The sequence below is a fragment of the Sphaeramia orbicularis genome, chromosome 15 (assembly GCF_902148855.1).
Source record: "Sphaeramia orbicularis chromosome 15, fSphaOr1.1, whole genome shotgun sequence".
NCBI lineage: Eukaryota > Metazoa > Chordata > Actinopteri > Kurtiformes > Apogonidae > Sphaeramia > Sphaeramia orbicularis.
In genome coordinates, this window is record NC_043971.1 from 47171974 (window position 1) to 47232921 (window position 60948).

Genomic DNA, 60948 nt, shown 5'->3' on the forward strand with positions numbered 1-60948 from the left:
ACCCAAAATTACTGCAGAATTGTAGTACGGTACTGGCTGAACGAGTTACGGTCATTTTTGTGACATTTTAACACTGTTGCTATTTTTAATGATTTTTTTAGTGTAAATATTAGCATTTTAGCTCAATAGCTTCCAGGTCATGTGACCTATTGACCCAAAATTACTGCAGGATTGTAGTACGGTACTGGCTGAAGGAGTTACAGTCATTTTCATGATACTTTAACACAGCTGCTATTTTTAAGGAATTTTTTAGTGTAAATATTAGCATTTTTTACTCAATATCTTCCAGGTCATGTGACCTATTGACCCAAAATCACTGCTGGATGGTAGCAGTACACTGGCTAAATGAGTTACGGTCATTTTTGTGATGTTTTAACACTGTTGCTATTTTTAATGATTTTTTTAGTGTAAATATTAACATTTTAGCTCAATAGCTTGCAGATCATGTGACCTATTGACCCAAAATCACTGCAGGATTGTAGGACAGTACTGGCTGAATGAGTTACAGTCATTTTTGTGACGGTTTAACACTGTTGCTATTTTTAAGGAATTTTTTAGTGTAAATATTAGCATTTTAGCTCAATAGCTTCCAGGTCATGTGACCTATTGACCCAAAATCACTGCAGCATTGTAGTACGGTACTGGCTGAATGAGTTACGGTCATTTTTGTGATGTTTTAACACTGTTGCCCTTTTAAATCATTTTTTTAATGTAAATATTAGCATTTTAGCTCAATAGCTTGATGGTCATGTGACCTATTGACCCAAAATCACTTCAGGATTGTAGTAGGGTACTGGCTGAAGGAGTTACGGTCATTTTTCTGATGTTTTAACACTGTTGCTATTTTTAATGATTTTTTTAGTGTAAATATTAACATTTTAGCTCAATAGCTTCCAGGTCATGTGACCTATTGAACCAAAATCACTGCAGGATTTTAGTACGGTACTGGTTTAATGAGTTACGGTCATTTTTGTGATGTTTTAACACTGTTGCTATTTTTAATTATTTTTTTAATGTAAATATTAGCATTTTAGCTCAATAGTTGGCAGGTCATGTGACCTATTGACCCAAAATCACTGCAGAATTGTAGTACGGTACTGGCTGAACAAGTTACGGTCATTTTTGTGATGCTTTAACACTGTTGCCATTTTAAATGATTTTTGTAATGTAAATATTAGCATTTTAGCTCAATAGCTTGCAGGTCATGTGACCTATTGACCCAAAATCACTTCAGGATTGTAGCACCGTACTGGCTGAACGAGTTACGGTCATTTTTGGGATGTTTTAACACTGTTGCTATTTTTAATGATTTTTTAAATGAAAATATTAGCATTTTAGCTCAATAGCTTCCAGGTCACGTGACCTATTGACCCAAAATCACTGTAGAATTGTAGTACGGTGCTGGCTGGATGAGTTACATTCATTTTTTTGATGTTTTAACACTGTTGCTATTTTTAATTATTTTTTAAATGTAAATATTAGCATTTTAGCTCAACAGTTGGCAGGTCATGTGACCTATTGACCCAAAATCACTGCAGAATTGTAGTACTATACTAGATGAACGAGTGACGGTAATTTTTGTGATGTTTTAACACTGTTGCTATTTTTAATTATTTTTTTAATGTAAATATTAGCATTTTAGCTCAATAGTTGGCAGGTCATGTGACCTATTGACCCAAAATCACTGCAGAATTGTAGTACGGTACTGGCTGAACAAGTTACGGTCATTTTTATGATGTTTTAACACTGTTGCTATTTTTAATGATTTTTGTAATGTAAATATTAGCATTTTAGCTCAATAGCTTGCAGGTCATGTGACCTATTGACCCAAAATCACTGCAGAATATTAGTACAGTTCTAGCTGAATGAGTTACGGTGATTTTTGTGACATTTTAACACTGTTGCTCTTTTTAATGATTTTTTTAGTGTAAATATTAGCATTTTAGCTCAATAGCTTCCAGGTCATGTGACCTATTGACCCAAAATCACTGCAGGATTGTAGTCCGGTACTGGATGAATGAGTTACGGTCATTTTTGTGATGTTTTAACACTGTTGCCATTTTAAATGATTTTTTTAATATAAATATTAGCATTTTAGCTCAATAGCTTGCAGGTCATGTGACCTATTGACCCAAAATCACTTCAGGATTGTAGCACCGTACTGGCTTAACGAGTTACGGTCATTTTTGTGATGTTTTAACACTTTTGCTATTTTTAATGATTTTTTAAATGTAAATATTAGCATTTTAGCTCAATAGCTTGTAGGTCATGTGACCTATTGACCCAAAATCACCTCAGAATTGTTGTACGGTACTGCCTGAACGAGTTACGGTCATTTTTTTTATGTTTTAACACTGTTGCTATTTTTAATGATTTTTTAAATGAAAATATTAGCATTTTAGCTCAATAGCTTGCAGGTCACGTGACCTATTGACCCAAAATCACTGCGGGATTGTAGTACGGTACTGGCTGAATGAGTTACGGTCATTTTTGTGATGTTTTAACACTGCTGCCATTTTAAATGATTTTTTTAATGTAATTATTAGCATTTAAGCTCAATAGCTTCCAGGTCATGTGACCTATTGACCCAAAATCACTGCAGAATTGTAGTACTGTACTGGATGAACGAGTTACGGTAATTTTTGTGATGTTTTAACACTGTTGCTATTTTTAATTATTTTTTTAATGTAAATATTAGCATTTTAGCTCAATAGTTGGCAGGTCATGTGACCTATTGACCCAAAATCACTGCAGAATTGTAGTACTGTACTGGCTGAACGAGTTACAGTAATTTTTGTGATGTTTTAACACTGTTGCTATTTTTAATTATTTTTTAAATGTAAATATTAGCATTTTAGCTCAATAGTTGGCAGGTCATGTGACCTATTGACCCAAAATCACTGCAGAATTGTAGTACTGTACTGGCTGAACGAGTTACGGTCATTTTTGTGATGTTTTAACACTGTTGCCATTTTAAATGATTTTTTTAATGTAAATATTAGCATTTTAGCTCAATAGCTTGCAGGTCATGTGACCTATTGACCCAAAATCACTGCAGGATTGTAGTCCGGTACTGGATGAACGAGTTACGGTCATTTTTGTGATTTTTTAACACTGTTGCCATTTTAAATGATTTTTTTAAATATAAATATTAGCATTTTAGCTCAATAGCTTGCAGGTCATGTTACCTATTGACCCAAAATCACTTCAGGATTGTAGCACCATACTGGCTGAACGAGTTACGGTCATTTTTGGGATGTTTTAACACTGTTGCTATTTTTAATGATTTTTTAAATGTAAATATTAGCATTTTAGCTCAATAGCTTGTAGGTCATGTGACCTATTGACCCAAAATCACCTCAGAATTGTAGTACGGTACTGCCTGAACGAGTTACAGTCATTTTTGTGATGTTTTAACACTGTTGCTATTTTTAATAATTTTTTTAATGTAAATATTAGCATTTTAGCTCAATAGTTGGCAGGTCATGTGACCTATTGACCCAAAATCACTGCAGAATTGTAGTACTGTACTGGCTCAACGAGTTACGGTAATTTTTGTGATGTTTTAACACTGTTGCTATTTTTAATTATTTTTTTAATGTAAATATTAGCATTTTAGCTCAATAGTTGGCAGGTCATGTGACCTATTGACCCAAAATCACTGCAGAATTGTAGTACGGTACTGGCTGAACGAGTTACGGTCATTTTTGTGATGCTTTAACACTGTTGCCATTTTAAATGATTTTTGTAATGTAAATATTAGCATTTTAGCTCAATAGCTTGCAGGTCATGTGACCTATTGACCCAAAATCACTTCAGGATTGTAGCACCGTACTGGCTGAACGAGTTACGGTCATTTTTGGGATGTTTTAACACTGTTGCTATTTTTAATGATTTTTTAAATGAAAATATTAGCATTTTAGCTCAATAGCTTCCAGGTCACGTGACCTATTGACCCAAAATCACTGTAGAATTGTAGTACGGTGCTGGCTGGATGAGTTACATTCATTTTTTTGATGTTTTAACACTGTTGCTATTTTTAATTATTTTTTAAATGTAAATATTAGCATTTTAGCTCAACAGTTGGAAGGTCATGTGACCTATTGACCCAAAATCACTGCAGAATTGTAGTACTATACTGGATGAACGAGTTACGGTAATTTTTGTGATGTTTTAACACTGTTGCTATTTTTAATTATTTTTTTAATGTAAATATTAGCATTTTAGCTCAATAGTTGGCAGGTCATGTGACCTATTGACCCAAAATCACTGCAGAATTGTAGTACGGTACTGCCTGAACAAGTTACGGTCATTTTTATGATGTTTTAACACTGTTGCTATTTTTAATGATTTTTGTAATGTAAATATTAGCATTTTAGCTCAATAGCTTGCAGGTCATGTGACCTATTGACCCAAAATCACTGCAGAATATTAGTACAGTTCTAGCTGAATGAGTTACGGTGATTTTTGTGACATTTTAACACTGTTGCTCTTTTTAATGATTTTTTTAGTGTAAATATTAGCATTTTAGCTCAATAGCTTGCAGGTCATGTGACCTATGAACCCAAAATCACTGTAGAATTGTAGTACGGTGCTGGCTGGATGAGTTACATTCATTTTTTTGATGTTTTAACACTGTTGCTATTTTTAATTATTTTTTAAATGTAAATATTAGCATTTTAGCTCAACAGTTGGCAGGTCATGTGACCTATTGACCCAAAATCACTGCAGAATTGTAGTACTATACTGGCTGAACGAGTTACGGTAATTTTTGTGATGTTTTAACACTGTTGCTATTTTTAATTATTTTTTTAATGTAAATATTAGCATTTTAGCTCAATAGTTGGCAGGTCATGTGACCTATTGACCCAAAATCACTGCAGAATTGTAGTACGGTACTGGCTGAACAAGTTATGGTCATTTTTATGATGTTTTAACACTGTTGCTATTTTTAATGATTTTTGTAATGTAAATATTAGCATTTTAGCTCAATAGCTTGCAGGTCATGTGACCTATTGACCCAAAATCACTGCAGAATATTAGTACAGTTCTAGCTGAATGAGTTACGGTGATTTTTGTGACATTTTAACACTGTTGCTCTTTTTAATGATTTTTTTAGTGTAAATATTAGCATTTTAGCTCAATAGCTTCCAGGTCATGTTACCTATTGACCCAAAATCACTGCAGGATTGTAGTCCGGTACTGGATGAATGAGTTACGGTCATTTTTGTGATGTTTTAACACTGTTGCCATTTTAAATGATTTTTTTAATATAAATATTAGCATTTTAGCTCAATAGCTTGCAGGTCATGTGACCTATTGACCCAAAATCACTTCAGGATTGTAGCACCGTACTGGCTTAACGAGTTACGGTCATTTTTGTGATGTTTTAACACTTTTGCTATTTTTAATGATTTTTTAAATGTAAATATTAGCATTTTAGCTCAATAGCTTGTAGGTCATGTGACCTATTGACCCAAAATCACCTCAGAATTGTAGTACGGTACTGCCTGAACGAGTTACGGTCATTTTTTTTATGTTTTAACACTGTTGCTATTTTTAATGATTTTTTAAATGAAAATATTAGCATTTTAGCTCAATAGCTTGCAGGTCACGTGACCTATTGACCCAAAATCACTGCGGGATTGTAGTACGGTACTGGCTGAATGAGTTACGGTCATTTTTGTGATGTTTTAACACTGCTGCCATTTTAAATGATTTTTTTAATGTAATTATTAGCATTTAAGCTCAATAGCTTCCAGGTCATGTGACCTATTGACCCAAAATCACTGCAGAATTGTAGTACTGTACTGGATGAACGAGTTACGGTAATTTTTGTGATGTTTTAACACTGTTGCTATTTTTAATTATTTTTTTAATGTAAATATTAGCATTTTAGCTCAATAGTTGGCAGGTCATGTGACCTATTGACCCAAAATCACTGCAGAATTGTAGTACTGTACTGGCTGAACGAGTTACAGTAATTTTTGTGATGTTTTAACACTGTTGCTATTTTTAATTATTTTTTAAATGTAAATATTAGCATTTTAGCTCAATAGTTGGCAGGTCATGTGACCTATTGACCCAAAATCACTGCAGAATTGTAGTACTGTACTGGCTGAACGAGTTACGGTCATTTTTATGATGTTTTAACACTGTTGCTATTTTTAATTATTTTTTTAATGTAAATATTAGCATTTTAGCTCAATAGCTTGCAGGTCATGTGACCTATTGACCCAAAATCACTGCAGCATTGTAGTACGGTACTGGCTGAATGAGTTACGGTCATTTTTGTGATGTTTTAACACTGTTGCCATTTTAAATGATTTTTTTAATGTAAATATTAGCATTTTAGCTCAATAGCTTCCAGGTCATGTGACCTATTGACCCAAAATCACTGCAGGATTGTAGTCCGGTACTGGATGAACGAGTTACGGTCATTTTTGTGATTTTTTAACACTGTTGCCATTTTAAATGATTTTTTTTAATATAAATATTAGCATTTTAGCTCAATAGCTTGCAGGTCATGTTACCTATTGACCCAAAATCACTTCAGGATTGTAGCACCATACTGGCTGAACGAGTTACGGTCATTTTTGGGATGTTTTAACACTGTTGCTATTTTTAATGATTTTTTAAATGTAAATATTAGCATTTTAGCTCAATAGCTTGTAGGTCATGTGACCTATTGACCCAAAATCACCTCAGAATTGTAGTACGGTACTGCCTGAACGAGTTACAGTCATTTTTGTGATGTTTTAACACTGTTGCTATTTTTAATAATTTTTTTAATGTAAATATTAGCATTTTAGCTCAATAGTTGGCAGGTCATGTGACCTATTGACCCAAAATCACTGCAGAATTGTAGTACTGTACTGGCTCAACGAGTTACGGTAATTTTTGTGATGTTTTAACACTGTTGCTATTTTTAATTATTTTTTTAATGTAAATATTAGCATTTTAGCTCAATAGTTGGCAGGTCATGTGAACTATTGACCCAAAATCACTGCAGAATTTTTGTATGGTACTGGCTGAATGAGTTACGGTCATTGTTTTGATGTTTTAACACTGTTGGTATTTTTAATGATTATTTAAATTTAAATATTAGCATTTTAGCTCAATAGCTTCCAAGTCATGTGACCTATTGACCCAAAATCACTGCAGGATTGTAGCAGTCCACTGGCTAAATGAGTTACGGCCATTTTTATGATGTTTTAACACAGTTGCTATTTTTAAGGAATTTTTTAGTGTAAATATTAGCATTTTAGCTCAATAGCTTGCAGGTCATGTGACCTATGAACCCAAAATCACTGTAGAATTGTAGTACGGTGCTGGCTGGATGAGTTACATTCATTTTTTTGATGTTTTAACACTGTTGCTATTTTTAATTATTTTTTAAATGTAAATATTAGCATTTTAGCTCAACAGTTGGCAGGTCATGTGACCTATTGACCCAAAATCACTGCAGAATTGTAGTACTATACTGGATGAACGAGTTACGGTAATTTTTGTGATGTTTTAACACTGTTGCTATTTTTAATGATTTTTGTAATGTAAATATTAGCATTTTAGCTCAATAGCTTGCAGGTCATGTGACCTATTGACCCAAAATCACTGCAGAATATTAGTACAGTTCTAGCTGAATGAGTTACGGTGATTTTTGTGACATTTTAACACTGTTGCTCTTTTTAATGATTTTTTTAGTGTAAATATTAGCATTTTAGCTCAATAGCTTCCAGGTCATGTGACCTATTGACCCAAAATCACTGCAGGATTGTAGTCCGGTACTGGATGAATGAGTTACGGTCATTTTTGTGATGTTTTAACACTGTTGCCATTTTAAATGATTTTTTTAATATAAATATTAGCATTTTAGCTCAATAGCTTGCAGGTCATGTGACCTATTGACCCAAAATCACTTCAGGATTGTAGCACCGTACTGGCTTAACGAGTTACGGTCATTTTTGTGATGTTTTAACACTTTTGCTATTTTTAATGATTTTTTAAATGTAAATATTAGCATTTTAGCTCAATAGCTTGTAGGTCATGTGACCTATTGACCCAAAATCACCTCAGAATTGTAGTACGGTACTGCCTGAACGAGTTACGGTCATTTTTTTTATGTTTTAACACTGTTGCTTTTTTTAATGATTTTTTAAATGAAAATATTAGCATTTTAGCTCAATAGCTTGCAGGTCACGTGACCTATTGACCCAAAATCACTGCGGGATTGTAGTACGGTACTGGCTGAATGAGTTACGGTCATTTTTGTGATGTTTTAACACTGCTGCCATTTTAAATGATTTTTTTAATGTAATTATTAGCATTTGAGCTCAATAGCTTCCAGGTCATGTGACCTATTGACCCAAAATCACTGCAGAATTGTAGTACTGTACTGGATGAACGAGTTACGGTAATTTTTGTGATGTTTTAACACTGTTGCTATTTTTAATTATTTTTTTAATGTAAATATTAGCATTTTAGCTCAATAGTTGGCAGGTCATGTGACCTATTGACCCAAAATCACTGCAGAATTGTAGTACTGTACTGGCTGAACGAGTTACAGTAATTTTTGTGATGTTTTAACACTGTTGCTATTTTTAATTATTTTTTAAATGTAAATATTAACATTTTAGCTCAATAGTTGGCAGGTCATGTGACCTATTGACCCAAAATCACTGCAGAATTGTAGTACTGTACTGGCTGAACGAGTTACGGTCATTTTTATGATGTTTTAACACTGTTGCTATTTTTAATTATTTTTTTAATGTAAATATTAGCATTTTAGCTCAATAGCTTGCAGGTCATGTGACCTATTGACCCAAAATCACTGCAGCATTGTAGTACGGTACTGGCTGAATGAGTTACGGTCATTTTTGTGATGTTTTAACACTTTTGCCATTTTAAATGATTTTTTTAATGTAAATATTAGCATTTTAGCTCAATAGCTTCCAGGTCATGTGACCTATTGACCCAAAATCACTGCAGGATTGTAGTCCGGTATTGGATGAACGAGTTACGGTCATTTTTGTGATTTTTTAACACTGTTGCCATTTTAAATGATTTTTTTTAATATAAATATTAGCATTTTAGCTCAATAGCTTGCAGGTCATGTTACCTATTGACCCAAAATCACTTCAGGATTGTAGCACCATACTGGCTGAACGAGTTACGGTCATTTTTGGGATGTTTTAACACTGTTGCTATTTTTAATGATTTTTTAAATGTAAATATTAGCATTTTAGCTCAATAGCTTGTAGGTCATGTGACCTATTGACCCAAAATCACCTCAGAATTGTAGTACGGTACTGCCTGAACGAGTTACAGTCATTTTTGTGATGTTTTAACACTGTTGCTATTTTTAATAATTTTTTTAATGTAAATATTAGCATTTTAGCTCAATAGTTGGCAGGTCATGTGACCTATTGACCCAAAATCACTGCAGAATTGTAGTACTGTACTGGCTCAACGAGTTACGGTAATTTTTGTGATGTTTTAACACTGTTGCTATTTTTAATTATTTTTTTAATGTAAATATTAGCATTTTAGCTCAATAGTTGGCAGGTCATGTGAACCATTGACCCAAAATCACTGCAGAATTTTTGTATGGTACTGGCTGAATGAGTTACGGTCATTGTTTTGATGTTTTAACACTGTTGGTATTTTTAATGATTATTTAAATTTAAATATTAGCATTTTAGCTCAATAGCTTCCAAGTCATGTGACCTATTGACCCAAAATCACTGCAGGATTGTAGCAGTCCACTGGCTAAATGAGTTACGGCCATTTTTATGATGTTTTAACACAGTTGCTATTTTTAAGGAATTTTTTAGTGTAAATATTAGCATTTTAGCTCAATAGCTTGCAGGTCATGTGACCTATGAACCCAAAATCACTGTAGAATTGTAGTACGGTGCTGGCTGGATGAGTTACATTCATTTTTTTGATGTTTTAACACTGTTGCTATTTTTAATTATTTTTTAAATGTAAATATTAGCATTTTAGCTCAACAGTTGGCAGGTCATGTGACCTATTGACCCAAAATCACTGCAGAATTGTAGTACTATACTGGATGAACGAGTTACGGTAATTTTTGTGATGTTTTAACACTGTTGCTATTTTTAATTATTTTTTTAATGTAAATATTAGCATTTTAGCTCAATAGTTGGCAGGTCATGTTACCTATTGACCCAAAATCACTGCAGAATTGTAGTACGGTACTGGCTGAACAAGTTATGGTCATTTTTATGATGTTTTAACACTGTTGCTATTTTTAATGATTTTTGTAATGTAAATATTAGCATTTTAGCTCAATAGCTTGCAGGTCATGTGACCTATTGACCCAAAATCACTGCAGAATATTAGTACAGTTCTAGCTGAATGAGTTACGGTGATTTTTGTGACATTTTAACACTGTTGCTCTTTTTAATGATTTTTTTAGTGTAAATATTAGCATTTTAGCTCAATAGCTTCCAGGTCATGTGACCTATTGACCCAAAATCACTGCAGGATTGTAGTCCGGTACTGGATGAATGAGTTACGGTCATTTTTGTGATGTTTTAACACTGTTGCCATTTTAAATGATTTTTTTAATATAAATATTAGCATTTTAGCTCAATAGCTTGCAGGTCATGTGACCTATTGACCCAAAATCACTTCAGGATTGTAGCACCGTACTGGCTTAACGAGTTACGGTCATTTTTGTGATGTTTTAACACTTTTGCTATTTTTAATGATTTTTTAAATGTAAATATTAGCATTTTAGCTCAATAGCTTGTAGGTCATGTGACCTATTGACCCAAAATCACCTCAGAATTGTAGTACGGTACTGCCTGAACGAGTTACGGTCATTTTTTTTATGTTTTAACACTGTTGCTATTTTTAATGATTTTTTAAATGAAAATATTAGCATTTTAGCTCAATAGCTTGCAGGTCACGTGACCTATTGACCCAAAATCACTGCGGGATTGTAGTACGGTACTGGCTGAATGAGTTACGGTCATTTTTGTGATGTTTTAACACTGCTGCCATTTTAAATGATTTTTTTTAATGTAATTATTAGCATTTAAGCTCAATAGCTTCCAGGTCATGTGACCTATTGACCCAAAATCACTGCAGAATTGTAGTACTGTACTGGATGAACGAGTTACGGTAATTTTTGTGATGTTTTAACACTGTTGCTATTTTTAATTATTTTTTTAATGTAAATATTAGCATTTTAGCTCAATAGTTGGCAGGTCATGTGACCTATTGACCCAAAATCACTGCAGAATTGTAGTACTGTACTGGCTGAACGAGTTACAGTAATTTTTGTGATGTTTTAACACTGTTGCTATTTTTAATTATTTTTTAAATGTAAATATTAGCATTTTAGCTCAATAGTTGGCAGGTCATGTGACCTATTGACCCAAAATCACTGCAGAATTGTAGTACTGTACTGGCTGAACGAGTTACGGTCATTTTTATGATGTTTTAACACTGTTGCTATTTTTAATTATTTTTTTAATGTAAATATTAGCATTTTAGCTCAATAGCTTGCAGGTCATGTGACCTATTGACCCAAAATCACTGCAGCATTGTAGTACGGTACTGGCTGAATGAGTTACGGTCATTTTTGTGATGTTTTAACACTGTTGCCATTTTAAATGATTTTTTTAATGTAAATATTAGCATTTTAGCTCAATAGCTTCCAGGTCATGTGACCTATTGACCCAAAATCACTGCAGGATTGTAGTCCGGTACTGGATGAACGAGTTACGGTCATTTTTGTGATTTTTTAACACTGTTGCCATTTTAAATGATTTTTTTTAATATAAATATTAGCATTTTAGCTCAATAGCTTGCAGGTCATGTTACCTATTGACCCAAAATCACTTCAGGATTGTAGCACCATACTGGCTGAACGAGTTACGGTCATTTTTGGGATGTTTTAACACTGTTGCTATTTTTAATGATTTTTTAAATGTAAATATTAGCATTTTAGCTCAATAGCTTGTAGGTCATGTGACCTATTGACCCAAAATCACCTCAGAATTGTAGTACGGTACTGCCTGAACGAGTTACAGTCATTTTTGTGATGTTTTAACACTTTTGCTATTTTTAATAATTTTTTTAATGTAAATATTAGCATTTTAGCTCAATAGTTGGCAGGTCATGTGACCTATTGACCCAAAATCACTGCAGAATTGTAGTACTGTACTGGCCCAACGAGTTACGGTAATTTTTGTGATGTTTTAACACTGTTGCTATTTTTAATTATTTTTTTAATGTAAATATTAGCATTTTAGCTCAATAGTTGGCAGGTCATGTGAACTATTGACCCAAAATCACTGCAGAATTTTTGTATGGTACTGGCTGAATGAGTTACGGTCATTGTTTTGATGTTTTAACACTGTTGGTATTTTTAATGATTATTTAAATTTAAATATTAGCATTTTAGCTCAATAGCTTCCAAGTCATGTGACCTATTGACCCAAAATCACTGCAGGATTGTAGCAGTCCACTGGCTAAATGAGTTACGGCCATTTTTATGATGTTTTAACACAGTTGCTATTTTTAAGGAATTTTTTAGTGTAAATATTAGCATTTTAGCTCAATAGCTTGCAGGTCATGTGACCTATGAACCCAAAATCACTGCAGAATTGTAGTACGGTACTGGCTGAATGAGTTACGGTTATTTTTGTGAGGTTTTAACACTGTTGCTATTTTTAATTATTTTTTTAATGTAAATATTAGCATTTTAGCTCAATAGCTTGCAGGTCATGTGACCTATTGACCCAAAAATCACTGCAGGATTGTAGTACGGTACTGGCTGAATGAGTTACGGTCATTTTTGTGATGTTTTAACATTGTTGCTATTTTTAATTATTTTTTTAATGTAAATATTAGCATTTTAGCTCAATAGTTGGCAGGTCATGTGACTTATTGACCCAAAATCACTGCAGGATTGTAGTACAGTACTGGCTGAATGAGTTACGGTCATTTTTGTGATGCTTTAACACTGTTGCTATTTTTAATTATTTTTTAATGTAAATATTAGCATTTTAGCTCAATAGCTTGCAGATCATGTGACCTATTGACCCAAAATCACTGCAGAATTTTTGTATGGTACTGGCTGAATGAGTTACGGTCATTGTTTTGATGTTTTAACACTGTTGGTATTTTTAATGATTATTTAAATTTAAATATTAGCATTTTAGCTCAATAGCTTCCAAGTCATGTGACCTATTGACCCAAAATCACTGCAGGATTGTAGCAGTCCACTGGCTAAATGAGTTACGGCCATTTTTATGATGTTTTAACACAGTTGCTATTTTTAAGGAATTTTTTAGTGTAAAAATTAGCATTTTAGCTCAATAGCTTCCAGGTCATGTGACCTATTGACCCAAAATCACTGCAGAATTGTAGTACGGTACTGGCTGAATGAGTTACCGTCATTTTTGTGAGGTTTTAACAGTGTATCTATTTTTTATTATTTTTTTAATGTAAATATTAGCATTTTAGCTCAATAGCTTGCAGGTCATGTGACCTATTGACCCAAAATCACTGCAGGATTGTAGTACGGTACTGGCTGAATGAGTTACGGTCATTTTTGTGATGTTTTAACACTGTTGCTATTTTAAAGGAATTTTTTAGTTTAAATATTAGCCTTTTAGCGCAATAGCTTCCAGGTCATGTGACCTATTGACCCAACATCACTGCAGAATTGTAGTACGGTACTGGCTAAATGAGTTACGGTCATTTTTGTGATGTTTTAACGCTGTTGCTATTTTTAAGGAATTTTTTAATGTAAATATTAACATTTAACTCAATAGCTTCCAGGTCATGTGACCTATTGACCCAAAATCACTGCAGGATTGTAGTACGGTACTGCCTGAACGAGTTACGGTCAATTTTGTGATGTTTTAACACTGTTGCTATTTTTAATTATTTTTTTAATGTAAATATTAGCATTTTTGCTCAATAGCTTGTAGGTCATGTGCCCTATTGACCCAAAATCACTGCAGGATCTTAGTACGGTTCTGGCTGAATGAGTTACGGTCATTTTTGTGATGTTTTAACACTGTTGCTATTTTTAATTATTTTTTTAATGTAAATATTAGCATTTTAGCTCAATAGTTGGCAGGTCATGTGACCTATTGACCCAAAATCACCTCAGAATTGTAGTACAGTACTGGCTGAATGAGTTACAGTCATTTTTCTGATGTTTTAACACTGTTGCTATTTTTAATGATTTTTAAAATGTAAATATTAGCATTTTAGCTCAATAGCTTGCAGGTCATGTGAACTACTGACCCAAAAATCACTGCAGAATTTTAGTACGGTACTGGCTGAACGAGTTACGGTCATTTTTATGATGTTTTAACACTGTTGCTATTTTTAATGATTTTTTAAAATGGTAATATTAGCATTTTAGCTCAATAGCTTGTAGGTCATGTGACCTATTGACCCAAAATCACTGCAGGATTGTAGTACGGTACTGGCTGAACGAGTTACGGTCATTTTTGTGATGTTTTAACACTGTTGCTATTTTTATTAATTTTTTAAATGAAAATATTAGCATTTTAGCTCAATAGCTTGCAGGTCATGTGACCTATTGACCCAAAATCACTGCAGGATTGTAGTATGGTACTGGCTGAATGAGTTACAGTCATTGTTTTGATGTTTTAACACTTTTGCTATTTTTAATGATTTTTTAAATGTAAATATTAGCATTTTGGCTCAATAGCTTGCAGGTCATGTGACTTATTGACCCCAAATCACTGCAGGATCATAGTACTACATGGGCTGGTTGAGTTACACCTCTTTTTTATTACATTTGAATTATTTTCCTATTTTTAATGAAATTAACATTGTAAATGTTAGCATTGCAGCTCAATACAAGATAAACATTTATTGAAGAGATTGAAACAAAATGTTTTAATCTGTTCAAAGGGTCTGGGGTGTATCCTGAATCACCGCTACCAGCAAACACGTACGGTAAGTCACCGCGGACGATAGAATGGTTAAAAACCAGTGAAGAATCACACTGACACGTCTGTTTATTGCCCATCAATAACCCACATTTTATTTTGAAAACCGGAAGATGATCCACGCTGTAGCATCCTTGCGCTGACTTTCTCAACCACCTCCGTGTTTTTACCGTAAAGTCTGTAATACGGGAGCACTGGAAATGTTGGAGCGGCTGGACTGACTTCGCAAAAAGGAGAGTCAGCTGGCTTGACCGCGGAAAAAGAAGAGTCAGCTGGCTTGACCGCAGTCGTGGAACCGCGGTACCAGGGCTTGGTGCCGGGTGCCGTTGCACCGCAGTGCCACTGCTCGGTGTCAGGTGCCATGGCACGGCAGTGCCACAACTGGGTGCCACCGGTGCCACGGTACCACCAGCACCTGAGCCGAGGCACCACCGCGGTGCCACGGCACCTGGCACCGAGCCATGGGCGGAGCACCGCCGCGGCAGTGTTTAAAGTGTGGGAAAAAAGTAGCGGTTTATAGTCCGGAATTTACGGTATACATAGGCTAACGTCTTCATTTCAGATGTCAAAAAGTGTTTGCGGCTCCCAGTGTTGTCTTTTCCGTGGAAACCGGGTCGAAATGGCTCTTTGAGTGTTAAAGGTTGCCGACCCTTGCAATAGGGCCTTTGCCCAAAGCCCCACAGTGAGGGAGAGGGGCTCTCCCCACGGGCTCATTCCCTAATAATAATAATAATACATTTGACCCATGAATACATATAAGACAATGGACCTTGTCACCAAACTCATAAAAACTAAAACTGAAAGCACTGTTTTAACCTCCTAAGACCTAGGAAATGTCAGCAAAGTACAAGCTTTTTTTGTTTTTTTATTAAATAAGTGCCTCTATTGGAAACATCATGATGCAACAGTTTTGTCAGATGCAGGTTTTAAAATTTTTATGGAATGTCCTTTGTGGTGGAAAGTTTTTTTTTTTTTTTCATAAAGTTGTGAAACTCTTGTCCACAAATGTGGACAGAAAAACCCATAGCTGGGTCTTAGGAGGTTAAGCAGAGGTCACCATAGAAACTGTATAATCCATGTTCCCTGACAGTATTGAAATAAACAGGTTGATGTGAATCAATGGCTTTCACAACATCCTGCATGGTTAACATGTGCGTTGTTATCTCAGTACTCAGTGAACTGGCCTAACTCGTTTAATTCACACACTGTGTTCTTTGTGTGCCTGCTGAGTGTGTAGATGCACAGTCATTTACAGGCAAGTTAGATGTTTCATATTCTCTACTCTTTTCAGATCATATACACACAAAAACTGTTCCCTCAAAAATACTCCAGTGTGAGTGATTTCATTAATCCAGTGTTGGGTTAAATATGAACAAACCCATCCAAAACCCCCTACAAACCATCATTTTGGCTGATATTTGCTTCTAAACAAAAAAAAATGCATGTACTGTTACTCCCTAACTATTTTTGGCTATCAAAATGATAGTCATTCACAAATTTAACAACAAATCAGTTATGAGGTACAGACTCATTAGTAGTTTTTTTGAAGTTCAGCTGGACTGGTTTTGTTCTTTAAAACATTTTGTCTCTCATCCATGAGACTTGATGAGGTCTGTTTGACTTTTAAAAAAAGTACTTATGATGAAACAATGACCTGGGCAAATGAGAACTTACACAGACACCTTGCCAAGTAGACTGGGAGAAAATTAGCAAGAACATTAACTTGATTAAAATGCACATGAAGAATAGAATTAAAGTTGGCACATGCTATCATGTGCAACAGCGATTCTTCAAAAACTGAAAATCAACAAGCTTGTATTATTCATGTGCAACAGAGCAACTTTTCCACCATTTTGGACTGTAAGCTGTTTCGCCTCTTTGGAGTTAATGCTGTGCTAAATACTCAAACCACAAGGTAAAGTGGAATGGAAACATTTTCCTTGAAATCTCCACCTAGTGTCGTTTACCTTTGTTGTATGTGTATATTGTATCTGACTTATTTCAACTCCTGCCTGCCACCTCCCCCCACACCAAACATCCAACCCAAACTCTTGTCTGCTATCAGCGACTAGGACACCCAGGGGCCTCTGCTGTCCCAGGACTTTTAGTCGCAATAAAGCACTTATCAACCTGAGGCCCAGGGAGAGAGCGCTCTCTCCCAGCGCTATACCAACACTAATGTGTCACATATTGAGCAAAGAAGAAACAACTAGATGGTCCAATAAGATAAATTTAATCCAAATTCCTTGCAATCAGATAACTGGTCCCACTAAAACTAATCTGAAGTTCACAGTGCTCAATGTCAGACCAAATGGCAGTGACCTGTGGGGTCCCCCAGGGGTCCGTCCTGGGACCCTCTTGTTCAATCTTTACATGTTGCCCCTGGGCCACTTAATACACAGTAATAACGTGTCCTACCATAACTATGCAGACAACACTCAGATTTACATCTCACTGACAGCAGGTGAACATGGGCCTGTGGACTCACTCTGTCACTGCCTCCAACAGATCACTGTGTGGATGCAAAACAACTTTCTCCAACAAAACTCAGACAAAACTGAAGTCATTGTCTTTGGCCCACAAAAACCAAGAGAAAGTGTCATCAGTCATTTGGAATCTCTTACTCTAAAAGCTAAACATCAGGTTAGAAATCTAGGGGTAAGAATGGACTCAGACCTAAACTTTAACAGCCGCATTAAATCAATTACATCATCAGCCTTTTACCATCTCAAAAACATTGCCAGAATTAAAGGTTTACTGTCTAAACCAGACTTAGAGAGACTTATCCATCCATTTATTTCTAGCAGGTTAGACTACTGTAATGGCCTTATCACTGGACTCTAAACGAGCTGTAAGACAGCTGCAGTACATCCAGAATGCTGCTGTTGGGGTCCTGACTAGAAACCGGAAGTATGACCATATTAGTCCTGTGCTCAGGTCTCTGCACTGGCTTCCTGTGGCTGAGAGAATAGACTTTAAAATAGCTCTGCTGGTCTGTAAATCTCTCCTTGGTCTAGCACCAAAGTACATCTGGGACATGTTAGTTTCATATGAACCATCTTGGACCCTGAGAACCTCAGGGACTGGTCGTTTTCTGGTGCCCAGAGTCAAAACTAAACACGGTGAAGCTGTGTTTCAGTTCCATGCAGCTAAGCTCTGGAACAGTCTTCCTGATGATGTCAGACAGACCTCTACTCTGACAGTGTTTAAGTCCAGGCTGAAAACAGTTCTGTTCATCTGGCCATACAACAGCTGAAATGGTTCTATCTGCACTCTTCTCTTTTACTTTGTTTAAACTGATTATTATTTATGTTTTATTGATGATGTTTTAATTGTTATTGTGTGTTTTTAACCTGTCTGTTTTCCATTTTTGTAAAGCACAGTGAATTGCCCTGTGTATGAATTGTGCCATACAAATAAATTTGCCTTGCCTTGAATTGTTTTTGTTGTGTTTTTTCTTGTCTAGGTTCTGTTCCCTAAGGACAGTGAGGGAGGAGTTTTGTTTTGCAGACAGGGCACTATACAAATAAGATAGAATGCTTTTAAATGGTCATTTAATGAGTCTTTAAAATGTCTCGGGAACATTTATCCAATCAAGGTTTTAGGTTTAATTTCGGGTAAAATATGCTATTACATTTTTACAAACCTAAATGTGTAAGTGTATATTTTAGTTGGTGTCTGAACTCCTCCTGTCATGTTCTATGTAGGTTCTGAGGTTGTCCCATTTTACAAATCTCCCTTATAATTTTAATCAGGGAATTTATATTGTATTTATATTTGTGAAAAAATCCAAATGAACGTGAGCTCTCTGGTGAATCAGTCAAGTTCGGAATCTTCTTTTTGATACTTTTATTATTTTCTTTACTGAACAATAGTCAGCTATACAGCTCATGGAAACAAGCATGCACTTTTGAAATATATGAAAAACACAATACTACATCTGCTATCTATTTGCAAGTGAAAGGAGAAGAGAAATAATAATATAATTAAATGAGACAAATTAATAAATTAACAAGTTATTCGTATTCAGTAAAGATGGAATAGTTTAAGTGAAGGATTATTTCTTCCTCTGCATTTATAGGCAGCATTCCCCTCACAATATCAAGTTGAGCCTAATGCAGGGGTCTCAAACTCATTTTCTTTCAGGGGCCACATTCAGCCTGATTTGATCTCCAGTGGGCCGGACCAGTAAAATAATTGCATAAAAACCTATAAATAATGACAACTCCAAATTTTGAAAATACTTATTTTTATAAACCATTCAAACAAAAAAAGATGTGAATAACCTGAAAAACCTGAAATTTCTTTAGAAAAGTAAGAGCAATTTTAACAATATTATGCTTTCAACTTATCATTTATACATGTGCATTATGGATCGGATCTACAAAGACACTAAACACTTAGTGACAGCAGGCAGAAAACAGTTAAAATTGCGCTTAATTTTCTTTAGATATTTCAGGTTGTTCATATTTGTTCAGGTTATTCACATTTTATTGTTACAGGATAGTTTGTTAATGTAAATATTTTCATAATGTAATGTTATTTTTTGCGCTAAAACAAAGAAAAAAATTGAAGTTGTCATTATTTAACTATAGGCATATCGTTTTTTGGGGGTTTTTTTTCAGAACAAACCGAGAAAAAAAATATGGAGTCATTATTTTTTGTAGGTTATTATACTGTTATGTTACTGTAGATCATATTGGTCTGCATCTGGAACCATAAGTTCCACAGCCTTGAGTGTGGAATTTTTGTACTTTGCAAATTCATCCCACGTGCGGATTGGAACCTTTGCTCGGCCGCATTTGGCCCCCGGACCGCATGTTTGAGATTCCTGGCCTAATGTATTCAGCGATGTGGTTCACTGCGCAGCCGTCGTTTCCTGTCTCCATGGTGACAGTATACACAGCAGCATTCAGCCAGATATATAGTAGTGTTAGACAGGGTTGATACTGACAGAAAAAATGAGCATGACTCGCACCATCCCGAGGAAATATGATGCAAACAAAACTGTCAGACCGCAACGAGTGTTTGACTACTTATATGGTGAGTCAGCTTAACGTCAGCTGAAAGGAAACAGTTAACAGACATGTTTTTGTTAATTAATGTACTTCTCCCACAGATCCAGTTTACACAGTGTCGTCGGAGGTGGACCATGTCAGGGCAAGTCTCAAGGCCTACGTGTCCAAGGACCGAGTTGTAAGTTTAGTTTTTCTTGAAGCAAAATACAGCACTCGTGTTTTTCCAAGTTTTAGTTACGTAAAGTTGGCGGAAGACTGGCAGATTGGCAGATTCGGACTTTCGGCGTCAATAGCGAACAAACGAAAGGACCACCTTTCAACAAGTTACCTTGTTGTGATCTTGGTTATGCTGGCAAAATACTACAGCATCATTTCAGCCGAAATGACCTGCATTTCGTTATATCAAAAAGCAATTAATTTCTTCCGCAGGATGATTGTGCGCGGACTACTTAGGGACCGTCTACAAAGTACTCAAACGCAAATGGTGGAAAATAAGCTTTTGCTGGAGGGACATTTTAAATGTTTCTTGTTCAATAGCTCCGCCCACAAGGGGAGAGGAGCTTCCATTTCTCAGACCATGATAAGAACAGCTCCCCCTTCCTACTACAACTCTCAGTTTATTGAAAAATACTTTTGCTAATGAAGGAGGGATATTTTAATTATTTCGGGCTCAATAGCTCCACCAACAAAGGGGGAGGAGCCTCCATAATGACAGACCATGACAAAGACACCTCCCCCTTCCTACAGCAACTCTCAGTTTATTGAAATAAAATTTTGCTAATGAAGGAGAATTTTTAAAATGTTTCTTGCTCAATAGCTCCACCCACAAACAGGGAGAAGCTTTGATAGTCACAGACAATGACATGGAAAGCTCCCCCTTCCTACTACAACTCTTAGTTTAGGGAAATACACATTTGCTAATCAAGGAGGAACTTTTTAGAAGTTTCTTGCTTAATAGCTCCACCCACAAAGGGGGAGGACCCTCCATACTCACAGCCCATGACAAGGACAGCTCCCCCTTTCTACTACAACACTCAGTTTATAGAAAAATGCGTTTGCTATTGAAGGAGGAACTTTTTAATAATTTCTTGCTCAATAGCTCCGCCCACAAAGGGGGAGGAGCTTCCATAATCACAGACCATGACAAGGACACCTCCCCCTTCCTACTACAACTCTCAGTATAGGAAAATATGATTTTACAAATGAAAGTGGATGTTTAAATTATTTATTTTTCAATAGCTCCACTCACAAGGAGGGAGGGGCCTCCATACTCACAGCCCATGACAAGGACACCTCCCCCTTCCTACTACATTTCTTAGTTTAGGGAAATACAGTTTTGCAAAAGAAGGAGGAACTTTTTAAAAGGGAAATATAATTTTGCTAATGAAGGAGGATTTTTTTTTTTTTTTAATATTTCTTGCTCAATAGCTCCACCCACAAAAGAGGAGGAGCCTCCATACTCACAGCCTATAACAAGGACACCTCCTCCTTCCTACTACAACTCTTAGATTATACAAAAATACTTTTGCTAATGAAGGAGAAACTTTTAAAATATTTATTTTTCAATAGCTCTGCCCACAAAGGAGGAGGAGCCTGCATACTCGTAGCCAATGACAAGGACACCTCCCACTTTCAACAACAAATCTCAAGGTATAGGTATACTTGTCATGGGCTGTGAGTATGGAGGGCCTTTGTGGGCGGAGCTATTGGGCAAAAAAAACATTTAAAAAGTTCCTCCTTCATTCGCAAAAGTATATTTCCTTAAACTGAGAGTTGTAGTAGGAAGGCTGAGGTGTCCTTGTCATAAGCTGTGAGTATGGAGGCTCCTCCCCTTGTGTGGGCAGAGCTATTGAGCAATAAACATTTTAAAAAGTTCCTACTTTAATTACAAAAGTATTTTTGCATAAACTAAGAGTTGTAGCAGGAAGGGGGAGGTGTCCTTGTCATGGTCTGTCATTATGGAGGCTCCTCCCTCTTTGTGGGTGGAGCTATTTGGGCAAGAAATATTTTTTTTTAAAATTTCCTCCTTCATTAGCAAAATTATATTTCCCTAAACTGAGTTTTGTAGTAGGACGGGAAAGCTGTCCTTGTCATGGTCTGTGAATATGGAGGCTCCTCTCCCCTTGTGGGCGGAGCTATAGATGAATTAAAATGTCCCTCCTTCAGCAAAAGCTTATTCCCCACCATTTGCATGTGAGTACTTTGTAGACGGTCCCTAAGCAGTCCGTACACAACAGTCCGGTGTGGGATAAAATACGGACCTCGTAAAATTTGGACCTATTTGGAATTTGCGCACGCGCGACCGCAGCCTTACCGAATGTCAATTGTGAAAATTTGTACCCCTGCCCTAACCCTAACCCTAACCCTAAAAACCCAAAAGCGCACAATTCTACTCGCAAGGTACTTATTTCATAAGCCTCGCTGAACCTGACATCCGGTAAGGCTGCGGTCGCGCGTGCACAAATTCCAAATAGGTCCAAATTTTACAAGGTCCGTGTTTTATGCCACACCGGCCCTTAACAGCGATTGCTTTTTGATATGACGAAATGCGGGTCATTTCGGCTGAAATGATGTTATAGCATTTTGCCAGCGTAACCAAGATCACAACAAGGTAACATATGTGCTTTGTGGTCCTTTCGTTTGTTCGCTGTTGACGCTATTGACGCCGAATCTGCCAAGGCTTCCTACTAACTATTGGCTAACTGACTAGTGAACATTTCACCAAGGATTTTTCGCCTTAGCTGTTGATAATTTAATTGCTAACTTGCGGCTTTTTATCTTAAGTGTCGATCACATATGTCACTCAGGGCCAATTGTATTAGTTCCCTGACGCTGCCGAACATTTTCCTAAAGTTTACACAGTTACTCTTTTGGCTTAGCAGACAGTATTTATTAGCCCCGACGGGACACATTAGTGACATGTTTGATGAGTTTAGTTATTCATGCATTAAATAAAACTGCATATGTGTTTGGTCAGGGACTGTTACATTACAAACTGTAGAACTATCGTAAATGGTTCTCATCTGTTGCACTTATCATACCGTCACTTGTCTCTCAATATGATCAGTTAGTTAATGAATTTGCTAGTCTAAGGATAAGGATAAATATTTTAAAGGAATCTTGCAGTTATCTTTGCTATAACCAGCACTGACTTGCAAGACCTAAAATGGTATAGTCAAGTCAAGCACCGAGGTGAAGTTAGCAGCGGGTTGGATATTCGACGGACATTCAAAACCCGTCGCCTTGTGGACTATCAATAAATTACTGCTCTAAATGTTTTTCTTCAATACCTTCTTAGTCATGTGACCCAGAGACTCCAAATCAGTCTCAAATTATTATAAAAAAGAGGACCTTTAGGAAACATCACTTAATATTTCTCTCCAGTCTATATTAATATTCTTTATGAATATTTTTCATATTTTTTAATAAAAATGTCTCTTTTTCTTCAATAGCTTCTTAGTCATGTGACCCAGAGACTCCAAATCAGTCTCAAATTATTATAATAAAGAGGACCTTTAGGAAACACCACTTAATATTTCTCTCCAGTCTATATTAATATTTTTTATGAATATTATTCATATTTTTTAAAATAAAAATGTCTCTTTTTCTTCAATAGCTTCTCAGTCATGTTACCCAGAGACTCCAAATCAGTCTCAAATTATTAGAATAAAGAGGACCTTTAGGAAACACTACTTAATATTTCTTTCCAGTCTATTTTAATATTTTTTATGAATATTATTCATATTTTTTAATAAAAATGTCTCTTTTTCTTCAATAGCTTCTCAGTCATGTGACCCAGAGACTCCAAATCAGTCTCAAATTATTAGAATAAAGAGGACCTTTAGGAAACAACACTTAATATTTCTTTCCAGTCTATATTAATATTTTATTACCTCCGCCAAGGAGGTTATGTTTTTGCCAGGGTTTGTTTGTTTGTTTGTTTGTTTGTCTGTCTGTTTGTTTGTCTGTCCGTTAGTGTGCAACATAACTCAAAAAGTTATGGACAGATTTGGATGAAATTTTCAGGGTTTGCTGGAAATGGGATAAGGAAGAAATGATTAAATTTTGGTGGTGATCGGGGGTGGGGGGGCCCACAGGGGGGGCCACTGATTGTTAGTGTGCAACATAACTCAAAAAGTTATGGACAGATTTGGATGAAATTTTCAGGGTTTGTTGGAAATGGGATAAGGAAGAAATGATTAAATTTTGGTGGTGATCGGGGGTGGGGGGGCCCACGGGGGTGGGGGGGGGGGGCACTGATCGTTAGTGTGCAACATAACTCAAAAAGTTATGGACAGATTTGGATGAAATGTTCAGGGTTTGTTGGAAATGGGATAAGGAAGAAATGATTAAATTTTGGTGGTATTCGGGGGCGGGGGGGCCCACGGGGGGGCCCACTGATCAGCCTTGGCGGAGGTCTGCGCTCTCCGAGTGCTTCTTGTTTTATGAATATTATTCATATTTTTTAATAAAAATGTCTCTTTTTCTTCAATAGCTTCTCAGTCATGTTACCCAGAGACTCCAAATCAGTCTCAAATTATTAGAATAAAGAGGACCTTTAGGAAACACCACTTAATATTTCTCTCCAGTCTATATTAATATTTTTTATGAATATTATTCATATTTTTAATACAAATGTCTCTTTTTCTTCAATAGCTTCTCAGTCATGTGACCCAGAGACTCCAAATCAGTCTCAAATTATTATAATAAAGAGGACCTTTAGGAAACACCACTTAATATGTCTCTCCAGTCTATATTAATATTTTTATGAATATTATTCATATTTTTTAATAAAAATGTCTGTTTTTCTTCAATAGCTTCTCAGTCATGTGACCCAGAGACTCCAAATCAGTCTCAAATTATTATAAAAAAGAGGACCTTTAGGAAACACCACTTAATATTTCTCTCCAGTCTATATTAATATTTTTTATGAATATTATTCATATTTTTTCATAAAAATGTCTCTTTTTCTTCAATAGCTTCTAAGTCATGTGACCCAGAGACTCCAAATCAGTCTCAAATTATTATAAAAAAGAGGACTTTTAGGAAACACCATTTAATATTTCTCTCCAGTCTATATTAATATTTTTTATGAATATTATTCATATTTTTTAATAAAAATGTCTCTTTTTCTTCAATAGCTTTTCAGTCATGTGACCCAGAGACTCCAAATCAGTCTCAAATTATTAGGATAAAGAGGACCTTTAGGAAACACCACTTAATATTTCTCTCCAGTCTATATTAATATTTTTCATGAATATTATTCATATTTTTTTAAATAAAAATGTCTCTTTTTCTTCAATAGCTTCTTAGTCATGTGACCCAGGGACTCCAAATCAGTCTCAAATTATTAGAATAAAGAGAACCTTTAGGAAACACCACTTAATATTTCTTTGCAGTCTATTTTAATATTTTTTATGAATATTATTCATATTTTTTAATAAAAATGTCTGTTTTTCTTCAATAGCTTCTCAGTCATGTGACCCAGAGACTCCAAATCAGTCTCAAATTATTATAAAAAAGAGGACCTTTAGGAAACACCACTTAATATTTCTCTCCAGTCTATATTAATATTTTTTATGAATATTATTCATATTTTTTCATAAAAATGTCTCTTTGTCTTCAATAGCTTCTAAGTCATGTGACCCAGAGACTCTAAATCAGTCTCAAATTATTATAAAAAAGAGGACTTTTAGGAAACACCATTTAATATTTCTCTCCAGTCTATATTAATATTTTTTATGAATATTATTCATATTTTTTAATAAAAATGTCTCTTTTTCTTCAATAGCTTCTCAGTCATGTGACCCAGAGACTCCAAATCAGTCTCAAATTATTAGAATAAAGAGGACCTTTAGGAAACAACACTTAATATTTCTCTCCAGTCTATGTTAACATTTTTTATTAATATTATTCATATTTTTTAATAAAAATGTCTCTTTTTCTTCAATAGCTTCTTAGTCATGTGACCCAGAGACTCCAAATCAGTCTCAAATTATTAGAATAAAGAGGACCTTTAGGAAACACCACGTAATATTTCTCTCCAGTCTATATTAACATTTTTTATGAATATTATTCATATTTTTAGATAAAAATGTCATATAAATGTCATTATAAATGTAAATGTCATTATAAATATAAATGTCATTCATAAAAAATATTAATATAGACTGGAGAGAAATATTAAGTGGTGTTTCCTAAAGGTCCTCTTTATTATAATAATTTGAGACTGATTTGGAGTCTCTGGGTCACATGACTGAGAAGCTATTGAAGAAAAAGAGACATTTTTATTAAAAAAATGAGTAATATTCATAAAAAATATTAATATAGACTGGAGAGAAATATTAAGTGGTGTTTCCTAAAGGTCCTCTTTATTCTAATAATTTGAGACTGATTTGGAGTCTCTGAGTCACATGACTAAGAAGCTATTGAAGAAAAACATTTAGAGCAGTAATTTATTGATAGTCCCTAAGGCGACGGGTTTTGAATGTCCGTTGAATATCCAACCTGCTGCTAACTTCACCTCGGTAAGTCAAGCTCAGATATTTATTTTTTCTAACAAAATCAACAGAATATGAAAATAACACAATTTCAGTCATGGTTTTTAAGTGCTATGGCAAAAGGACATCGCTGAAAAAAATGTCACCTCTCATTAAAAAAGAGTATTTATTATAGTATAAGTCAAGTTGTCATAAATGGTACTTAGTGGCTAAGAATGGGCAGCAGATAGATAGATAGATAGATACTTTATTGATCCTGAGGGAAATTCAAGTATTCAGCAGCTTTTACATACAGCACAAGAAGACAAAAAACAAACAGACCAGAACACAACACAACAGTGGGTTAGTAACCAGGTTGACATTAAGGTTAAGGTTATTTAAGAGCCATGATTTTATTTATTATTTATTTATTTATGATGAACTCATTTTGTATTCACATGATTTTTATCTGCCCTACCCAGAGAAAAGTCCCAGAGTATGGGTCTATGTTCAGTGACCTGGCCCATCTCCCACGTTATACTGTTCAGCTGGAAACTACAGACCCTGTCCCACCAACTATTGACCGTCGCTGGCGAGGTCACACTGAACAGCGCAATGAGGTGCTGCAGCAGCTTGCTGGGTAACAAACAATTCATCAGTGTATCAATTAGCAAACAACATTAATAACCTTGTAACATATCACAGCCTTACATTCCTTACAGTTTGTGGTGTCTAAATATTTTTCTTGATAGAGTTGCTCCAAATGTTTCATCGTGGGTGAGAAGGGAAGAGCACAGTGTGACTGGAGCTGATTGCTGGAAATACTTTAAATGGTTAGAACAGCTGGTCTGCAGTCTGTAGCCATAAAGATGCTGGAGTTAATCCATGCTAGTTTTATTGTGCAGCATCTTGCTATCTCTCTTTGAATATTGACATACTCTGTGACTTAATGATCTGTTCTATTTCTTTTAGCCCTCTGATTCCCACAGATGTGATTTTTTCTTTGCCAATGTAAGTTCAGCAAGTCTCTTATTATTTCGGCCATTTATGTTTGCCTTTTCCTAGCGATGGGAACATCCTGTAATTTTTTCTTTTTTTTTTCCCTCAGAGAAGAATTTGTGTTTACGGAGAATAACAATGTTGAGCAGCAGTCCACCCACTGCACTGTGGCTGTCCAGACAGATTTCAGAGAAAGTGATGCACAGACAGATCCATACAGCCCTGAGTATGTGATACAGCCTGGGACAACTCCCTCAGAACTCCTGACACTGGCAGCTTTGACTTGGGGTACGAGATCAGCTGTACTCTGGACTCTGATAAAACCTTAAATGTCAAACTTCTCTCAGGCCTCTGTACTGAAAAGTCAACCACTGCTTCTGTCACCTAACTTCAAAACCTCCCTGATCTAATTTTCCCTGAGGTCGTGGGCTACCTGCAGGCCTGGCAGAGGTGGAAATGATAGAGTGGATGCGTGCTAAACGGGCCTGGGAGGCCAGCCTTCCACTGCTAGATGATCTGAGCCAGCTAGCAAGGAGGAGGCGTATGATGGAGGAGATGGAGGCCAAAGAATGGGCTTTCAGAGAGGGAGAAATCCAGAGGTGAGGAGAATTGCCACTCTGCAGTCAAAAGTTGCTGAAAACAATAGTCACATCAGTGATGTCATCATAATCACTACCAGGTAAATTTGGCCATTTGATAAATGTTAACATGTACATGTTTGATGATATGAATGTTGAACACAGACAACCACTGCGTGTCTGCTCTTAAACTTAAGGTGCCGTATGTAGGATTGTGGCCAAAACTGGTACTGCAATCACATTCAAAATACTGTAGAGCGTGGTATTCCTCCTCCTCCCCCTAGACGAAGGGTTGCCAGATCCAGCATGAGCGTCTACTGCTAGCGTTTCCACCAATCCTTGCCACCACACCATAAATTTCATACAAAAAAATCATCACCAGACTTATTATACATAAGTATAATATATAATAGGCCAGGACAAACGTACTGTCCACTCAAATGAAAGTTTGCAAAGATTCAGGAGATAGGGAAACGGGAAATGAGCGTTAAGTTTCACTTTGACTTCCGCGAAGTACAAGCGGCACGGACCACTACCAAATTTCTTCCACATTACAGATAGTTTTCCCAAACAGATTGTCACACCATAGATTATATTGACCTAATGTATGTTTAATCAAGAAGAATATACAGGAAATATGCAGTTTTATTGGCTGTTTGAGGATGGTACCTTCTCGATTGCTGTCAATAATGCCCTCAGGTTGCAAGAAGCTCGCCTGTCTGTACTGAGAGACCTACTGAAGCAAAGAGATGAAACCCAGAAAGAAGCCACAAATGAGAGACTGAATCAGATACATGCAAAGAAGCAAAAGGACAAAGACACCAAGCTACACAGGATCCACAATGAATATATTAGGTGTAAGACAACCATCGCCACTGCCTTATTGTAACTCTCTGATCATAAACTGATCATATTACTGAACTTTATGTGACACTACCATTCATCTGTCTCTCATTTGTATTATTATTGTTGTTGTTTGGTGTGTAGCATTGACAAAACTGGAAGCCAAGAGGAGAATTGCAGAGGTAAAGTTAAAGTATCAGCAGATTAGAAATTCCCCTCGGACGCATTCCTCTGTGACCCACAGGGATGTTTACACTGGCAGAAACATAACCTCTGCCAAGAAGATCAAAACCTACTACTGTGATACATATGAAGGTCAGTATTTTTTTGGAAAATAAAATGTAGTATTTTGTAGGATTTCTATAATCACAGCTCAGAGACAAGAGTATTTCTGTCTTAGTAAATATACTTGTCATTTATTATTGTAAATCACAGGCTTGCTGGAGTTAGAAGGAGGTCTCTTTTCCTCAGTCTTCAAGCCACAAGTAAAACGACCCGCATGCAAAGTCATCAAGGATGGGATCAAACCTAGTGACAGAGTCATACAGCTGTTGGAGCAGTATAGGGTATACCACAAAGAAATACATTCATTATCATTACACAACTAAATGTGATACTAAGCACTAATACATACTTTTTGACTTGTCAACTGGATTGTGATGAGAAACGTCAATGCTTTTCATAACACATATACACTACTGTGCAAAAGTTTTAGGCGGCCTTTAGATTTGTTGTTTTTGCAGCGTTGAAATGAACATACATATTTATTTCTCAGTCTCTTTTCTTCAGATACAACAAGAAAGTACAGGAAATATGTGCACAGCCTTAAAAGACACACAAAAAAATGGAACTAAATGGGTTCTAAAGGTTAAAGTCAGTATGTAGTGTGACCCCTGACCCCATGACAAGAAGCAGCAAAAACCGTTAGAAACATCTGGCATGTGTTGAATGAGACCTGGTATAAAAAAATCAGAAGTGATTGCCAAAAATTTAATATTGTCTGAACAAAAGGATTAAAGACATGTTAAGTGTTAAAGGAAGGTCAACCTGAAAATGGCCACTTTGGTTTATAGACGCTGCTTTTTTCACTGAAACTTTTGTTATTACTGCTGTACATACTACAGGAAAGTATTTTCAGGTTGATGTCTGGTTGATGTTAAGAGCACTTTAAGTCTTGACTTTCTCATCAGAATGGACTATATGAAGGTATAACAATGTAAATACCTTAAATGTAGCCTACACTGAAAGTGATGATTTTTTTAATATATTTTTTCAGTTTGTAAACTCGTTAAAAAAAAAACGCATACCAACCCTTTCAGACCCTCATATGCTTAACCTCACAGTATAATTGCCTAAGTCTTATTTTTTTGAGTTCATAACCAATGATGGCAAATAAATCAGCAGTCTTGGGAGAGTAAAGTTATGCAAATATCACAATATGGCCAAAAATATGACTTGGCCAATTATGGTTTGTAGCTAAAAATCTGCATCTGTCTTATGATTCTCTGTCCTTTGGATGTCCCTGAACTACGCATGCCACACCATTCAACCCCATAATGACAATCCGAATGAGAATGGTGAGGGGTAAAGTCACACTTTTAAAGTATAGATTTAGATGGGATGCCATTTCTGTTTCCAAAGACACTAACTAAGGAAGCACAAAGAAAAAAGAAGCCCTTGAAAGCTCTTATCAAGAAGGAGAAGCCTGTTCCTCATCCAGTCACTCCCACAGTGGAGGAGCCACCAGAGGTCAGCTCATTTCCTGATTCACATTGGTACTGACCTCAGTCATCCTCAACATTAGAGATGCTTGTTAATTAATTTTTTTCTGGCCTTAGGGAGATGAGGAGAGGGATGTAGCAGTCATCCACTTGCAGAAACTACTGAGAGGAAGAAGTGTCCAACACAAGGTCTGTACCTGAAACTTTATGAAACACTTGCTTTATTGACGCACATCTTTATTCATTCCCCTTTGCATGTGTGTTTTATACAGATGTTTGTAGGCAAAGAGAACCACCTAGAGTTCATTATGGAACTGAGGACGGTTCATGCCCTGCAGAAAGAAGAACAAGAGCTGCAGACAACAGAAAAGGATTTAATAACAGCCCTGAAAAGGCAGGGAGATAAACACAGACACAAGGTATAACACACACATAGACGCCTCACACAAAGTTTCACAAATTCCAAACAAGCTTCCATCATTTCTTTACTACCCTTCCAGACAACTCAAGAGGAGGTGTCCCAGGCCAAAGCAGTGGGCGCTGAACTTGAAAACCTATTTGACACTTTGTCTAAGGAGCTTATTCGTCTCCAACAAGAACGCAGAATGCATGCTTTTATGCTACTGGCTGAGAGAAACCGTCACCTTCGAGAGGCTGAGGAGAGTGGAAAGAGACAGGCAGAGGACCATAAATGTAGAGAAGAAGATGAGATCTTCAGACAAGTGAGTATACATGAATAGATTAGTTTTATTATACCCCTGCCCATGTGAGCATCCCTACTCTACTGCCAGTTAACAATTGAGTACCATTGGTAGCAACACCTGCTGAGCGCCAGTACTTATTTATGTAATATTTATTAGTGTAAGAATAGATGTGTAACATTCTTGCCTCACAGAAAAGCTTTTATATCTTAATTTAATTTGAAAAACATTTCCTTAGCCAGTCTTTTTATATAATACATAGAAGTCATACACAATGCCCATGTACAAAAACACCCCAAAAAAACTCAAGTACAATAACACCCAAAGCACAGACAAACGAGATTACAATTAAAGAATAAAACTAGAAGCATTACATGACATGATGACTGACCCTTCTTGAACAACTTCAGAGTCAAGTTTGAGTTCTGAGGTTAAAGGGTTCCAGATGTTGACTCCATAAACCGAGAAAATGGCTTGTCCAAACCAGGAATAATGAAAGGCACCTTAAACCTTTTTTCCCAATGGATGGACCAATGGACCTTTATGCTACAGAAACCTCAGAATCTAATGCCGCGTTTCCACTACGTGGAACCAGCTCGACTCGGCTCCGCTCGACTCAGTATTCCTGGAGAGCGTTTCCATTACAAGATACTACTGACTTTACAGTACCTGGATGTGGCGCCTTACTTCCGTGTCGTCTGCTCAGAGAGTTGCTGATAAACTCGCTCGTTGCGTGTTGTCTCGTCTGAATTTTTACATTGGCCACCAAAGACTGAATCTCCTCGACCGACCATGGTGTAGTTTTGGGCTGTTATCATGTGGATTAATGTACCGCTTTATTTACTGTCCCCTTCCGCATCTGTTTTTTTGTAAAAAGAGAAAACTGTCTGACCAGTCAGTGGTCTGCAGTGTGTACATGTCACGTTTTAGTATCTGGTCCCCAGTCCTGGAACCTCGGCGGAGGTGATACCAAAAAAGTAGTACCGGGTACTAGGGCTGAACGTTATGGACAAAATTTCATATCTCAATATTCATGCCAGATATCTCGATATCGATACGATACGATATGACTACGGGTTCGGTGAAAACCAAGCATTTTTCAGAAAAATACTAACATCATAATACAAAAGAATGTGGAAAGTGCAGTTTTATTTATAAGAACTCACTGCCAGTCATCAACATTAACATAAAGTACAAATAAATTAAATTTGTTGTGACTTCCAGAGCTGTACATGCAGGGCGAGCACGGGGGAAATCTATATCGTTTATATTGTTGCTTTTTCGATATTAATATCTTGAATGTTCATATCTCGATATTGATATGATAACGATATATCTTTCAGCCCTACCGGGCACCAGATACCAGGTCCTTTTCGTAATGGAAATGCAAAAAAGGCCAAGTCGAGTCGAGTCGAGCCGATACCACGTAGTGGAAACGGGGCATAAGTGTAATCATAAGGACGCTGAGCACCTGGGGAATCTGGTTGTGTATACAATTTTAGATTGGCAGATTTAATGAAGGGACACCTGTGTTTTGACAGGTGTTCTAAGATGAGCTTGAGCAGAACTGAAATTTTCAAGATTGCTGCTGTAAAAATGTGAGAAGTTCTGTAGCATCAACACATAAACTGAAGTCCACAGTGTTTTACAGATACAGAGCTGTTTGCTTCTGACTATGAGGTCCTGTTGACAGTGTGGTTACTTTGTACTGTGTCTCTTGTTGATAATGAAATACATACTCTTCCAAGTTACTGCATATTACTAATTGCTGAGTTTGTATTTTAGTCTTTTAATATGAGAATCTACCCATGTGTCACTGTCTGCTCCGGTGTTACCAACAGCTCCTCCCTCTCCACTTCCGTCCATCATGGGACTCACCTGTTGCACGCTGCACAGCTGCGGCACATTAGGACCAGCCTTATTTAAGGCCTAGTTCTGCAGCTGTGCAGCGTGGGATCATTGTCGCCTTCATCTTCTCCATAACCCGCACTCTCTTCTACAGACTGACTTCACCAGGTTTTTTTGTTTGTTCCTCACCGTTTGTGTTCTGTTAATAAATCTGTTTATCCCTTCAGCATCAAGCAATTGAGTCCACTCATTCACCACTTTCATGACAGAATGATCCCGCCATACCTGGACTCAGCTGGTGCTGAAGGGACCCGTCTTTAGTTTTTTCCGTCCTTTATGGCAGGCCAACTCTATCACTATTTGCCACTCCCACAACCCATCTGGTCATTTAAATGCCGTAAAAAACGGTGTCCAAACCACCAAAATGCCGTAAAAAACACCGTCCAAACCACTAATACACTGTAAAATGCGGCGTACAAATATAAAACGCCGTACAATGCGGAGTAAATTCCCTCAAAAACGCTGTTTTTTATGCTGTCATGTACTGTTTAAAGAGCGGTGTAAAAAGCACCGTCCCATGGCTCTTTAAAACGCCGAATTTTACAGTGCTCTGTGTCACTTTTGATGGCATAAAAAGTAGCGTTTTCTTGTATTATAATCATCTCCACTCCCTCACAAACACACAGATTCACATATGAAGTGAATGGGAGATATTTCTTGCTTTTACATCGCACAAGTCCACCGATCCGGCAAGAGGTAAGTAGACGGGTTACATTTCCTTCAGGAAATGTATGGAAGTCTAGTTTCACTCATATTTTCACACAGACTCACCAAATGAAAGGGTGACTGACACCACTGGGACAGCCTCAAACATTTAATGTACAAAAGATTAACATAGTTTAATGGCCGAAAACTACGATTAATCATCACCAGATTTCGTGTGGACATCTCTAGTCATGCCCACTTTCACGTCTCCTGAAATCAAAACAATACCCCACTTTTATAGATGCTATATGCATTCAAATTTTTCCTCCCCACAGGTGCACATTATAGAGAAAAAGCTTAATGTAGCTTCATGTCCAAAAACAGCTGTCAGTCATCACGAGAGAGAGACAGGCAGAGACAAACAGACAGACGGACACAAACAGACATGATTAATCATCACCAAATTTATTCAAGAAAATGTCTGTCTGTCTGTCTCTCTCGATGATTGACAGCTGTATTTGGGCATTAAACTACATTAATCTTTTGTACATTAAATTTTGAGGCTGTCCCAGTGGTGTCAGTCACCCTTTCATATGGTGAGTCTGTGTGAAAATATGAATGAAAATAGCAGCCGTGCGCATACACAGGCTTTTCCTTATAGCTGGTAAGAAATAGATGCAATCAGTAGCAAAGGAGATCAGTGGTGAATTGGTGTGGTCTGTCTGTTCTCTTTACCTATTGGTTGATGAGAGTTCAACTTTAGTAGCTGTGAAAAGCCAGGGGGTGGAGATGAAAATAATACTAGAAAACGCCGCTTTTTACGCTGTCAAAAGTGACAGAGCGCCGTAAAATATGGCATTTTAAAGAGCCATAAGACGGCGCTTTTTACACCACTCTTAAAACAGTACACGACCGCATAAAAAATAGCATTTTTGTGGGAATTAATACATCATTTTACCTGCGTTTTGGTGGTTTCGACGCCACTTTTTACGGCATTTAAATGACCAGACATGTTGTGGGAGAGGCGAATAGTGATAGACTTGGCCTGCCATACTCCCCGGCGTTTCCCTCGGTGCGTCCTGTTGTCTCCTGTCTGTTTCCAGCTTCCCATTCCTAGCGTCCCTCTCCTTGTGGGGACCTGGGCCTTTTGGGGACTTGGTTTTTCATCCCGAGTCTGTTCCCCTCTTGTGTCTCTGTTCCTCTAGTTTTTCTGTTAGTTTCCTTTTGTTTGAACTTGTGTTTGTTCTTAGTTGGTCCCCTTGTCAGTCTCTGTTGTTAGTGTGCTTAGTTTGCTCACGGAGTAAAAGTCCCTTGTCTGCCTATCTGTTGCATTTTCTGCCTGTTCTGTTTTATCATTCTTTTCTGTCTTTCTTGTTCTTTTGTCTTTTCTCTGTCCATGTATACTTTTCTCTGTCTTGGCATGTCTTTCTCAGTTCCTTGTTTTTTCTCTGCCCTCATCTTCTGTGCCTTCATTTATTTTTGTTCTGATATACCTCTATTCTTTTGTTCACTTCAGTCCCATCCTCTTTACCCTTTTCTCCTTAGTCCTAGCCCTGTAGTCTGTGTGTCAGTTACTTTGTCTTTCTGTCTCTCCAGTCTGTCTGTTGTTCCTCTTTGTCCTTTATTTCTGTTAGTCTTTTTCTTGTTTGCTCTTCTGATTCTTTATAGTTCAGTTTTTCAGTTTGGTTCTCTTTACTTCACTTCTTCTCTTCAGTTCAGGTTCTCTTTTCTTCACTTCTTCAGTTCAGTTCCCTTTGCTTCACTTCACTTCAGTTCTTCACTTTGGCTCTTCTCCTCAGTTCAGCTCTTCTATGTGGTTTTTCCAACATGATATCATGAATTGCGTATAGATAACACACCACTTTTAATTGGCGTGTTATCTGTATGCATTATAAGCTTTCAGCATGTATATTTACGCTGCCTAAAATAACACACCATTAGCGGTTAGGGTTAGGCTTGTGTGCCTACCGCCCAGTTTCTCCCCTCGGTGTGGTCTCGTCTGGCAGATTACCGAAGTCTGGTCTCGCCCCGCGTTCCTGTCTTGATCTCACCCCAGAGGCTCGTCAGCCCGGAGGATGCCACGTTTCCAGGATGCCCCAGTCCTCATGGGGGCTTTCCATCTTTGGGGACGCTGGGAGCCGTCCCTTGAGGGGGGGTCCCTGTCACAGTCTGCTCCGGTGTTACTGCCAGTGCCTCCCTCTCCACTTCCGTCCATCATGAGACTCACCTGTTGCATGCTGCATGGCTGCGGCGCATCAGGACCAGCCTTATTTAAGGTCTGGTTCTGCAGCCGTGCAGCACGGGATCATTGTCGCCTTCATCCTTTCTATAACCCAGACGCTGATCACCCTTCTACGGAGTCTGACTGACTTCACCAGGTTTTTCTGTTTGTTCCTCACCTTTTGTGTCCCGTTGATAAATCCGTTTATCCCTTCAGCACCAAGCAATTGAGTCCACTCATTCATCACCTTCATGACATCCTGGAACAGGAAGCACTGAAAATGAAATAGCTGTACACATATATGTTCATACATTTGTTGCACATGTTTTAATGTGTCCTCTTCTTCACTGTGTCCCAGGTGGTGCAGGTACACCAGGAAACTGTGGATTTGTATTTGGAGGACATCATCTTGGGGACTGTGGAACAGACAGCTGATCAACAGGCTAGACAAGAGATCCACACGCTGGCTAAGGAGGTCAACGATGTTGCCTATGCCATGGAGGACAGGTTATAGACCTTTCAGCATGTGACATTGTGTTTCTACAATTTAAAAAACAATTGTTAACACCTGCTTACATGTGTGTCTGACTAGCCGTAACAGTCTTCAGTCAGAAGAGATTGTGTCAGAACTGGTGTACAGTTTCCTGATCCCAGAGATTGAAAAGATCAATGTCAGGCAAAAAGGTATGGCAAACATGGACAAAACAAAATGTATTGATGTTTTCAATGCGTTACCTGAGTGTACCAAAGTGTTTTTTTTTTTCGAAATCATTTAAACGTTACTTTAAAGGTGCCCTATGTAGGATTGTGGCCAAAACTGATACTGCAAACACATTCAAAATACTGTAGAGCGTGGTATTCCTCCTCCTCCCCCCAGACGAAGGGTTGCCAGATCCAGCATGAGCGTCTACTGCTAGCATTTCCACCAATCCTTGCCACCACACCATAAATTTCATACAAAAAAATCATCACCAGACTTATTATACATATAAGATATAATAGGCCAGGACAAATGTCCTGCCCACTTAAATGAAAGTTTGCAATGATTCAGGAGATGAAAAAATAAGGGAAAAGGTAAATGAGCCTTAAGTTTCACTTTTACTTCCACCACCTTAGTACTGTATTATAAGAAACTGGCCGGCCGACCCCCCCCCCCCACACACACACACCTCAAATTACACACGGCTAAATGAAGAGGTCACTTCCACAGAAAACACTGTACTACAAGGAGCTACCATGGCAAGAGACAAGTCCTACACCGGTACCCAGAACCCAGTCTCTTCACCCATCCCGGACCGGCAGTCTCTTCACCAGGACCAGGAGAAGAGACTGCAGCCCAGTCCCAGTAGAAGACACAGACGGTCTGGGACCAAGTGAAGAGGCCGCAGCCCCAGCTCTCAGTGGTTCTTATCGGGTGGTCAGACTAAGGGAGACCTGGTGTCGGTCTTCAAATTCTTCTCTGCTTTCAGCCATCTCCATGTCTCAAAATCATCTCCTATACATATCCTTGTTTTGTTTCTCCCTTTGTCACGATGTATTTGGGAATAATAAGAGGCCTTTTAGGTTTATTAACGTCAGATATTTATGATCAGAAATGTTCCAGCTGCAGCTCAGTGGGAACTGGCAACCTGGATGCTGAAAGGCTACTGACTTGGTGATTGGCAGATAGGTGATGGGTGGAGCATCCGACCAAAACACAAAATGACAACATAAACATCATTTAGGGGCTGACACTTAGCTTTTCAAATGCAAATATTCTGGCTGGACTACTACTGTCAGTGATATCAGTATTTGAAATCAACAAGATTCCTTAATGTCTGGTGACAGTCAAGGCCATTTTATAATTACTTAGAACATGATTCCTACATACTACACCTTTGAACATTACATTAATATGAAATATAACTGACTTGTAAATTTAGAGGTAACTTTTGGATTTGTCTTAGTGCACCAGAAGCAGCGCAGACACTGGCAGGCAGCTGGAAGTATCATTCAGAGGACTGCAGAGCATTCTGGGAACAATCCTTCTCTGGGAGCCTCACAATTGCCCTCTCCCTCATGAAGAGCCTCCAACCAAGCCCTGGCGAAGATTAGCCAGGTGGAGCAGGAAAAAGGAGCAGAGCAGCGGAATGCTCAAACAGAGGAAGGGAATGAAAATAAAAGGTTCACTGAGGCGCTATCTCATGTCTGATGTTTGGCTTATATGATGACTGTAATAAGTGGCCTCATCGCCTTTGTTTTAGTGGCTTCACCTCCTCATTTGTCCAAAAAGTGATTGAAATAAATGTGACACTGTAAAAGCTCTTTGAAATGATACCATGGTGAATACATGAAGTAATGAAAAACAAAACATTACAGGACTTTTGTTGGCCAGGCAATATAGTTAGCCTGACTATGAATGCCTACACATGCCAATGGAGTCTTTACTCCTTTGCACCATGAATCAGATGTGTGTTTTGGAAACAGTGTCCCCCAATAAAATCCTCAATCTTCATTGAAGTTGTATTTTTGTTTTTTAAATGCACCAAACATTCCGTTATTGTAATGGAAATGCAAAGTTAAAGCACCAAATCTTAATTATGCTATAGAGCCATAATAAAATGTACAGATACAGAGGAAGATAAGCTTAATTTATCACTTGTGGGGAAACAAATTTTTCTATAAAAATTTAACAAGCAGTCATATTATCATCAGACTAAGGTATCATAGAGTGTGAGATTTTACTTGCAAGGAGTCAAGTACATACAGCGAGATGCAACAGTTGACTGACTAACACCAGGAAGTTTAAGATCTTATGAAAGAACATGAATATTACAACCATTGGTCAAAGTGTACAAACATAACGGTGATCAAGTTCACCATTGGCTTAGGTATCCAAAACACGGTGATGCATGGGTTCAGTGACCACGTTTGTACTTTTCTCCCACCTACCCTATGGCCTGATCTCCCCAAGGGCAGCAGGCTGCTCTGGTCCCAAACTGGATGGAAAACAAGCAGATAGTAAAGAAATGGTAGACATATCCTGAGTGGATATGTCTGGACATTCTTACAGAATATGTCATCATAACCCATCCATGACTCGTGCTCTGGACACCTGGTGTTTACAGAATATTGTCTAATAGTCTAATGTTATATTTTTCTAACACTCTAGGTCATGTTACTTTCAAAGTTGTTTCCCGAATACTCCTTAAGGATTTAATGTGGTGCACATTCGTCTGCCAAACATGAATGAAAACAAGTTGTGAAGTACTGTTGGAGCATGAAAGTTGTTCTCATCACCACAACAGGTTAAAATACACCTAACTTAACTTTAGATAAGGAAGCTTTTTTATGCTGGTGTTTATTAATGGGTCAGTGACGTGATGCCCATTTTTTTTTTTTTTTTATCCCAGCAATTTATATATATTTAAAAAACTTAAAAGTTTAAAGTAACTTTACAGAATGGTCAAAGACATCTTTTAAAAGTAGTCTTGAATGGAAAATATAAAGATTTAATTTATTTTGGGTGTGTATTTAACAGTTTTGCATGAAAACGTCTAATTGGTGTAACCATAAAAACCTTGCACCAAATAATTTACCTTGATTAAAAAGTGCAAAATTTTTATTAAAATGCCTCAAAATATAGATTGGCATAATCTGACACTACATTCATGTCACAGGAATGGAAGACATTTTTAAAATAATTATTTAAATTTTTGTATTTATTTGGGGAATCTTGACAGTCAACTAAACTTAATGAATAATCAAAATGGTGTAACCACCTTTAGCCTCCTAAGACCCAGGACATGTCAGCAAAGTACAAGCTTTTTTTTTTTTTTTGTTAATTAAATAAGTGCCTATATTGGAAACATCATGATGCAACAGTTTTTTCAGATGCAGTTTTTAAAATTTTTGTGGAATGTCCTTTGTGTGTAGACAGTTTTCTTTTCTTTTCTTTCTTTTTTTTTTTTTTTTGTATAAAATTGTGAAACTCTTGTCCACAAATGTGGACAGTGGGTCTTAGGAGGTTAGAGGCAATTTTGTTACTATTGCAAAAGAAGTTCATATGACAGGAAATTACATCATCAAGGACACTTGCTGATCCTACTCAACCTGTGCCAAGGTCATTATCTCTCTTATAAATATGAGTTATTTGGACATTTTAGGAATGATGTCGTGCGCTGACGTTTACATGTCAAGTGGTATGACCCAAGGAAAACTATGGAAATTACTAAAGAAAAACAAAAAACTTAAATGCCAAGGTTGATGATAGGCGTCCATATTAATGCCTGAAAAAATTATTTGAAATTGGTGTAACCACACAGCAAATCTGCCATTGTTGATTTTCCAGTGTTACTTGTATTTAACACCATTCAGAGTTAATATAACATTTGATCCATAAAAACTAACATTCGCTGAGTCAGTTTTAGTGTGTATTTTGGTCGTTTCACGCACTCTAACACTCTGAGTGTTAAACTTGACCACGTCTATCAATTTTGGAAAAGAAGCATTTAGAAGTCTGCAGTCGCCATATTTCCTTGTCGCCACAGTAAGGTGTATTTGGACAAATTTACAGTTTTAGGTCCTCATTAACATAAATATACACAGCAAATTTGTGGAGTAAAATAATCTGGAGTTAAGTAAAAAAGAGTGAAAGAGTTAAATTTCTGGAGTTCATTCTTTAAGTTTAACTCCAGCTTGTGACTTTGATGGTGTCATTTTTCGGGGTACATTTACCAGGTGTTGAGGAGCATGATTGAACACCATAATGGATGTTGATTTCTGGACAGAGCAACAGAGAAGACAAGTGTGCTCATGGATGTCATATGAGGCGTCGTATAAGTACCATTTTACTTCTGAAACAAGGCTATTTATTAGGCTGGAAGTAACTTTTCTGTCAGCTCTGTCGGTATCATAATGTGTATATTTCTGTTCGGACCAACTTGCTAACCAGCTGCTAAAATTAGCTCTTGCTGCAAACTTAGAATGTCGAACATGCTAATTTTAGCTCAACAGCTTCTTGCATTGTAGTCTTAGGTAATTCATACAATTCATACAAGAGTTGAGAGCAAAGCTATTGAACAAATAGTAAGTGTCATGGTGCACTCCTGCGCTGCCACAAACCCCTCCCTCAGACTCATCATCAACTTCACCTGCTGGCACCTGTCACACCTGGAGCAGATCTCCATTAGGAGCCCATAGAAGTGGCTCTATGCTCTGGTATGGTGCCAGATCATTTTTGCTGCTGTCACTGCTTCATACCTCCATAGACGGTCATCCCATTTCACTTCAGAGCCATAACCTGGACTCTCACCGTCCTGATCCTGTCTTCCTGTGGACTCTGATGTTTTGAAACCCAGATTTTGTCTCGTTCTCATGTATTGTTTTATGTTAAGAAGCCCATTTTTAGCTTACCAGCTGACAGGCTGTAAGCTATTGTCGTCATGCGGCGTCCGTCAGCGCTGTCGTCGTCTGCCGTCCGTCATCCGTCACAAAAATTTCAATCGTCTTCTTCTCCGAAACTACAATTCCGATTGACTTCAAACTTGGTAGACAGCTTCTTTATGATGACGTCAACAAAAGTTAGTGAAATTATTTGGATCCGGATCTGATTCTGGATTTGGTGTGACTTTGAAAAATTTCCTCATTATAAGAGATAGGAAGTGGATCGATGCAATAACTCAGTAAATATAAACAATATCCAGTGTAAATTTCTTCAGTCCAGCCCTGATGGGGAGATGACCAAAACATAATGGCCACATGCTGATCAGGATCTTCTTCTGGATCCGGGAACTTATGGAAAATTTAACATGGGCTCTTATGGAGAAAACATTTCAGTCGTCTTCTTCTCAGAAACTACAGTTCTGATTGACTTCAAACTTGGTATACAGCTTCTGTATGATGATATCAACACAAGGTATTGAAATTATTTCCATCCGGATCTGATTCTGGATCTGGTGTGACTTTGAAAAATGTTCCCATTATAAGAGATAGGAAGTGGATTAATACAATAAATCAGTAAGTATCAATGATATCAAGTTGGAATTTGAATTTTTTACAGATCTGATTGGAATATGACCAAAACATGGGCTATTTCTATAATAGAATAAATACACATAACTGGGTGATAATAAAAGGCATCTGGATACTTTTCCCAAAGCTTTTAATTTGGCCGGTAAGTTACAGGGCCATTCGTCCTATATAACTCATTCGTCCAGTGCCACGGTACCACCAGCACCTGAGCCGAGGCACCACCGCGGTGCCACGGCACCTGGCACCGAGCCATGGTACGGAGGTGCGCCGCCGCGGCAGTGTTTAAAGTGTGGGAAAAAAGTAGCGGCTTATAGTCCGGAATTTACGGTATATATAGGCTAACATCTTCATTTCAGATGTCAAAAAGTGTTTGTGGCTCCCAGTGTTGTCTTTTCCGTGGAAACCGGGTCGAAATGGCTCTTTGAGTGTTAAAGGTTGCCGACCCTTGTTTTAGACTGATTAAATTCACTTAAATAATCAATTTAGTTTATTTTTTAACAAAAAATATTTTTTATATTTATTGAAATTATGTCTGTTCTGTTCCACTGTCTTGTCTTATGTCTGTTCTGTCCCACTGTCCAGTCTTATACACTATATTGCCAAAAGTATTTGCTCACCTGCCTTGACTCGCATATGAATTTAAGTGCCATCCCATTCCTAGTCTATGGGGTTCAATATGACGTGGGTCCACCCTTTGCAGCTATAAAAGCTTCAACTCTTCTGGGAAGGCTGTCCACAAGGTTTAGGAGTGTGTTCATGGGAATTTTTGACCATTCTTCCAGAAGCGCATTTGTGAGGTCACACACTGATGTTGGACGAGAAGGCCTGGCTCTCAGTCTCTGCTCTAATTTATCCCAAAGGTGTTCTATGGGGTTGAGGTCAGGAATCTGTGCAGGCCAGTCCAGTTCATCCACACCAGACTCTGTCATCCATGTCTTTATGGACCTTGCTTTGTGCACTGGTGCACAGTCATGTTGGAAGAGGAAGGGGCCAGCTCCAAACTGTTCCCACAAAGTTGGGAGCATGGAATTGTCCTAAATGTCTCGGTATACTGAAGCATTCACAGTTCCTTTCACTGGAACTAAGGGGCCAAGCCCAGCTCCTGAAAAACAACCCCACACCATAATCCCCCCTCCACCAAACTTTACACTTGGCACAATGCAGTCCGACAAGTATCGTTCTCCTGGCGACTGCCAAACCCAGACCCGTCCATCAGATTGTCAGATGGAGAAGCGCGATTCGTCACTCCAGAGAAGGCACCTCCACTGCTCTAGAGTCCAGTGGTGGCGTGCTTTACACCACTGCATCCGGCGCTTTGCATTGCACTTGGTGATGTATGGCTTGGATGCAGCTGCTCGGCCATGGAAACCCATTCCATGAAGCTCTCTGTGCACTGTTCTTGAGCTAATCTGAAGGCCACACAAAGTTTGGAGGTCTGTAGCGATTGACTGCAGAAAGTTGGCGACCTCTTTGCACTATGCGCCTCAAGCATCCGCTGACCCCGCTCCGTCAGTTTACGTGGCCTACCACTTCGTGGCTGAGTTGCTGTCGTTCCCAAACACTTCCACTTTCTTATAATACAGCTGACAGTTGACTGTGGAATATTTAGGAGCGAGGAAATTTCACGACTAGATTTGTTGCACAGGTGGCATCCTATCACAGTTCCACACTGGAATTCACTGATCTCCTGAGAGCGACCTATTCTTTCACAAATGTTTGTAAAAGCAGTCTGCATGCCTAGGTACTTGATTTTATACACCTGTGGCCATGGAAGTGATTGGAACACCTGATTCTGATTATTTGGATGGGAGAGCGAATACTTTTGGCAATATAGTGTATCTGTTCTGTCCCATTGTCATGTGTCAGTCTGTCCCTTTGTTAAGTCCTGTCCCTGTGCACTTTTGTTTATATGAACCCCTCCCTCTATATATATATGTGTACAAGCAAGGAATGAATGACAATATGAGTGCAAACTTGAAATTGTTACTGGTCTCTTGTTAAGCACAAGCTGCAATTAAAACATAAAGTTGTCCCTCGATGAGGGGGGGTGGTGGGTTAAAAAATAAAAAAAATAAAATTGTACCATACCAGAACAACTACTGTCATTCTGTTTAGGGCAGGGGTGTCAAACTCAGATCCTCAAGGGACTCTCTTCCAACACACCTGATTCAAATGATAAGCCTATCATCCAACTCTGCAGAAGCCTGATAACGACTGTCAGGTGTGCTGGAAGAGGGAAACATCTAAAACATGCAGGATACCGACCCTCGAGGACTGGAGTTTGACACCTGTGGTTTAGGGTGTCCGTCACTGAAAAAAATGACTTTGTGGTGTAGTAATATTTACTAGGTTAACTGTCACAATTTTAACTTTCTATTTGAAAGTATCTGTGAGAACTGGAATTATTTAAGTAAATCCTATATATGCCATCCATGTAAGAAGTAAACTGTGCAGGAAGAGTAAGTTTTATTATGTAATTTCACGTAATATTCAAAGGTTTCATAGTCATTACAATGAACTTAGAAATACCAAGTAGGTTTTAATTGTGCTGCGTGTTTATGAGCCCGCGCATGGGCCTTGTGACACGCATGCGTGCGCATATTTGTCCGCCTGAACACAAGAAGACAACGGTCAGGTTTAAGGTAAGACATTTGGCATTTTCCTGCATATGTAACTTAACAGAGTTAATGTAATATGATAATATGAACTGTAATATTTGCCATTATCGCACATCACGTAAATTTTAATTTTAATAGTATTTTGGAGTATGCTTGTGCAAACATCTTGCTAAATTAGCCATTAACAGTCAGACATGCTAACAACCAGCACGTTTACAATGAATACCTCCAGACCGGAGCAACACACAGCCTTCAACAACGATGACAGAGATCATTACAATGCCGAGGTGATTCCTGGTGGACTGACTGCTGCAGCTTCATTACTAAACTGAGAGCTAACTGCAGCTAAATGTAGCCGCGTCGCTAGCATTAGTTAGCACCGTTGGCGCTAATGTTAGTTAGCTCTGTGAGCACTCTCTCTCTCCTCTCTCCTGACTCAGCTGAGTTGTCCGGAGCCAAACTCGGCAACAAATCCACCTCGGCTCTGTATTCCCTTGTCATCAAATTAACCGCCGTCATGTTGGAGGCTGTGTGTTTTGTGTTTTTTTTTTTTTTTGTGTGGTTTCACGGTCCCTCTCAGAAGATTAAACAGGAGGTGTAGGACTTGCTTGTTCATGTTGTGCACTGTCTGGCTATATCATATCGCGCCGCCATGACGTCACGAGGCTACGTAGCTGCCGCGGTGGCGTTTATCCCACCTTCAAAGTAAGGGTGCTGTCGGAAATGCAAGCTCAAATGAGACAAAGCCTCTTCTCAGTCCTCTCGGTGTTTCAGTTATGGAGCAAATCATTAAAAAAAAACCCTCATTGATTTTTAAAAACCTTGAAATTGTCAACTTGGCATTCCAACTTCTTGATGTGATAAGTGATTGATACTGTCAAAGTGCGCCAGATGAATTCATTTAGATTGCAAATGTTCAAAATTTGATGGTTTGACAGTGGTGCAGTTTATTTTTGTTACATGATTCTGTAGTTTTAATGTATTATTTTGTCTTTGTTTTTTATCCTCCCCAAAGCAACAACTTTCTGCAGCTGACACAGTGCCCTCTCAAGCAGCAACTACCACAAGCAGTGTCACAAGCAAAGCGATCTGGCTATTCAGATAAAAATAATTTAGTTTTTTGCACTTCATAAGTTATAGGAGGTTTACCCTCATCACAGAATGTAGAGGTACCATTCCAAATTGAAATGAAGCAGTGTATTTAGAATTTTGAAGCTATGTATTGTGATGCATAAAATTTAATGTATACAAAGTTGAAAGGACAATCCTATGTTATTCTAGTGATATGATTATAGCCCAAGAAATGTGGCTTCTCCATTATCCCTGGCCTTAAAGTAACTTTGAGTACAATGCTTTAATGATTAGATTTCTTTGTATTTTACAGCTTCCACTGGGAAAGTTCTTCTGCTACATTTGAACGGCTATGTATGTCTTCTACAGCATGTCTTTTAAGATGCACTGAAGATTCCTGAAGCATGTCAAATGTGTTATTTTTTTTTTCAGGGTGAAATATACCTTGTTGTTTTGCAATGCAAACCCTGTTGGACAATATTTTATTGAAAAAAATATTTTTTCACTCAAGAAAAATAAGTGTTAAATTAAAACAGTTGCCTCATTTTTTTTGAAAGTCATTGTTTCAGTAAACAAAATATTATGAACAAATTTAGGCAATTAAAACTGCAGAAAAAACTATGTAAAATGTTGTGTAAATGTTACTTATTTATAGTCCATAAGTAAAGTTTACAAAAGTATTTTGAAATTACTTTAAAAAGCCATTGATTTTAGGTGAGATTTTTCAGTTTGAAGCAGTCAGAGTCTAAGTAAAACTTACAAAGAAGGAGAGAGTAAAATTCAATGACCATATTAATAATCAACAGTAAACTACCTGAGGTTTGCGAGTAAAATAAACTGATACCCGCAAGTAAAGTTTACTTGACGATTGCCCCTGTAGAATTTACTTGCAATATGTAAGTGCAAAAACTTTCCTAAGTTTTCTTAAGTAAATAACACTCCAATTTTTTTTCAGTGGTATTATAGTGACTCGATCCGGTGCAGTGGCACACAGCAATGTTCAGTGGAGCCACCCACCGTTCTCTGGAACTTAAAAGTATCCTTCATATTAGATTTACTCCTTTTTCTGACAGTTGAAGTGCAGAGTTTTTCCATCTGTTCATTTCCCCACTGTTATGACTGGAGCAGGAAGTTAACCACAAGCTAACTTGCCTTTACTGTGCTATGTGGCCATTGGAAATATCATGTATTTAATGTGTGGCTGTTTATCTGCGCAATCTGGCATAATTTATTACAATTATACCACAAATGGTGTTCAGTACTGTCTAAAACAGCTTCTTAAATGTAAGTTTGTCACTGGCATGAGTTTTTTCACTATCAGTGACATGAATATAGTGTATATAAAGTGTTGAGTCTGAAATGTTTTAGTTCCTACGTTCCCTGAAGGCAACATGAGCGGGGAAGGTCCTGAAGCCTTTTTGTTATGCTGTCAGTCATAATTCCACACCCCTCTCAGTTGAGGCCACGCCCTCCCCGCCACATCAGGGCCAAAAGTTGAACAAGCGAAAAAAAAAAAAGAAATTTGAAAGCAAAACAAAGATCTGAAAGTGAAAAAATAAGATTTGAAACCGTAAAAAATAAGATCTGAATCTGAAAACATAAAACATGCAACTGAAAAAAAATAAAACCTCAAATATTAAAATATATATGAAAGTGAAAAATGAAAATAAATAATTTATTCAAAAGAATTACCAAAGTGAATCAAAATTATATTTAACCTGAAAAAACTTTTCATACACATCTTTTTAATTTGAAAACATTGTTGTATTTTTCAAAATTCAAGATCAAAACTTAAATTTTCAGTTTCATATTTTATTTTTTCATATACAAAACATTTGGCCCCAGAATGGCTCCATATTATTACCATACCATACCATACCATACCATACCATACCACCTTTATTTATAATGCACATTTGGAACTTCACAGCTGGCCAAAGTGCTGTACACCAAACATAAAGGAAGGGATTAAATAAGTAAAACTAGTGATAACACAAGGTGTAAAGCAGGCTAAGAACAACAAAATACAACCATCATAAAAACAAAGTTTTTATGAAATTACTGGTCACACAAGCAGCTCCGTGAATGTAAAATGTATTCAGCATTAGGCAAACATAGGATAACGTTAGCCTTTCATAACGTTAGCTTACTCACACAGTTTAACTAATGATTAACATCTCTTCTACTCCCAATGTGCAGTCATATGGCCAGTAGTTCAACAGAGACTGATTTGGAAACCACCCTAAACTTACCTCAGAATTATGTATTTCATGAAAGTAGGTTCTCTTGATATGTGTTACTCACTTGAAAGACATTTTTTCTGCCTTTCTCATTCACATTTCCAATAATCGCACATCTTTCAACGAGACATGCAGTGACCTGTAAATCAACTGGGCTGGCGCTGGTTCCAGAGGTGGCAAGCACTGGTTAGCAAAATTTTCCTCAGCATGACCCGCCCTACTTTGCCTCTGATTGGCTCATTAGTCTTCATGCGTAAAGCTAACCAATCCAATCAGTGAAGGTAGCGAGAACTAGCCAAGTAGTGGTAGAGTAGGGTGGGTCATGGCTTCACCATTCTAGGGGGAAAAATCAGCAATTTGGCTCAGATACAACTGAATGGGGCACATTGGGGGGATTTAGAAGTGGGTATACACAATGCTGACAAAAAAGTAAGAAGGTACACTCCGGATAAAGCTGTATACCCTAAGCTACACCACTGAATTAAAAGGACATGTAATCCAGCATTTCTGCATTGCTGCATTGCAGGTGATATTCTGTTTTCCTTACACCAAACAATAAAAAAAAAAAAAAAACATCTACCGACAATTGATTCATTTTTTTTAACAAGTAGGGAATTTTGTCTGAATCTCTATCCTGGCATATTAAATTCCTCTGTGACATTGTTTTCCAAAGATGGATTAAAATGCATCTGTCAAATTGTAGAAACTGTAAAATAAGGTACTGTGTTCAAATACACACATAGACAAAATGCTGCAGGAAATATTCAATAGAAATGAAGGTGAACTCCAGAATGTATCCTCTTTAAGGAATTTATTCTGACATCTCAGTGATATATATTTGTGAGCTGTTTTCAAGTAGGAAATTGTCTAAATGTACTATTAAATACCATTAAATGCTTTGCATGTTATAGTACCTACCTACACACAGATATAATATTCCTTAAAATGTAAATGGTACAAATTATACTATTTAACACAGTACATCTTATTATTACTTGTGTTGCCTAACTTCTCACTTCTAACACACCTGCCTCTATGGGAGCAGGGCTTTTCCGTGGGAAACATCCAGGGTTGTCGCTGATACAGGGGATGGGACTATTCCACATGGAAAAATGTTTGTGTGTCAGTACTGTTGATGTCTGCTGCCATAGTACATTATGTGTATATATGTTCTAGGTCCCAGTGTGTACCACAGGCCAAGGACCTTGGCTTCAGAGTGATGGCAGTGCTTTAGCATGTTGAAGTGTTGCTGCTGATGGTTGCTGTAGGTGGTTTAGTCTGGAGTTTAATGAAATTTGAGGCAAATCACTACACAGCTGTACATTGGTTGCAATGCCAGTGTTACACAATGTTAATTATACCTAACCACTTTTTCAATCATATTGCATTAAGGGCAAGGTGCTTTTGAACCTCTGCACTTCGATTATGACTAAGATTGTGATGAAAACTTACTGTAATGGGCAGGGTACCACTGGAATTTTGGAAACAAACATTCTTTTTATCTTGTAACTACACAAATCTGTAAAGTCTTTTTTGACTGCGTTTCAAAAAGAATTAAGGACCTTTATTTGTTTATTTGTTACATGCCAACATACACCAAAACTGACCGTCTGCATTTAACCCCTCACTAACTGAACATGCCTGAACACACTGCAGACTAGGAGCAGTGGGCTCCCATGTCAGGTGCCTGGGGATGTTATGTGCCTTGCTCAAGGGCACATCAGCCAACAATTTCTCCCTCCGTCTGGGGGACTGAACTGGTAACTTTTTGATCACTGGTCACTTCCCCAACCTTCAAGTCCACAGTTGCCCCCAAAGGTAAATACTCTGAGTCAGCCAAGATTACAACCTCAAATTTTCGATACATAATCAGATGCATTATCCATTGTGCCATACAGTAGCCATTTTCTCACTGCAGAGATTTGTGACCTAGTTTGGTGTAAATACATAAAATAATCAAACACAGTAATTGTTAGCCAAAGTAATTTAAGATGAAAACTTAAGCACACGTTACAAATTATTATAACTTGCTTAGGCTAGATGTGGAGCGATGGGTTCATTGACTATTCCTGTGGATTCTTGTGCACCATGGAAAGGAATTTTAGGAAAAAAATGTTACAAACATTTGAGGATCAAATGAGGAATGTATATGTATAAGGCTCTGGATTTTTCACTGTAGGTCTGTTGATTTAAAGTAATTGCAAAGTTGGCTATTGCTACCCTGTTCTGTGTTTTTAAGGTGAATTAGCTCCCTATGTTTACTAATGTAAATGACTGTAATTCTAAAGGGCAACCACACCTACTCTCACAGAGCCATGACAATAGAGCAGTGGTTAAACAGGAGGATAAAGACAGTTTAAAGTGTAGGTGTGGTCAGGAGTTTTCTCTCTGATAAACATGCGACAGGTTACGTCCTCAGGCTGCCTTTACACATATCAGAGGGGGAATTACAAGTGCAGGTCAAACAAAGAAAATACCTCAAACCCACGAGCAATTACCTAGTGGACATTAAATCCAATCAGTATTTGTCATTTTACATTAATGTATTGTAGAGTTTGGTGTTAAAATACAACTGCAGATGTACAATGCAGAATGTATTTTTACAAGCTTTCTCAGGTCCAGAAAAGATGACAGCACAGGTTAAACTGGAAACAGCACCCTGAGATTCTTGGGGCGTGCTCAGTTCAAACAAGGTCAGAGAGCTAAACATGTACACAACATTGACAGACAGCATACTAACAAAATAAATAAAGCTTTTTATTTACTTTCATTACAGTTCCATTGTTCATATCTGTGGATAACATTACACAGGTGTAATATGTAAGACATACATGCATTCATTCATTCATTCATTCATTATCTGAGCCCGCTTTATCCTCACTAGGGTCACGGGGGTCGCTCGGAGCCTATCCCAGCTACTTATGGGCGAAGGCGTGTAAGATATACAGTGATGGGCACATTACTTTTTCAAAGTAATTAGTTATAGTTACTTTCTCCAAAACCTAATTGAATTAGTAACAGAATTACTCCTTCATAAATGCAATTAGTTACCAGGGAAAGTAATTATTGTTACTTTTTTGAAAAACCCTGAAATATGTAAAAGAAAACTGATTTTTGAGTGTGTTTCACGGGCCAGTTGCATAGAGTAGAACAGCATAGATGGTACTTCCTTTAACTTAATATTTATTGAAGTGTGAACAAAATTTAAGACATCCCTGAAATAATAAAGCAGTGTCATCCTTTTTGGGTTCTACTGCCTCTCCTTCTCATCCTTTGGCAAATTTGAGTTAAGGAAGGCAAGCGATTTCACTTTTGCCATCTTCAAGCGACTTCTGTCTGATAATATTAGTCCTGTCTTAGAGAAAATACTCATTCAGATGGAACCAATGTTGCCACTAAACAGAGCTACTTATGCATGACTTTGGTGAGGCTAGGGTCCACCAGGGCCCAGCTTTTCCACCACATAAGGGGATCTGCATTCATAGGAAGAAGATGCACCTCCAGTTAATCCCGCATCTCTACTTTTTTCAGTCGCTCCTCCCTGATACAGCAGTAAATGTCTTCAGTCCACTCAAACGGACTCACTGATAACTCCTCCCCTAAATTAGCTGCGCACATAGCTGCGTTCAAGTGAACGGGGTCTGCGATGGACAACTCAAACTCTGGGATATCATTAGTCATTCAGGTGAAGGCAGCATGGACAACTCATTTACGTAGCTTTTTACGGCATTTTGGTGGTTTAAATGCAGTTTTTTACGGCGTTTAAATGACCAGACGTGTTGTGGGAGTGATGAATAGTGATAGAGTTGACCTGCCATAGAGTTGGTAAAAAGTGTGCGCACGCCCAGTTCCGTGTTACAGGGCTGATTTTAACGCGGACCTTGGAGGCCCACATTAGAATAAGAATATATTCTTGTAGCTTCATTTCACGTTATTTCTGTCATGTATTTTCTTTAAAATATTATTAACATTTCAAAGAGAAGATTTTTAACATAAGTTTGACAATATCTTTGAGGATATCAGATTTTTCCCATGGAGATTTTGGACTGATATAAATGAATTTACCGTTTGAGGATTGATCTGCTCACTGAATTTTATTCTTTGCATTGATTTATAGATAAATATAGACTAGTTCAGGCAGTGGCGGCACCCGGATTTTAAAAGTTGGGGGGGCAACTGGAGGGCAAAGAAAATGTTGGGGGGGGTGTGTGTGTGTGTGTGTGAAATTAACACTTTGCGCTTTAGTGGCTGCAATGAATATATATATATGTATGTATATACATATATATATATATACAGGGTGGGGAAGCAAAATTTACAATATTTTGAGGCAGGGATTGAAAAACAATGTATGACCAATTAGTTTATTGAAAGTCATGAGAATTTATTTGCCACAAGAAAATTTACATACTAGAAAATGTTTTTATTCTATGTGTCCTCCTTCTTTCTCAATAACTGCCTTCACACGCTTCCTGAAACTTGTGCAAGTGTTCCTCAAATATTTGGGTGACAACTTCTCCCATTCTTCTTTAATAGTATCTTCCAGACTTTCTCGTAATAGTTTTGCTCATAGTCATTCTCTTCTTTACATTATAAACAGTCTTTATGGACACTCCAACTATTTTTGAAATCTCCTTTGGTGTGACGAGTGCATTCAGCAAATCACACACTCTTTGACGTTTGCTTTCCTGATTACTCATATGGGCTAAAGTTTCTGAAAAGGTATGGATAATAGTGTTAGGTATGATTATGACATCAATATATGTTTGGTTTCAAAACAATTGACGTAGTGCCTGCTGAGAAAAAACAACTAAATGTTCATTGTAAATTTTGCTTCCCCACCCAGTATATATATATATATATATGTGTGTGTGTGTGTGTGTGTGTATACATACCTATATCCACAGCTTGTATAGAAAACATTGGATTTCTGCTGGGTGAGGAGAGTAAAACTGTTACAGCCACAGTGCTGCTACAGCAGCTTTTTATAACCTCTTGGAGGTCACCTCTGTGAAACAAGTCCTGAGCTGGTATATGAAGACACAGTGTAAGCCTGGTAATTGTAAGCTGTCACCACACAACTGATAAGCGGCACCCTCAGGCAAGCAGCAGTTGGGCTTTGGACAGTGACCAGCTGGCCTTTGAGAGAACCCTCTATAGATGCGTGCATGGAGGAGGGGGAGGGGACTGTCTGCCTGGTTGTATTATAAGTGTATCAAAATGTGTTATGTACGCATTCATTGACAGATTTTTCATATTTGTTCATTGCCCGAATTTCCCCAAAGATTTGCCCAAATCTAGGTGGGGGGGCAAAGGTTGTGACTGGAGGGGCATTTGCCCCCCCATGCCCCCCCTTGGTGCCGCCCCTGAGTTCAGGACATAAGGGACAGAGTGTGTGTGGCTTTGAGAGATGAATGAATGAATGAGAGCGGTATGGGGGCGGAGCTGGAAAACCGGTGTGTGTGTGTGTTTGTGTTTGTGTGTGTGCGTAATAAGGTATGAGTGCTTGGATGAGGGGAACAGAGCGAGGTTCAGTAACCGTTTACACTTCTGTTAATAAAGTCACCAGTGCGGAATAACTCGGGTCATCCTTAGACATCCAGCCGGATGCACAATATGTGTGTGTAAATAATTCAGTTCAAATCAGTAGGGTGGGGGCACATGGAGACAGCAGAGTGGGTACATCTAGTCAGATGAGGGTGAGGAGGGCCATCCAGACAGGTGAGGGTAAGGGAGGTGGTCCAGAGTCACAAATAGCTTATAATAATTCTTCATTGTAACCATAATGCTGTCAGATGACTAGAAACAGTGGGAGCAGAGGCATTGTTCTGGGTTAAAAAGTGAACGCACCTGTTTAGCGCACCCTTCAATGCAAATAATGTGAAGGTCTGAGTACGAAAACTGAACCCACATGCGAGACCCAGAGACAAACGAAAAGTTTATAGTGTTTATTAAACACGAAGTTAACTGACAGATCTGATAGTCTTAATAAACAGAATCTTGAAGACACAGAGTCCTGGGTTCTTCACAGGGTTAGTGAGGAGGACCGGAGATGGAACCCCACAGTTCGGACCGGCAATACACGTCGGGAATCCAACTAGGGGAGAGCAGAAGGAAGTCAGTAACAGATCCAGGTCATACACAGGAAGGTAGATGGAAAGGCAACAGGACATAGGGAACAGGCTAGCTCACGTACCGTAAAAACAGGCGAAAAGGTCGAAAACAAGTAGAATCGTTGGAGGCAGAAGCACAGACAAGGGTTAGGCAAAAAGGCAGGAGTCAGAGATGGCAAACTGGGTCAAACACAGGCAGACAGACAGACAGGATCCAAAAACACTGGTAAGTATCACACAGAGGTAAATACGAACTGGCACAGGACAAGGGGAAACACAGGGCTTAAATACACAAGAGGGAGGGAAGACAATGAGACACAGGTGGAACAAATCAGGGCGGGAACGGGTAATCACACAGGTGGAACAGATTAGGGACAGGAAGCAAAGATACCAGACATGACACACGAGGAGAACTTAACAAAATAAAACAGGAAATGACAGACAAGACAAACAAGACAGACAAAACCAGACTAACGTCTGGTAGCAGATGTGACAAATAGTGAGCAAACGAAGGTTTAGCAAACGCAACGAGCCCAGAAACGGATTTTGTGTCCCTTAAGCCTCTGCGTTTGCCAGCCCATCATTAGCTCACCATTTGCGTTGAAGGGGCACGCAAATGAAAAACAGAGACACGGTTAGTGAGGCCATCACAGTATACATAATAATTTAGAACAGGGGTCACCAATCCTGGTCCTCGAGGGCTACTATCCTGCATGTTTTAGATGTTTCTATCTTCCAGCACACCTGACGGTCGTTATTAGACTTCTGCAGAGCTTGATGATAGGCTTATCATTTGAATCAGGTGTGCTGGAAGAGGGATACATCTAAAACATGCAGGATAGTAGCCCTCGAGGACCAGGATTGGTGACCCCTGATTTAGAAGTATAAAAAGATAAGGGTAAAAAAAACCTGGACAATTTACGGTAAATAAACTGTAAGGTGCAAAGTAAACTGTAATGAGAAGATGCAAAATGGCATTTAAGTGCAAATAGGTTAATGATCAATGTTGAATTATTGTAACTGGAAATCGAATGTGGCAGGAAAGATTTCCTGGATGTGTCCATTCAACAGAAGAGCTGTAACAGTCTGTTTGAGAAGGTACTCCAATCTATGGTGGAGAGGGTTACTCAAAGTTAAAACAGTTGAGGTAAGACTAGAGACAAAATGACCTCAGAAATAATAAAACTTCAAAGGTCATCAAAGCTCAGTACAGAAAGGACAAATTCATGGACATGACATTTAAAGGCATGAATGTAGCTCTGTTGCTAGGATTTGGTAACTCTCTCCCAAAAAATGGAGATGTTTTGTGGTGAGTTTCTGGTGATCAGATAGTGACTCGTGCATTGCCTTAATAACAGTGATTACAGTACAGGAAACTCTGTGGGAGGCTAGAGTTGACCTATATTTGAACACACTGCATTTGATGATAATGTGACAATGTCCCACCCACCTGAGGAGGAGGAGAAGAAGGAGGAGCTAATGATTTTCTACAGGGAGTTTCAGTATGAGTTCCTCCCCACACCATGGTTAGACAAACACACGTCACACCATGACTCACACAGCCTCAGGGCACCCACCCACACACACACACACACACACACACACACACACACACACACACGTAGTTGAGAAAACAGGAAGTTGCATAAAGTGGGAGAATCAGAGTATCGTATGAACATCACTCATATTTATTTCCATTTAAGTCATTTTACACAATGATTAGTAATGATTTACCACAGACTATAACCAGTTGCGAAAGAATAACTTGCATGGAAAAGTTTATTTTCATTATCTATAATTAAATGGTCTCATCAATTCCCAGGTGCCCAGTCCTCTCTTCTCTTACTGTGCATCAGTCTGGAGTTTGAATGAGCAGCTTACTGTATCTCATTATTAATTAGGGATTAATTAAGGCCCTCTCACTCACAGTGAGAGACCTTGCCTTGAAAGCAAGGCCCTATTGCTTTTCATTCGTTTCTTAAAGCCCTATTGTTTTTCGTTTGTTTCTTTTTTTTTTTTTTCCGATGTCACTTTAAAGTGGAATTTGACCCCCTAAACATGCTCAAAAACTCACCAAATTTGGCATGTATGTCATGCCTGGCGAAAAATTTAATAAAATGTAAAAATTAACCCCACAAGTGCCAAAATGTGCTCTCTAGCTCCACCTATGTGAAAAAACGTCAACAGCCCTAGTGGAGTGCATTTTTCACACATTACAGAGTACATAGAGTACATTTAAAAAAAAAAAAAAAGCCTTATTAAAAATACTACATCATGACTATTAAATAACTTCTCCATTTTTATGCCAAACACTCAACTATTTCTACAGTGTTAGTTCATTAAAAATTATTCTCTCACAGACACACACACACGCACACACAGTAGGGTTTTCCAAAATAAAAGCCTTAAATGTGGTAAATCATGACTTTTATGCTCAACTGCTTGTATAATTTCAATTCATTCAGACTGATTCTGTCTCTCTAACACACATATACAAACACATACATACACATGGTAGGGTTTTTCCAAAGTAAAAGCCTCATTAAAAAGTGATGGTGGTTTCAGCAGAGGGCCGCTGGTATTCGTAGGGATGTAAGGATGATGGACACAAAAGGGTGGGAGCTGGTATCAGGACAGAGAGGTGTGAGTGGAGCTGAGGTGTTGACGGTCACGGGAGGTGGAACGTGCGGTGCGAGGTCCCACCCAATGCTGCTCGCAGCTTTAATTCAATGTGTCCTAATAATATTTGTTAGATGTGTTGCTGCCTTGATGAAGTACACATACAATAATTTCAAAATTGTTCCCTTGTGATTGATTTATATGAATTCCAGTAATGGGCAAGGTTATTATCATTAAATGAAAACTAACGAAATGATGAAAATGAAAATTGAAAAAACATTTTCGTTAACTGAAATAAATAAAAACTATAATTAAAAGAGAAAATGATAACTAACTGAAACTGTATTGTGTGCTTACAAAACTAACTAAAACGTAAAAAAAATTATGGATAAAATTCCCTTGGTTTTCATCTTTGTCATTGTCGGATTGATACGAAATCGATTTATTTCGCTCTAGCAATTTTAGCTAGCAGCACCATATGACACTTCATGGTCCATCACTTCTCGTCACTTGTCATTTAGAGTCATCTTCTCGTCCCCACTCTACCTGGCAACATGGAGACTAAAGTTGGGAGAAAGCAGAGTCCAGTATGGGATTTATTTAAATACGACAGCGAAGAAGATAAAAGATACGACAAAACTAAAATTAATACTAAAGCTAAACTAAAACTAAGCATTTAGAAAAAAATTAAAACTAATAAAAACTACCAAACCTGCTCTAAAAACGAATCAAAACTAACTGAATTAGAGAAAAAAAAGTCAAAACTAAATAAAACTAAACTATAACGAAAAATCCAAAACTATTATAACCTTGGTAATGGGAGGACACAAAGTTCCTGTAATTACTGTAGAACTTTCTGCCATCTGTACTTTATTATTTTTCCAACATCTTGTCCCTTCATTGATACATATACAGCGGTGGGCAAAATTATTAGAACACCTGACAAATTTGAAAATATTTACCTATTTTGTCCCCAAAACATGATTTCATTTAATAATGTTCATGAAACATACAATTGGTTGCGCTGATGCACAACAAATACCAGATGAAGTGAGTCCTACTGTTTTTATCCATTTCTTATTTACATATTTACATAATGAGCAGGATAAGCCTTGTACATAATAAAGAATTGCATGGTTATTTCTTAAGACTCTTGTATCCCTATCCATTTAACCACAATTACACCTGGAATTGATTACTTAAGAAATTTGGCTTCTTCTATGATTGTTTGACATTGACAGTGAAATAGGCCTAGCCTGTTTTTTGAAAATGGAAAATGACCGAAATCTCCTATTGATGACTCTATTCTAATCTCTCTATAGTGCATTTATGGGTATTTTAATGGCCAATTAAAACAAACAAACTAAAAAACTTACCCTTCAGAGCCTCAACTTTAATAATTACTGCATTATCTACACATCAGCTTTTGTCACCTCTGTAAACTTATTGCATGACTGCATCCATGTGCCAAGTGTCATTTAGAAACAAATATATAAAATGTTCCATAGGCCATTGATTCTAAGATGACCACAATTATTCAAATAAGAAGAACAGCAGTAGTGCAATACTGTTGTGGTTATGAGGTGAGAAAGTGCATAATGGAACAAAACAGCAGGGCCTGGCCAAGCGAGTAAGGGAGTGAGAAAGCACTGTGCAGCAACACTGATCAGTTCATATTTGCTTTAAAAAAAATAATTTAGCAGGAACCATAATAGCTCAAATTGTAGGTCTAAGCAAGTACTTTAACATGTCATTACAGAATAATAACCAAATATTTAATAAAAGCATATATTTATCATCATTAACAAAGTAACGGAGTGAAGAAAAAATATTCAGCAGTTATTCAAGGTTTGTAAAAAGTGCTGTTCTCAAGGAAAATACAAATATTCAGCATACCACACTTTTCTTAATATATGAGAATATATTAAATCCAAAAATGAAACTGATATAATTTTTTTATTTTAGTTTTAAAAGACAGTAATTCATGGTAATGGAGTGAGAATCCACAAAAGTAACGGAGTGAGGTGTTTGTTCAGTGTGATGCACCATAATAATAATCAAAGATTTTATTAAGATGCTGATAAAATTGTCAGTCTTTGGCAAGATATGTTTCATTACTGTATTTAATTCACATCTTTCTGCTGTTTTTACTATAACAAATAACATTCAAAATCAGTATAGTATTTGATTATTATGAAATATAAGATTAGACAGGCAAATATTCTAACATATTTATTTACAAATTGCTATTTACATTCTGAATTTATGCTGTATACATTCATTTACAACCTTTACTGTTCTTAATTTACACTGTATTCTCATATATTTTGTTATATATCCAGTTGTAATTCAAGTACAAATTAAATAAACACAGTTTTAGAAACTACAGATATATGTCTTTCATGCTGAGCAATCAAAAATATTGTTTTAGAGAAAAAATAAATTGACCTTGATGTTCACTTTCGCTTGGCCAGGCCCAGCAGCAGATATGACAATAACAGCAACAATAATAGTAATGTTAGACAATACTTTGAAATTTGTTATCAGTCAAGTTACATGATGTTGACAGTACCAGAGAGGTCACTGTCCCTATGGATTCCACTATGTACTGTAATATTTTGATCCCCTCCCAGTGAACGCTAAGTTTTAACTTTATTTCAGTTGAATAATGACCAATATCTTTCTGAAGGTGTGGCCTACCATGTCACCTGATCTGAACTCAGTCCAGACCTTATGCAATAAGGTGGAGGAATACCAGGTAACCACTATCAGGCAGCTCAGAGGTCATCACAGAGGAGAAAGAATATCCCAGCAAAGACCTGTGACAATCTGTGAACTCAGTATCAAATAAAAAATAAGGCTTTACAGAAAAAGAATGTTTGTGCAAACATTTTCATGAACTTCATTTCCACTAATGCAGCTGCTGAGAGTGTTACAGTGAAATTATGTCAAAAATGTAAAGACAGAACATCGTTTTAGGGCCCACTGCATTTTACAACAGAGTTACTTCAGTGATTTATTGTCTTCTTGCAAAACTTCTTAAACCCATAATGATTCACATTATTCACAGCAAAGCACATCATTCATTCTGGTAACCCTTTATGGATATCATTTCACAATGCTGGCTGCTGAGCGCATCATCCAGTAAGTACATAATATATGTCAGAGAGGAGGAGAGTGTCCCCTCCTTTAGCCAGAGCAGACCCACCAGCTCAGGTTTGCTGTTCCCCCAGTAGCTTCAGAGCAGCCAGAAGAACAGGAATAGAGGGTGACTTTTCGAAGGAAGCATGTGGTAGGTGAAAGCCTCGGATTCACCACCAACCACTTTATGTAAAATAGATTCCCCGGGCCAGAGCAGGCGACATAGTCAAAATTAAAACTGCTGGCTAAGAATAAATGTAAATATCATAAATATTGTAAACATCGTAAAATAGTATTTCACGTCAGCAGTAATGACACCCAATTACACCAATCGGTCACTAAAATCAATACTGAATTGGTGTCGAACTACGTAATTTTCTCTGGTCCCCTACTTAACTTAACCAGTCATGACATGTTAAGTCGCGTGTCTTCACTCAATTGCTGGCTGTCTTGTTACGACACTTCACAAGATGTGGACCCAAATGCATCGAGACAAAGGATCAGCGGTCAAAAAAAAGATTTATTTTACAAAAAACTCAAAATCACAAAAAGGTTAACAAAAGGAGAAAGCACAACGTGCTCTAAAAATCCTAATGAACTAAAAGTGAAGTACAACGTACTCTGTATAAACTAAAGCCTGAGGAAGATATCAAGAGGTTCAAGATTCAAGGTTCAAGATACTTAACAATGGTTGGTCTTCACAAGATCACAAAAAACGACACACTGACAACAGACAAAGGGAGAGGGGAAGAATATATAGGGAAGGTAGGGATCACAAATAGGTGTGGGCAATTACATGAGGAACACCAAGGTGCAGACAATGAAGGGGAAGGGCAGACAGAGACAAGACTGACAGAGTGCAGACTAAACAGGAAGGAGACTACTATCACCAAAATAAAACAGGAAGAGACAAAAACCCAAAACTAAATTAACACAAACGACGACACATGACATGTCTAGGTGGTGTCCTGCCAATGACATACAATTTGTGGACAATTGGTGGATATTTTGGGGAAAACCCAGTCTAGTACCAGGTACCAAATTCCAGG

The 60948-nt window shown here is 37.7% G+C and overlaps 1 protein-coding gene across 3 annotated transcripts; it reads left to right on the plus strand.

Moving 5' to 3' along the window:
- Positions 1-19840: 19840 nt before the first annotated feature.
- Positions 19841-38555, plus strand: cfap91 (cilia and flagella associated protein 91). 3 transcript variants are annotated; one of them, XM_030156883.1, is made up of 17 exons: positions 19843-20015; positions 20092-20168; positions 26952-27109; positions 27222-27302; positions 27442-27480; positions 27578-27756; positions 27890-28067; positions 28746-28903; positions 29034-29204; positions 29325-29455; positions 30531-30638; positions 30728-30799; positions 30883-31029; positions 31111-31332; positions 36444-36592; positions 36678-36769; positions 38032-38291. In XM_030156883.1, the coding sequence occupies exons 1-17, from the start codon at positions 19934-19936 to the stop codon at positions 38145-38147; spliced, it is 2160 nt and encodes a 719-aa protein (XP_030012743.1). In that variant the 5' UTR covers positions 19843-19933; the 3' UTR covers positions 38148-38291. The 3 variants fall into 3 exon arrangements, with proteins under 3 accessions (XP_030012744.1, XP_030012743.1, XP_030012745.1); XM_030156884.1 differs by lacking the exons at positions 36444-36592; positions 36678-36769 and having other exon boundaries at positions 19841-20015; positions 38032-38555; XM_030156885.1 differs by lacking the exons at positions 27578-27756; positions 27890-28067 and having other exon boundaries at positions 19844-20015.
- The last annotated feature ends 22393 nt before the right edge of the window (positions 38556-60948 follow it).

What these genes read in the sequence shown, in the direction of transcription:
- cfap91 (XM_030156883.1), top strand. Translation starts at nt 19,934, where the DNA reads ATGAGCATGACTCGCACCATCCCGAGGAAATATGATGCAAACAAAACT. An exon ending in AGAGAGGGAGAAATCCAGAG is followed by an intron (nt 28,068 to 28,745) that starts GTGAGGAGAATT and finishes TAATGCCCTCAG; the next exon opens with GTTGCAAGAAGCTCGCCTGT. An exon ending in CCACAATGAATATATTAGGT is followed by an intron (nt 28,904 to 29,033) that starts GTAAGACAACCA and finishes TTTGGTGTGTAG; the next exon opens with CATTGACAAAACTGGAAGCC.